The sequence below is a fragment of the Macrosteles quadrilineatus genome, unplaced genomic scaffold (genome assembly GCF_028750875.1).
Source record: "Macrosteles quadrilineatus isolate MER2022 unplaced genomic scaffold, UCM_ALF_1.0 Scaffold_5__1_contigs__length_97177068, whole genome shotgun sequence".
In the NCBI taxonomy this organism is placed as follows: domain Eukaryota; kingdom Metazoa; phylum Arthropoda; class Insecta; order Hemiptera; family Cicadellidae; genus Macrosteles; species Macrosteles quadrilineatus.
In genome coordinates, this window is record NW_026542598.1 from 66,035,731 (window position 1) to 66,107,819 (window position 72,089).

The following is a 72,089-nucleotide window of genomic DNA, read 5'->3' on the forward strand; positions in this document are numbered from 1 at the left end:
AGTAGTCAACGTTATCATAAGCATACCAAGGGTTTCTAATCCCATTGACCTTGCCTCTCCATGCCTCTATGGAATGTCACAGAGTACGTAATCTTTTAAGTGAAAGTATCCGAGTTGAATTATTTAAACACCTTCCGCATCCGACGAGATGGGATTACTTTATACTGTGGTGAAACGTTTAAAGCTGTGGTACAATGTCACCTGTGGTTGAGGTTATTATGGTGGACGAAGGTAAATAAGAGAATGTCGCACAGCGGTTTGTCCTACGGAAGTACTGCTAATGTGTTCATACAGTATTGCTTTCTTGTTTCTTCTGCATAATGATGTAATATTAATAATGAGATGTGGACTTGAACACGACTTTTAGAAATCGCATCACATTATAAAATCGGATGACTGGTCTGATATATATGAAATGCATTTATATCGTTTTAGAGTTAACTTTACAGAATGTTCTTTACTTTTAAGACCAGAATACAAGCAATAAATCAACTAATTTGGTTAAAATAGTTGTTGAATTTGTAGGATTACAATAAATAAATAGTACAAATTCAACTTGAAATCCTACGCCATAACTTAATATACAGGGTGATTCAAAATGAATGACCCAGTTTTAACGCTCTATAACTTTTATACTATTAAACTTACCGCTATAAAATACACATCAAACGAAAAAGCAACTCTAATGCCTTCCAAAGACACATCATTTAACAAAATCGATCCAGCAGAACTGTAGATTTAATTGTACAAAATTAAAAAGTAATCTCCAACTTTTTTTACCACTAGAAATTTGGAGGTTACTTGACGTTTTTGCAAATAAATTTTAAATGGTGAGGAAATCGACCAAAGTGGAAGGTAATATTTCGAAAGATAATACAATTTCCTACAATCTACCATTATGCTTTTTTTGAAAATACTCAAGAAAGGTACCAACGATTGCCTCAAATGAAAAACAAAAATTAAAATCCCCGTCTTTAATGCAGACAATAAACATAGCAAACATTAAATTTCACACTTTTTTATTTTAAGCCAAATTTAGGCTACATTTATTGAGTATTTTCAAGAAATGCAAAATTGTAGATTGTAGGAAATTTTATTCTCTTTCGGAATATTACCGTCAACTTTGGTCGATTTCCTCACCATTTAAAAGTTATTTGCAAAAACGTCAAGTAACCTCTAAATTTCTAGTGGCAAAAAAAGTTGGAGATTACTTGTTAACTTTGTACAATTTATTAAATCTACAGTTCTGCTGGATCGATTTTGTTCAATGATGCGTCTTTGGAAGGCATAAACTCTTTGAGTTGCTTTTTTCGTTTGATGAGTATTTTAGAGCGGTAAGTTTAATAGTATAAAAGTTATAAAGCGTTAAAACTGGGTCATTCATTTTGAATCACCCTGCACTAGACACAGCCTAAAGTAATTTCAATGAATATATACTCCATAAAGAAAAGAAACCCACAAGGCGTTTGTTAAGTTTATGTTAGACGCTATGGTATTCCAGACACTTGGTTTTACCGTGTAACCTACGGCAATTGCTACTTCCTTATAGGGAAATCCGCTAAACATGTATAGAAAGAAATGATTCCTCCTCCTCCAGGAAGTGTAAAACCACGTCAACTCCTCGGGGAATAAAAGCGTGTAATTATCTTATTGTTCCTCAGTTACGTGTCGATGCAGAAGTCATTGTTCTCACTCTTCTCACCAGGATCGCAGTGTAAGTACCGGGGGAGATTGCGTAGTAATCATATCAGCGCGAGTGTGAGTGGTCATTTGAGTAATGAGGGAGACCGATACGTGGTGGCCACGCTGATTATATCATTATAATGGTTATGTCTTGTAATGTTTCAATCCTAGAAACGTGACGAACACTGAAAACTACCAATTACAGAGGTTGATTTTACTTGTATATTACAGTCACTAGTGCCTTCAGTATCCAATAGGCAATGCTAGCGCAATCAGAATTTGGTTGGCATCACTGAAGCTTTAAAGCGGACTCAAGAATTAAATCAAATTCTAGAGGGGTGAAGCTATAAAGCAATCTACCTTTTTCGTTAATATTAGTCCCTCCGCTGGTTCATAAGCTTTAAAATACCCACGGAATTCAATTAAGTAGGATGGCTGAAAAAGGGGTGTTGCAAAGAAGACCCTTACTGTTTATATAGTAATAACTATAGTGAGCAAAGTAACACAACATAAAAAAAACAATAGCAATAATAAAGCAATAGTGACGGTGGAAACATCTTAAAACTAAAATACCGCAATACGTGGAATAACAAGGGGATTTTGTAGGTCAAGGATTACTAGACTGTGGAACTGATCTCGGACAACGAACTATTTAGTGAACGATTGCAATGTTGGATGACCAAGTAAGTAAGTGAAGTACTCCACAATTAATTCAGATGAAGCAGGATTGACTTCGTTTAAAATTTGCCCTTGGTATTTACTTTAATCAAATTGTAATAGATTATGTAACTTTTAGAAACGAAACTATTTACTTTAAAGTTGACCATAAATATTGCTTGTTTATGGTGTATGTGCTAAGAAAACCGGAATCGTTGCGTAATCAGGAAACACACATAATTTAGCTGACAATCCTCGGGGGCCGGGAGCGACGACAGGGGAAAGGCAGAGGCAGGAGAGGTCGAGAGTCGAGAAAGCAGTAACTGATGCACGCTGCACCATCTAACTGCAGAGGTCACACTGTGGAACTGTGGTGCATACTGTGGTATAATGTAGAGGTCACACGGTGGAACTGTGGTGCATACTGTGGTAATTCAGAGGTCACACTGTGGAACTGTGGTGCATACTCTTGTTGTACAGTATAATGCAGAGGTCACACTGTGGAACTGTGGTGCATACTCTTGTTGTACAGTATAATGCAGAGGCCACACTGTGGAACTGTGATGCATACTGTGTTATAATGCAGAGGTCACACTGTGGAACTGTGATGCATACTGTGTTATAATGCAGAGGTCACACTGTGGAACTGTGGTGCATACTCTTGTTGTACAGTATAATGCAGAGGTTACACGGAAGAACTGTGATGCATACTGTGTTATAATGCAGAGGTCACACTGTGGAACTGTGATGCATATTGTGGTATAATGCAGAGGTCACACGGCGGAACTGTGGTGCATACTCTTGTTGTATAATGCAGAGGTCACACTGTGGAACTGTGATGCATACTGTGGTATAATGCAGAGGTCATACTGTGGAACTGTGATGCATATTGTGGTATAATTCAGAGGTCACACTGTGGAACTGTGATGCATACTGTAGTATAATGCAGAGGTCACACGGCGGAACTGTGGTGCATACTCTTGTTGTATAATGCAGAGGTCACACTGTGGAACTGTGATGCATACTGTAGTATAATGCAGAGGTCACACGGCGGAACTGTGGTGCATACTCTTGTTGTATAATGCAGAGATCACACTGTGGAACTGTGATGCATACTGTGGTATAATGCAGAGGTCATACTGTGGAACTGTGGTGCATATTGTGGTATAATTCAGAGGTCACATGATGGAACTGTGATACACCAACATAATCGTAATAGGCGAAATAATTGAATCACTTACTGAACTGCTGCTGTTTGCATTAGCAAAATTGAAAACAAGTTTGAAATCGTTTTGAGAAGTTATTTTTAAGTAATTTTTTTTTAAGAGTCACTTTACGCTTTATTATATTTATATCCATTATAAATGATTTTGTTTTATGATCACGCTTTTCATGAATTTTTCGAAAATCCAAATAAAGTATTTTCTGCCGCGTCTCTCATCATTGCATTTCAATCTTCAAAACACTAAGCGGTTTCGGGGTCGCTTCTTGACTCGACCGGAAACGTCATTCCACGGTGCATCGTTATTTCAATCTTTCCATCTTATATCCTTTCACTTCTTTGTGACCAGTAAGAGTCCTCTCCTTTGTTATTGTAATATTTGTTGAACCACACGGTGGCATTTAGTTTATATTTCACTGATCAAGTGGCAACATTACATACCAGTATGCTTCTCTTGGCTGCAAATACGTGAAAATTGGCCAACTTGACTGCAAGGCTTGTTTAAGTATATGCAGAGCAGACAGCGGATGACGCCTGGAGGGTGACCAGTGAAAGGTTATCTGAGTCTGTCTCCGGATACGGAAACGTCCGTGACTCACGATGTGAACGCAAGATCAGCTGATCGCATTACTTCAACAGCTGATGATTTGCAGCCTTCCTAGTATAATCAGATAGACTGTATGGAAATCACGCAATTTTTACATAACTAATGCTGATTGATAATGATAATCATTTGCCGTTTTTTTCAGAGGGCCATGGGATTGCATCGCAGCTAGAACAGCTCACAGGTCTTCATTTTCCGTAAAATCCCAGGTCCTTAGTGAACCAAGAGATCCTTTTGACTATGGTAACCTGTTCTTCCCTTTGATCTCAGGTCGAAAGGCCAAGGGGTCTCATACGCAGACTTTGTAGGGCTTGATAAATATCAAGTGGAAGGCTGACTCCTCCTCCTCACCACATTTCCTACGTAAGAGACTTTCAACTTGAATTCCCATCTTGTGCAGATGTCCGCGGAATACCCATTGGCCGCTGATGAAGCCAACCACCTTCCGCAGGGCCTTCCTATTCAGCCCAAGGCCAAGGGCATCTGCCGCTATCGCATTGGTAGGTGTCTGCAGCATTCTCTTTAACTGTTTGTTGCCTTCTGTTCTTTCCCAGCTCCTTTGATATTCTGTGCCCATCCACAGGCGAACAGCTCTCCTTGCTGTGTTGTAAGCAATACCACACGTCGCTGGACCCATGAGCGGGCTTTCGGCACCTTTGTTTGCCTACTTGTCAGCTCCCTCATTGTCAGCAATACCTTTGTGTCCTGGAACCCAACTAAGGGTAACCTTGTTGTTATTTCCCAGGGCTATCATTCCCATACTGCCTTAGACATAAATTCAAAACTGTCAAATGTCATTAGCACTGCTTTTCTGTCCGTGTTCATGTATATGGTGTGGCCTGTCAGACCACGCTCCAAACACTCTCTTGCACACTTGGACAGATTTACCGAATTGGTTTCATTTCAACGATTTGGTAAACCATCAATCACTACTCAATCTTTTGCTCGTAGAATACTAGATCTGAAACTACGTTACGGACGTGACACGTGACAATGTGGTTCAATTTAAGATCCAGGTGCGAAATAAGACAATATTCTAGAATTATTTTCTAAAACATTTTTTTCGCCAAAGGAAAGATGTCCTAGGAGCTGACATTACCAATATTATTTTCAACACCACAAACCCATTGTTGAAGCTTATGTTAACTGTGGATGTATGTGGAAGATATCCCTGAAGAAATTTAATTTTCAAACTACTTTGTGATTTTATTTATGACACACTAAAATTTGTTAACAATTTTAACTCCGAACTTGACTCATTACTAATTTAACTTGGAATACACCAAAAGTACCCAAATCCAAATAGTTATTAATAAGTACTTTAGTTACTCAAACCGTTGACTAATGAGCTATCACTCAACGAGTTTGAACCAACACATGAACAAAAGAACCACTCGCTCAGGAACAATAGGTAACAACTGATTAGGTGCTGAGCAGTTAGATAACCATGACCACGTTCACAACCAAATTGCCTCCAACAATGATAGGTTATACAAGAGAGGCAAGAGGCAACCTTTCCCCGGCTTTGTAGCGCGATTTGACTCTCTGCGGCTGACACATGGACTGATTCGCCACAACATTGACCACATTGGCCACTGTCCACCGTCATTACTGCAGCATTTCCGACACCCATTGTTGTTTTTTGCCGTTGAAAGTCCTCGAGATACTCCGGCTTGTCAAGTGTTTGCAGAGTGGAAGAGTTTGATACGCTGATCAACTCTGACAGTGAACTCTGGCAGGATTTGTGACATTGTCCACTCGAAATTTTGCGTTTAGCTTTTAATCGCCAAGTGTGTTAGCATGTCACGTGATTCAAGAATAAAAAGTTATGACCTAGAAGAAGTGTGACAGTGTTGTTTTCTTCAACTTTCTTGTGTTTTATTTTTTATGTTGCCTTGCCATGTAGATAAGTGTTCTAAGCTTTAATATTTCTTCTGGGAACACTGAACTAGGATTTTAATATTAGGTACAGGTTGGTTGGTATATCATAATTAACCAAACATTAAGATAGCCTCTGTATCTTAATTTTAACTTAAATATTGTATTCAAACATACAAAGATAACAGATTCAAATTAACATCAACCTTCTTCTGACTCTTCATATAATTCATATAATGTCTGAGCTTAGTATTTTTATTACTCTCATTTTTAGCTGGCTACAAAAATAATTTACGTTAAAAAACACAATCTTCGAACCTTCGTATGTAAAATGCAAGCCTACTCGTATTAATTTGCCTTGTTTTGATACAAAAAATCTCCTCTTCACAAAGTTAAATTTCCGGCTCTAGGTTCAGCTTTGCTTGTGTAGACGTAGACGTGATTTTGTTCGTACACGATTGGTGAAGACTAGGCAACCTACTAGGAATAGCCTTCAAAGGGCAACCGATGACTAAGTGAATCATATGCTGAGCTTCATAGCTATTTCATTTCATACCTAATTTTATAAGTAACTAGCTGTACCAGCGGGCTTTGCCCCGTTTAACTTCATACGTGAGCTCGTTCGCATGGCTCAATCACGTCCTGGTTGAAGTTCGTTCGCTACGCTCACTCACCTTTAGGTTGGAGCTCGTTCGCTGCGCTCACTTGCTTCAGGTTAGCTCGTTCGCTACACTACCTCGCCTCCGGGTTGAAGTTCGTTCGCTGCGCTCACTTGCCTTCAGGTTAGCTCGTTCGCTACACTACCTCGCCTCCGGGTTGAAGTTCGTTCGCTGCGCTCACTTGCCTTCAGGTTAGCTCGTTCGCTACACTTCCTCGCCTCCGGGTTGAAGTTCGTTCGCTGCGCTCACTTGCCTTCAGGTTAGCTCGTTCGCTACACTACCTCGCCTCCGGGTTGAAGTTCGTTCGCTACGCTCACTCACCTTTTGTTTTCAAATTAGCTGTTGTCAAATATTTAAAAAAATAATAGTGCTGCACTCTGTTGGTAATCCTTGTAACTTTAATGCTATTGAAACATCATAGAACAGAACCAACTTGTTTAATTGAAACAGCTGTTATGATTCATTAATTCCATTTAAATATGAGTACTCATTAGGTTAACATGGGAAACTCCAGAGCCACTGGGGCGGAGCCCGAGAGTCCGATCAGAATAAAAACCACTTAGTTTTCCTATTTAATGCCTAAAGAATCAGTGTACCAAATTTCAGCCTCCTAGGTAAGTGGGCAGTGGGAGAATTAGTGATGAGTGAGTGAGTCAGTCAGTCAGTGAGGGCTTTGCCTTTTTATATAGATTAGGTACAGTGTTATAGGTTGCTTACAACCCTTAAGAATTTTGTTTTCATAGATAAGTTAGAAGATTATTCTTAAAGAACCAAATATTAATCTTCCGCGCCCTCTCCCAATTGCAAAGCACGAATGTAGCGGCTAAATACATCAAATGGTAAAAAATGTTTAGTCAAAACCGAAATATGTAAGTGTTTCTGAATTTTATTCAGAATCGAATGTTTTTATACGATTGATTTGAATCATGGAGATCCATTTTGTCCAATAAGAAAATAATTTTAATTCTGATGGTTTTTGTTGAATCGAGTCGAGCATGCCGATCGTACCTCACTGATTAAATCGTCATAACAAAATCAGAAGATACAATCAAAACGTAGCCTATTTCGTACAGACAACTCATTTTGATTAGCTTTATTTTTCAAATTGACTGTAGATAAAACGTGCAATCATCTTTACATGGATAATTTATTGTATTGGTGTTTCTACATTGGCAAAAGAAAATTCTTCCTTGCATAATACAAAACTTCCAGAATTTATTGATTTCAAGGCGCGATACACCTGCCCTGGGCCAGAGGTCGTGAGGATGGGCGCTAGACACACGGCAGCGACAGCGGGGAAGGTCGAGGTCGAAGAAAGTTGTTGCGCAACTGAGGTGACTTCGGGAAGGCGCAGTGACCCTTCACGAACACGACAAGTTACACCATACCACGAAGAGGTGCTGTACACAAATTAGCTATACCACATAGGCCTATGAGAAGGTGATGTATACCAACTTAATAAGTTACACCATACCATCGTCTCTCAGTAGGTACCATACACGAAACACAAGTTACACCAGACATGCCTGAGGAGGTGTAGGACACAAACCCGACCAGTTTTGTCTTCATTCCTTTACTGGAGTTAACGTAGGTACGACAACTTGGCAAGTTAAACCACCCAGGCTTCTGAGGAGAAGTTGACCTACAAGCCTTAAGGGGGTTATGTTGAATTTAAAGTTATAAACTTTGAGAATACATGTGTGTCCTCCCCTTTTAAGAAGCGTTGACTCCTCTTTGAGTCATGGCTTCTGGACCAACAGTTGCTGTAGGGTTGTAGATAGACAAGCCTCTGGAGGCGTAGTTGTGGGGCAGCTTGACAGAGGAGGTCCCTGATGTCCCTGACTGTGTCGAGATCTGCGCTGCAGCCCTGATGATGACGTTTTTGACGTGCCAAAGAGAGGCAAGTCGGAGACTAACTGTCATAGACTCATAGCATCTTCTTGCAAGCTATCTAGTAGGTGAATTGGTACCAGGCCGGTGAGGCGTAGGTCAGCATCGTCTGGAGGTCTGCAGTGTACAGCCAGCCTAAGGTTCAACGAGACGGCAGCGAGCACAGCAGCCGAGTCGGGTTAACGTCTTCCGTTGATCAGCAGGTGCATACACCCCTTTCCAATGGAGCTCAGCTTGCTGATTCAGCCTACATGCAGCATCAGGGTCAAACTCATGTCTAGTAACCATTGACCCTATTTACTCGCTAGTAACACCCTCAGGTATTTGAATTGTTTCTTTTACGATACTAAGCGGCCTCAATGCTGACGAAATGGCCGACCCGGCCCGTCTTTAATCAGGAGCGTGCGAAGCATATGTCATCGAACTTATTCTACAATTTCTCAGCCAGGGTTGTAGGAGGACCAGCTGCCGTTGGAGGTAAGCAAACGACATCCTCAAGTTGTTGGAAATTGCAGTGAGTATGGCGTCGTTTGCGTAGAGTGACGGCTGGACTTTGGGCGTTACTGGCATGTTACTAGTATACCTACCTCAGGTACAGGTTTGGACCCAGCTCATATCCCTGTGGCAACCAGACGAGATGGTTTGGATCACGGAGAACCTCTGGTCAACACGGGCACTGGAGCCGCGGCTTCTTAGCTTCCTCGGGACGGGATGCCAAGGTGAGGAGATGGCGCCAGTTTGTAGAGCAGCACCTCGTGCCATACTTGTCGAAGACCTTACTTTCTTCAATTAGGTTCTGATCTTCGTGATGTTCCATTCCAGTGAGCTGAAACCCTACTGGACTAAGGCTGTTTTTGGACTTCGTCCTCTTCAGGATGGACGAGGCGTGGTCCTTGTTCTCTAGGACTCTGGAGATGTTTATTACTCAACGAAGCTGAAGAGTGGTTGAGGAGGTTCTTTACGCATATTACTGACAAGGAACAGAAGTATTTTCTGCTGTAGCAATGATGACGAATCAACAAATCACTTATTGATCAACACCAGAGATAGAAAGTTTATTTAAATTATTAACCTGTGGAAGCTTAGCGACTGTATTATTCAGATGAAACATTGGCATTCTGATTTGCAATTTAAATATATTAAAATGACTATGCATTACCTGTAATGGAGATTGACGGTAGAAAGTGTAAACATTAGTCACATTACGTAGGCTGAGGTATCTATCACAGTGTAGTGAGTGAATATAAGCACATAATTTGCATTTTCCTTCCAATCCTTCCTTATCCAGTTTTGGCTAAATATATTGGTATCTATACATTATTAGGCAAGCATGTTGCTTAGAAACCTTTTTATCAGCTCGTGGTGCACCGCGGGGAAAATCTACGCATACAGTTGAAAAGATACTTACAGTTGGAAAGATATCCTGTAGATGTGCAGAATCCCTTTATAAATTAAAATAGGCTCAAAAATAACCACAAAAACGTAATTTATAGTTTTAAAAAATTAACATGGGCCTTACGGGTTGTTATCCTGGTGACGAAATTGCAACGAAATATAAACAGAAAATCAAAACAAATTGAAGAAATTCCAATCACATGTTTTACTTACAGTGTGGGGTGAAAATAGGTGAAGTCTATTTTTGGTAGAGTTTTCGACCACTGGACGACCTCTTGTATTATTAAATTTACTCAACAAGTAGGCTAATTAACAACACCTAACTCGCTAAAACTAACAATCATTCAACGTTTATGTCACCATGTATTACTTTTCAACAACTTTTTAAACTATATTATTTTTTACAGGAGTAAGGTCTGATGGTTATTTCGCATATCCTACCTTGCTCAGAAGCAGAAGAGTGAGTAGTTTGCTCAGAGAGTATCCATAGCTCTATGTTCTGTTGTTGTCTGGACTCTGGTCATAAACCGTGTTGGATGTGGTCGTAGAATTAATGATTCATTACGACCTGCTGAAGAGTCGTTAAACCGTGAACGGTTAAAACAGGAGTTACCTAACTAAGACAAAGCTTACGATACCTAGTTTTCAAAGGTTGACGAGTTTTGAAATAAATCAACTGGCGACATATTTACATTACAGACCAGTTAAAATACGTTCCAGCTGTATGATAGATATGAATGACCAGTCATGACTAAGTTGACAATATTGGATCCAAACTGTTGAGTTTTAGAAGGCTCTAATATAAGTGCTGATGCAATATTCCGAATTCCAAAATGTATGCTTTAACTGTAAAAATGGAGAATTATAAGGCTACGCTGCTTATCGGGTATAAAGGATTAAAGACACATCACTCTCTCATTCTCTGTCTCCTAGACCTAACCTATCTGGTGGATAGTGGTGGAACAAGTTACTTATGTATGTAGAAAGTAGTCAGTGTTTTGGACAATAATTGTGGATCTATTGTGTAGTGAGGTTAGGGACATCTCAACAGTTGTTGTTGCTACCACTCTCAAGGCAAGTACTTGGTCAATTGATAATGCGAATTAGAAAGGTGCGCTGAATTCGGTTGCCAACAAGCTATTTCCAACAAGTGGCATAACAGCAATAAAGTTTAAAGCTAAAAGGCGATAGGCCAACAACTACTGGTAATGAAAATCTTGGTAGCCAATTTGATTGTAACATAGCAACTCAAAGATCCCGATTCGTATTTCAATAACATGTTAACTCCTAATGTCACAGTGGGGAGCGAGCTGGTCTAGTGGTAGAGCGGTGGCTTTTGTCTCCGAGGTACCGAGTTCCAATCCTGCAAATCACCAAATGATTTATACTCAAGTGGATTAAACGTATATTTCCCTCAACACACAACCACGCCCTCAGTAGATTTGCCATCCATGGCTAAGCTGAAGCCAGTGTTATTATTAGTTCTGTCCGGTGCCGCTAGGAGCTTGTTTTTGTTTACAATTTGTTTCTTGTTATTGTTAATGTTAAAACCGAATAAAACTATTTAATCATAAACAACATTTTGTCCCCTAACTATATAACTAAAAAAAAGCACAACTAAAGAAATATACAATAAAATAATAAAAACAAACCTTTGTCGACACTAGCGTCCAGTGTTACAGACGAACTAGACACAAAAACGAGCTTAAAATTGTATAATGGGATGAGAAGTTTACTTGGGATGGTTAGTATATGGTTGTAGCATAGACTAACCAACATGTATTATCAATGGTCGTAGCCAGTTTTTTTAATGAAAATAACTTTAGTTCGAATGAACCAACGACAGAGTGCGATGATGTGAATTACTAATTTCTGTCACTTACGCCAACCTTTCAATCAAGCTAAGCCGAAATAAACACTAACATACTTTAATCATGCTTTAATATAGACTTAAGCATCTTGAACGTCAACAGATAGAAGTCAAAATATAAAAATACGAAAAATAAAACACAACTTCAGCCAGTAGCACACTCTGAGAGGTGAGAGATTCGATTGCATTATTTTAATAAATAACTGTACAGCTGGTTCAAAATGTGTGGTGTCTACTCCAGTATTAGAAGTGGTACGGTACATCACAACATAATTATTGTGATTGTGAAGTAGACCAACGTAAGCTACTTCCTCATATCTAATGCACTCGGAGTGCAACGCAGTACGGTGAGAATGTTTCCGTAGTTTTGTTACAAGAGATCGTTATCATTGAGATGCCAACACTTGGAAACGCAAACATCGCATTAAAATTTCGTTAAATCTTATTATGACATAAATTTTTGCAGAATTTATGTTGATGGTTACTTTTACCTACGGCCGTTTTTTTAAATAGCCGTTTCAGTTCAGTTCTTAGAATTAAAAAGTTTCACATAACAGCATGATAGTAACGTGTTGGGTAACGGATCATCAATGAGGTTCAAGGATTGATAGAGAAGAAGTAAAATTGTAATGCTTCGAACTTCAGCTAAACAGCTGTTTACCAATTCAATTGTTATAACGATTGGTGCAATTAGTGATTGGTACAATGAGTCGTTGCATCAATGTCAGTGGCAGTGAGAGGTTATAAACGAAGACATAATCACTCTGAGAAGTTTTGAGTAGTGATTATTAGTAATTAAATACCAGTTGTAGGTAAATTAGCGCACGCAACTCGCGTAAATAGTACAACACTCGTACCACGATTACTAGAAAAATACCGGTATGGATCATAAACATAAACAAATTACGTTGTTGGCCCGAATCCTATACTAATAGCATTGAACATATGTTTTGGCAGTTCCATTTAAGCAATGTTAAATAATGTTTATTTTCGGGCCAAAAACGTCATTTTGTTTATGTTTATGATCCATACCGGTATTTTTCTAGTAATCGTGACTCGTACCGTAGAAGTTTTTAAGGCAAGGCTCGTACCTTAATTGTTCTACTCGTGTCCACACTATCTTTACGCGATCTTTGCGTAAACTACTATTAACATTTTATTGAATGAATAAGCCCGTGTCTAAGAGCCGTTTTTAATTTTTTAGTACATGGTAATTGTGATTCGTATTTATGAATGTTTCTTACTGTCTTGAGTGAGGTTAGCAGGTGTATCTCACAATTTTACTCACAAGTATACTGTATAAACTTATATGTGCAAGATAAGCTTCCGCCGACCCTCGGGATTACCCCTGTGCATAGTGTTTATTTCTCTTGTTTAAGTTTATCTACAGGTAACACCCGCTGCTCGCACATAGTCCGGCAGTTTAATGCTTATGTTCGTATGTGTACCCTTTCAATATCACATGTCTCAGAAATTTCTAACCAATAAGTTATAATGATATGTGCAAGAAATTACGTATTCTCAACAATAACATTGCAAAGTAGCCAGATTAAGTAGAGTGCTGGATTAAAATAAAACTTTAGGTACAAACATATAAAAACGTCCTTGGTTTATTTTGTTAATTTGATATTAGTCCGTTATTTAATAGAAATAACGGTACCTATTGTTATCTTTTTTTAAGGCTATTAATTACAACAATATGTAACTCAATTCGTTTGTTTATGCCATACCATATACTGTATGTTCTCCTGTGCGAGACTTTTGTTTGAAGATTCGCTAGTTTGTATTTTTTACCGAAATCATTATTCAATGTTTAAACAAAGTGTATTACACGATTTTGTGAACTCCTTTTGTTCCTGAGTCTAAATATCGTTGCCGAACTTATTACAACAATACAGGGGAAAATCGTATAGACTTACGCGTAGGGAGGGCCTCATTTAAAATTTGTAACTAAGACAAATAACCAGAGGAGGCTATGCAAATAATCAAAACAGAAATCAATAATATTTAATAAATAGTAGTGTAGAATAGTTATGCCTATTAAAACCATTGCGTACTATCATTGACTAACCAACAATTAGGGAGTATGTTTAATCTATAACAAGTTACTATCATTGATCATACATCTCCCCAAGAGGAGATCTATAGTCAATAATACTACTCAGAACATGCATTGACCATTGACAGCAGATAATCTTCCTAGCTCGTATGAAACTATGAACATTGTATGCTCAAAAGTAATACCATAGATTAAACATAGGCCTATTCCCTTTGTTTAACCTTAATCATAGACTAACCAATGCCTTAATCTAACAGTTAATTAAAATCAGTGATCTTACTATTTAAGTGATGCTTTTTTGCTGATTGTTTACACGAACAATTTAATTACTTAACATGTGATCAAGCTCGCAGTGAATTGTTTCTACAGTGATGTCCAACTCCAACAATGACTTTTAAATACAAAGTTTGGTTAAGCTATGTAATAATTTTAATAATCTAAATCTTGGAAGTTGGAGGTAAATTAAAATGTTAATTTTAGGAAGCAACCTCATAATGTCAACGACATGTTTATTATTGATTTTTGTTGCTTTAACATCCGCGGGAAAGGACGGTTTAAAATCTGAAAATGATACAGAAGATGTGAGTGCGGTCAATGATAAACAAACGAAGAGAGATACTAAACAGAAACACGCCGAATTACTTCAAGTTCCTCGAGATGCGTCATACTTCTTCGATGATCTTGAACCTTTCAATGATAATACCAATGTAAAAGACAATAAACAGGATGAAGTAAGACCAGTTCGTGCAATCCTTCCACAGGTAGCCTATACTTGATTAACTTATTTTTTTGCCCAATATTTGATGGTTGGGATGAACTGGGTCAATTGTCCTTGAGCATTGGGCTTTTAATAATTGGCCCCGACTAATGAAACAGCTAGGTAGGCATACACTTAAGGAACAAAAAAGCGACATAAAGCATTTAGGCATCCCACTCCGTACTCATCCTTCACTCATAAGTTAATTTAGTTGAGTCTAAGTACATTATGTCTTAAGCTCAAAGTAAAGTAGGGCAGTAATGTTTTATCCTAATTTACCTCTGAATGTACCATAGTAATGTTACCATTATACAATGTTTTGAGGGGGTTTCTGGATATGGTAAAAAACATACTTCTTCTTGGCAGTTTGCAGAGGTTAATGGAAAAGCGAGCTGGTCTGAGCTAGGAGGAACTGGTAGGTCCGGGATTCAAATCCCGCCAATCGCCAATTTTACTTCTAGTTATGTTATAATGACGACTCCCCCATTTAATAAGTTATAAGTTGTGCTTATTATTAAGGCTATTTAGCAGTTGCATTTAGAATTAGGCCTAGATATGCACAATACTCTCCCTGTTATGTTTTGTGCTCAACAGCACATCCAGGCTTAGCATCAGTAACTTCAATACAATCTTGAAAATTATCATCTGCAAGATAGCCTCTACTAAACAATAAAAAAATTATTAAAAAATGCATTTTGTGTCCATGTACCGTAACATATTATCCATTATTTAATTTTAACTGTCTTTTCACTCATATGAAAACAAGGTAAAGAACAGTGGAAAGAAGGAAATGATAGATGCTGAAGAGGAGGAAGAGGATGATAAAGTGGAAGAAGAGGAGAAAAGTGAAGGAGATTATCAAGAGGATGAAGACATAGAGCCTGATTGCCTGCCCACCACAGAATCTTGTACTTCTTCTACTGAGGTATGTTAACTAGTGTAAATTGGGTAGAGAAACCAATTTTGAAATTATTATATTTAGTAGCCTAAAATTGTATTATTCTTATGCCTAATATCATAAATTCGTCAACCTAAGTTAAATGATCACCATAAAACCACATTAAGCATGTAGGCATAATATTTTTTGATTGGTTAACAAGAAGGAAATCTTATAAGTTAAATGTTGGTCCTTAAAAAACAGTATTACCAACTACATGATTTCCCCCCTCAAATTTTACAACTGTGTAAGTAGGTCTACCTTAGCATTTGTTACTTAGGTAAACTAACACTGAACAGTGAAAGTGATATTATAGTCAGTTGGTATTATTGAATACAGTTATACAGTTTCATTCACTGTCAAAGAGTGTCCAGAGAGCATCAAGTGAGATCTATTCACATTGACAATCAGATGAACTTAAAACTGTTGTTATGGGATTTCCATTCTTCAAGTATACAACAATCAGATCCAAGTATATCCAATACCTACCTTATCTCATTCATATCTTGTCATTACAGTGTACAACTCCCAGCACAGAATGTTCCACCACTAAGCATCAGTGCACTACTACATGTAGAACAACAACCCCCTCAAAGTGTACAACTACCCCCTCGTGGAAGTGTATGAAAACTGAAGAGACCCACGTGTGTTCTAAAAGCTGTGCTAAAGGTAAATACTGACATTTCCACTCATGCTAAATACCCAAGTCAAGTTAGGAATTGCACTGGTTTACAACAAGGGTTGTCCTAAAATTTATGTCTCCCATGGCCATTTTCCCATTTAGTTAATGGCACACATTAAAGAGTAACTTGCACCCTTTTTACTCTGTGGTAGTGGTCAATTATGATGAGGAAAAATCTTAAGTTTCAGCTAAGTATGAATCACATTCTGTTGTGGAAGGAGGTAAATCCTTCAATCCCAACAGGAATCCATTGCCAGTTGTGCATTAAGAAAAGTGTTAGAAAACTTGTTCTAAAGTAGCTTGGGGAGTTTATAGAGGCCATATATAAATATATAGACCTCAAAATTAGCAACAGGTGTCCATCAGTTTGCTTGCAGTTTGGCGTAGCTAAAGATTTACCATTGTCCTTTGCAGACAGAGTACTTTGTCAACTATCCAGCCATCTCTTGATCTAGACTCCTCTTGCTCTTTATGCACATTTTCTGATCTGACACATTTAAGTTATATCTTCAATTATTTTTAATTTACAATGGCAAATTACTCATAACAATATCTTGTATACGGTATTTACTACATAAAAAGTGAACATCTGAAAGTTTATTTAAATTATTAATTACTTACCTAGATTGATGTGTTTATTATTTTTGTTTTTATTTGCAATTTATAATAAACCAAATTAAATGTTTAGAAGGGTTATTTGTGGATCATACTTTAAAATGTAATTCTTTTAGGGAATCATAAGCAAGCTCGTTATCCGCTACCTGAGAAAACCAAAAGCTGGGATTCAGAAGGAAAAAGGACAAAGAAAAAATTCCATACAAAAATCAACCATGATAATAATAATTAAATTTTAACCTAATTAATATTGGTTTTTTGTTTTAGTTTGTTGAATGGTACTTTCCTGTTAGAGGGAACATTCATTATTGATGATTTTTTTGATGTATCGATATTTTTGTTTTCCTTTACAATCCACATTCTTTCTGTTTAGATTTTAATCACTTAATATCATCAAATGCATTTAGATTGCAAATTAACAAGCTGCTTGTTTAGACAAAAATAATATATGGATTTGAATTAAGAAATGAAACTGTTTTAACCTATCATAACTAACCAAACTTGCTGTAGGCCAACCATTTCAAAATTCCGTTTGATAACAGAAAAGGCATGGGGGAAATATCAAATGGAATTTTGAAACGTTACAGCAAGTTTGGTTAGTTATGTTAGGTTAGTTTAGAACAGTTTCATTAAAATATTTGTTATTTTAATTGTTTGTTGATATTGAACAATATTTATTTATCGTAGTTGTCATGTCAGCTGATATGTTTCAATTTGTTAATATCGATATATTGGGTCAAAAAATAAAATACTGATATATAAAAAAATCATAGATATAAAACTTATCAGCCAATGAAAATCAAATTTTAGTTTATTGGTTTGTTTCTTTAACACTTAAAAAAATTAAATAATTTGAGTCAAGTACAATCTGAGGTTAAGTTTTTTTTCTGTTTTGATTGTTTAAAAAATCCTTCATAAAATAATGTTACTGTTGAGAATTATATTATAATGAGAAATGTTATTATTTTATAAAGGCTAACATGTAAAATTTTTTTTAACAAAAAACTGAACACTTATTAACACCTATTATTACTTGTGTAATGATTTTTTTGTTAAATGTGGTTGTTTTGCTGGGTTTTTCATAAATTTCACGTCATCTTTATATTTTACTGACAAAGAATCATGGGTTTGGGCCATTGCTATCTAATCGAGCTACAATGCTCATGCTTTAATTGGTTTCTAAGAAATAATGGTATAATTGCTAGTCTCTTAAGGCATGTTAGAATATAAATAAAAAATAAAATAAAATAAATCGTTCACAAAACATAGTTCAAGTACTGTTTAAGTTAAGTTTTTAAAGTTTAAAAGTAAAACTGGATGAAAAATTACCTAAATATTGACTGAATCTGTTCCATCCAAAATGGAAAAGCCTATAAGGGAGTAAGTTAATAAATGATAACCAAGAGTAATTTAATCTTCTGCTGTGAAAATAAATGAAACAAGACAATATGAGTAACTAAAATATATTTATTGTATTTACAAAATTTTAGAACAACAACCATGGGCGTCCATCTAATTTTTCTAAGCCAGGGGTCTCAGGGTACAGAATAACCCCTAATAAAAAGGGTGTCCGGAAGTCCTACCACAGATAAAATGTAGGTAAACATTTTTGTAGATTGTATGTATTTTTGTAGCTTACCTAAATTTCCTTTGTCAATCTATTGTTTTTTCCAATTTTTTTTAAATTTACTAACTACTTACTGCAGTGGCCTATGGTACTCTAAGTGGTACTTGGCCCCCCCCCCCCCCAACACAACACCTCCATTCTTTCTCTATCTCTTGCCTCTTCCTTATTTTTTATTATTTAACTTTTATTGTTGGTGGGGTCTAATAATTGGGAGGGGGCTCCATATTGATGGATGCCCGTGGCAACAACTGTATATAACTACAGATTGAATATGGATATTATTTCAATCAAACATTCAACAAGCAAACACAATTCTTACACATTGATGAAGGACTGGATATACTACTGACTCACCTAGCCCTAGGCCCAGGCAGTTAGTAGCTGACAAAAAGTTTGCAGCACAATGGACTAGATATTCACTCACTCCAAGTGGGCGAATCATGAATCTAATTGTCTTGGAACACTTTTTAAATGCTGTCAACTGTCTGGAACTATTTTCTTATGTGAATTAGATGCGTATCCATTTCTTTTTACTTAATGTAACATGAAGCTTAAATTGAAATCCATGGTGATGGTTTTCGGCATCAACCGCTTCGTCAGTTGTATTTAAAAAAATAAATGCAATTGACGACGCGGTTGACACCGAAAACCATCACCATGGATTTCAATGACACCGGCCGCGAAAGCCTACTCATGAAGATGGAGCTTAAATGTTTTTTTTTTCTTAAACAACACAACAGTTTATATCATTGTTAGTAAGTATACACAACAGTTCAGGATCTGCAAACTAATCACTGTCCTCGGATGAGAAAGTCCCTATAACATGACAAGAAATTTAGTACACAAACCTAGCTAAACCTTGTGTCTTGCTTGAGCTGCCATCTTGTTATGGTTTCATCTCAGGATATTGTATTTCTTGTTTTGCCTTGCTATACAACAATCGCCTCTATGCGGTTTTAAATTTATGATTTTCTAGCTTTGGCTGGGTTTGTCATATTTTAGGTACTCACCAGAGGACAGGATCAGATTCCAGATGCTGAAGCTAAGTGAAAACTTTGTTTTTACTAATTTTGATGGAAAATGACTGCAATGTTCGGTTAAATCACATAATCTCGCCTTGAACAAAAACAAACTAGAGACAAAAATTGGTCTTTTCAAGAGGGCCACTTTTAAAATTTCTCCTATGCAAATGAGGTAGGAATATCGATGAGGATGAATATTGACGGAAACAACAATGTTGAGTGTTATTTTACCCCCTTTTTTCATGTGCAACAGATGGGCTGCCGCTGCATCGTTAAATTTAGTTTTAGCGTCGATGTATTATGTTTGGCAAATACATTGACAATTTATCCTTTATATCACCTTCATTTGCATTGGAAAAATTGTTAGGGCTCTTGATAACTCGCAAATAACTTATATAACAGTGACAATCTTTTTATGCTATGAGCCGAGTAGAGCAGCCGTCACTTGCTCAGGGGTGCGAGACATGAGCTGGGAAGGGTTGGCGTACAGATTGTCAGGATTGTGAACTGCGTTGTACAGCTGAGTGTAGATGGCTGTGATGACTTGGGTTGCTCGACGCTGAACAACCGAGCGATGAGCGTTACTGAGCAAACATTCCATCTGAGGCAAACTGAACATGTCTGGTACATTCAGCAGACTCTCCAGCTTACCCTAAACACACCAACACAATTACTTTCTGTGTTGAGTACGCTAAACACACTTTTTACATGTAACCATCTACAGAAAGTTAGACGAGAGGGTCAATATTTTAGAATACGGGGTAAAACTGATTGTAAAAAAAAAGACTAAGACCACAGAAAACGTACTATTATAACCCAGAATGCCAACCGCATGGTAAAAAGCATTAAGTGTTTTGAGAGAGCTTTGCCTGTCAATCCGTAGGCAGCGCCACCAGCGTTGTTATGCTATTGCATGGCAACGCTGGTGGCGCTGCCTACGGATTGACAGGCAAAGCTCTCTCAAAACGCTTAATGCTTTTTACCATGCGGTTGGCATTCTGGGTTATAGTAGTACGTTTTCTGTGCTAAGACACATATCTCAAAATAAATAAAGCCAATGATAAAAATATTAAGTAATCACAACTACTCTACTTTTTTAAAGTGAATATTCACCTACATCTAACTATTGTACAAAATAATTACAACATTTCAAAAGATTTGTAGAATATACTACTTGCAAAAATATAATCATAAAATTTTGTTTGTTTCAAAACGGCAACCATTTTTACCACTTTTTTAAATTTTACTTAATTACTTTAATCGCTTTAATTACTTTTATTTTCATGACTTTATGAAAAAATCAAGATACATTTTTTTGCTTTGCATTTAAATTTTCTAACAAAACATAACATAGTTTTTTGTTTGAAAAGATTGAACAAAATAAAGCTTTTTATCTCGATTTTTAGTTGCAAAAGCCAGTCTGAGGTGCACTCTGACAGTTTTGCCTTATTTTACATCTTAAATTAACAAAAATTATATAAACAAAAATTAAAACAGCCGCCATTTTGAAACTAAAAAGTAGTTTCAACGGTTATTTTTTTTCAAACAGTAAATTCTATTTCAAATTTTTGTACTTTTGAGACACCTAATATATTTTTACCTTCTTAGTAAAATCCTAATATTCATCAATCATTCAACATGGTTAGTGATGATTCCTCACTGATTTCATGTCAGAGGAAAAACCTCAATTTATGTGAAAATACATGTACCACCTCAAATAAACCTTAAGTCTAAATATGGCTAAAATTAATATCAGTACGGAATTAATTAAAAATGAAGTTTTGACTGTTTCAACTAAATATCAATTAGAAATCTATTAGAGGAGTTTTGGTTTACCAAGAAGTTGTTGAGGTTTGCCGGCTCCATGCCAGGCACCTGTGACAAAGGTCCCTTGCCTTGCTCCTGGAGGATTGTGTAGATGGGTCCCAGGTTGAGGTTGGCCACTAGAGAGGAAGCCTGTTCTGAGGTCAAGGTGTCTAGCTGTGCATCAGACTGCGCCTACATCAAATACCACTTGGCATCATCTACAAGTGACCTGGTTACCTCTAAATATTTAGCACATTTCATTATTAAATTGTTGGCCAGTTCTCTCTAAGTCTCTTACAAGGAGAAGTCTAAGGAGGTACAATACTACTTGATTCGTCTTGAGCTTTGTTACAAATTCATCAATCTACATTGCAAAAACAATTATGAAAGTAACACATGCATTATTGGTAAACAAAACAGCAAAAAAAGTCTAATACATATTAAGTTTTCTAATGATTTCCTACAAATATTATTTCATTTGAAACTTTTACATTGATAGGTTCATTACCAGCCTTCACACTCCTATGTATGTGCAGTATACTGACACTTGGTTATGAATGAGTTAAAGTGCTTCAATTTAGCAGCATTATTAAAATTCCTATTAATATTTATTTTCTTATTGTTTGGGCTTAAGAGTCCTTGGAATCTAGACGTTCTAACTCATAAAACAATTTAAAAAAACTACAAAGAACATTTCTAATCCCACAGTATACTAGATAATCAAATTACAATCACTGGTATTTGAAAAATATTTTGAGATGGTGAATAACTCTTCAGCGGCTGTTTGAAAAAACGAAATTAACATTTCTCTTATGGCGAGGAAATTCAAGTTGGCGGTTGGCTTCCATAGACTCCCTTGGAAATCAATCCGAAACAACAACGAATACTTCTAATCTCATAGTATACTAGATATTAAAATTATAATTACTTTGGTGTTTGAAAAACTATTTTTTGATTATAATTCACTCTTCAGCAGCTTTTTGAAACTGTCCAAGATGGCCGCTAGCCTCCAAGGACTCTTAACAATTACCTTAAGTCGTTCAAGCCTTTCATCCATAAACTCATAAAGTGCCAGAGTAGTAGTCATGAGGTGTAGGCAATTAAGAAGGTAGACAGCCATGTCAGTAGCTGCAAGCCTTGAGGCACTCAGAGTGATGGCTTGGAGCAGTGGGTCCATCACACAAGAAACTACCTGAAAATGAGCAAGGATAAAGTAGACTGTCATGACAGTAGCTGCAAGCCTTGAGGCACTCAGTGTGATGGCTTGGAGCAGTGGGTCCATCACACAAGAAACTACCTGAAAATTAGCAAGGATAAAGTAGACTGTCATGTCAGTAGCTGCAAGCCTTGAGGCACTCAGAGTGATGGCTTGGAGCAGTGGGTCCATCACACAAGAAACTACCTGAAAATTAGCAAAGGATAAAGTAGACTGTCATGATAGTAGCTGCAAGACTTGAGGTACTCAGTGTGATGGCTTGGAGCAGTGGGTCCATCCCACAAGAAACTACCTGAAAATTAGCAAGGATAAAGTAGACTGTCGTTGTCATGACAGTAGCTGCAAGACTTGAGGCACTCAGTGTGATGGCTTGGAGCAGTGGGTCCATCACACAAGAAACTACCTGAAAATTAGCAAGGATAAAGTAGACTGTCATTGTCGTGACAATACCGGCAAGACTTGAGGCACTCAGTGTGATGGCTTGGAGCAGTGGGTCCATCACACAAGAAACTACCTGAAAATTAGCAAGGATAAAGTAAACTGTCATTGTCATGACAATACCTGCAAGACTTGAGGCACTCAGTGTGATGGCTTGGAGCAGTGGGTCCATCACACAAGAAACTACCTGAAAATTAGCAAGGATAAAGTAAACTGTCATTGTCATGACAATACCTGCAAGACTTGAGGCACTCAGTGTGATGGCTTGGAGCAGTGGGTCCATCACACAAGAAACTACCTGAAAATTAGCAAGGATAAAGTAGACTGTCGTTGTCATGATAGTAGCTGCAAGACTTGAGGCACTCAGTGTGATGGCTTGGAGCAGTGGGTCAATCACACAAGAAACTACCTGAAAATTAGCAAAGGATAAAGTAGACTGTCATGATAGTAGCTGCAAGACTTGAGGCACTCAGTGTGATGGCTTGGAGCAGTGGGTCCATCACACAAGAAACTACCTGAAAATTATCAAGGATAAAGAAGACCGTCCCGTAAGTAGCAGCCCTACAATACATCCACATTCCCCTTACTGACAATAGCAGCTCTGTAAACTCCCTACCCCATCCTTCAAGGCATCTAGGTTCCCCATACTGACAACAGCAACACTGTAAACTCTCTACCCCGTCCTATACGACATCTAGGTTCCCCATACTGACAACAGCAACACTGTAAACTATCTACCCCATCCTACACGACATCTAGGTTCCCCATACTGACAACAGCAAGACTGTAAACTCTCAACCCCATCCTACAAGACATCTAGGTTCCCCTTACCGACAACAGCAGCGCTGTAAACATACTACCTTGACATGATGGTTGGAAACCATTAGAGATATTTGAAATTGTAAGTAATAAACATAACGTTGTTGGAGAAGACTGACCCTCTTACCTTGTTTATATCATCTTGTCTTCCTTCTGCTACACTAGCGATGGAGATGATCTCCTTGAGGAGTGTGAGCAGTGGTGGAATACCAGGAGAAGGTGACAAGTCAGGGGGAGGAGCGTCCACCTTCTCAAGGAGTTGCTGCTTAACCTGCAATGATGAGGTTTATTATTTTACTTATTTAAAGTATTATCACACTCATCAACTACACATTTAAATAATTTTACATAATGACAAAATATGAAGTGGTTTAAGTTGCAATAGTTCATTCTAAACCTTTTACTTTGTAAGTTTCCAAGAAAATTTCACTACTCGAGCAATCATAAATTCAGACTACTTTCAAAATACCGTGACTGAGATAGCAGCTGGATAACATTTTGGCTGGTTAAGCCAATGTAATAATCCTTACATTAATCCTTACTTAAATAAACTATTGTTTTTATTTCCTAAACATTGTTAACTAACGTGGTCTATGTTATGACTTTGACTTCAAAGCATCGATCAAAAGTGTTTGTTGTCACTCCATTTGGCAAAACAGACCTGTTAATGCATTCATAAGTAGTCAGTGAGAAGTTATTCCCATTTCTAACAAGATAAACCAGTTAAAGCAGCGCTCAGTTGAAACTTAGTAAGTGGGATTACAAAATTATACATGTGAATGAAAAATGTTTTGGTTACATAAATTAGAAGACATCCTCATCTTTTAGGCTTGCCAACTTTTCATAATTATTACTGTCTTGTTATATTATTTGAGTTTGACTAGTATTTATTCACTACCTGAGATTGAAGTGTGGACAAGAAAGCCTTCTCACTGTTTGAGTGGAGCTCGGAGAGTGTTGCCTCCAGGCTGCTCCCAGGTACCACCTTGAAAATTAAATAATGGCATTTGCATATAATGGCTCCAACACTTTATATAGGGCTCAACATCAAAACTGAGTCATAAATTCTTAGTGATGGACGGCACGGCATTGTACTTATAGTTTAGAACAGGAAAGGACAATATTTTTATTTCCTTTCTGATCACAAGTTTTCCTTCTGCACATTATGGGAAACATTAGTTTTTTGTTAACCCCATTTTTACCCCATTAAACCACTGTTCCCATAGTCCAATTATGCTGGTTCGCGAACTCGTTCGAATAAATGTAGGTTTACACGTTTATACCAAATTTCATCAAAATCGGATCATTTTTGCTCGAGTTATCTTGCTAAGAGAGACATATATAGATATATATTATTTATGCATTTGAATGGATGGTGATTTTAGCCTCCGGGGACCTCAAAACAAAAATGTAAATTGGTCCTGGGTCCAGGTCTTACCATAAAACCTACAGTAATAGCTTGTTCCCTATATGGAAAATTTGCTAAAAAGCTGTTTTCATAATACATGGGCCATGGGGGTATGTATCTAGTTCATCGTCCTAAAACCCCTTGATTAGAGGTAAAAAATTCAATTCAATTCATATTGAAAATATATCTTACAATTCATGTCTAATGTATTTACCTGGTTGAACGTCTGCAAATAAAACCGCAGCAAATTGGATACATGATATAAGGATACAACAGATGTATCTGTAGCAAGGATCTGATCTACTCTTACTTGCAGAGGATGACAGACACCCTCAGATATGTTAGACAAAGCTTGCTGTACTTCCTCACTGACATCTGCAAAAATGATACATTATACTCTGTTATACATTATACATTGTTATACTTGGAGAAATGGGGAACCTTTTATTGTCATTTGTAGAAGAAAAGGTATTGTAATGGCACACACTCTGGGATATGAAATTGCTGCCCATAAATTCCATGAACTAGGCTTTCAACATTCATGTTTTTGTAAAAGTTTTGAGGTGAAACTGATAGGTAGTAATTAAATAACTTACGTCATCAATCCATAAATGATTATGGATTGATGACGTAAGTTATTTAATTATTTGATAACTCAATCCGTTGTGCTACAATCTCAACATTATGATAGGTAGTAATACAAAGTCATAGAGGTCTGCTGATTTCTGAGCTGAGCCAAGCCTAGCCTAAAATGTGGAATATTGAGCTGAGCCAATTCTACTAATATATTTTTGGAATCACTGAAATCGACTTCTAAGATTGCACAACCGCCTTTGAACATTCGCAACTTTGCCTTGATTGTGACGGACGATAATAGTGTATTTGCAATGGCCAGACACTTTATTGATGGTCCGTGATTGTGAAAATTAATCATCTTTGTTAAGGTGTGATGTAATTATTGTGATGTATACATTGAGATAGATGCACATTACACCAAATTTATGATTGCTAAGGATAATAATGCTTTATTATTGGTCATAATATAAAACATGCTTTAATCCCTATTAGTCAAATAGCAAGTTATTAGTTGGATAAGAAACTAACCTGATTTCTAAGAAGGATATGAGAGTAACTAACTCACTAACCAGTCTTGGTGTCACAGTTTTTCAGCAGAGTCAGTAAGTTGTCTCTCTCGCCTGGTATAGCCTGATGTAGCCAGGCCAGCATGTCGCCCACGTAGCGCTTGGCGTCATGAGCGTGTGCCTCGATGGGCTTGGGCGTTCCACCGGGTCCTCCCTTGGTCAGGGCATCAATGAACAAATGTACGAGGACAGCTCTTCTACATGTGCAGTACTCTGTCAGCACATACCTAACACATCACATTAAGTATCAGCTGATTAATGTACAAGGACCGGATATTTTTCCACTTCCAACACATCATGCAGGCTGATTAACGTGGGACGAAATCACAATTGTTTGTCTTTTGATAACTCAAAATACAGTACACTCAGATAATCAATAATTTAAATTAGTAATGTTTACATTATTATTTCGTTAGCTATCGTTTATAGCTCGGTAGCTGAGTGGATACAGTGCTCACCTAGAAATCAGTAAGTTCCCAGTTCGATGCCGAGATTAGTCAAGATCTGGACCCAGCTGTCCTTGAGCTGGTTTTTTATAAACGATTCTAGCTGCAGAACCAGCCAGTAGCAATGCTGACCTATCCATCCATTCAACACTCATTGTTGATTATTCTTCACCTTAAAATACAAACCATGATATGTCGCTGGCATTGTTAAAATATCTCTAGGCCTATCTCCATCTCTCAGTTAGACATACCTAATGGAATTCACTCTCCTAGTAGGTGGACTAGGTATAGGTAGACTAACCAAGATAAAATATAGAACTCACTTGAATAGCACAGGTCGGTCCTGGAGTTTGGCCATGGCCTGGTTCAGCAGTTGGTTGATTCCTGGAGCCTCGATGTTACGACAATGTGTCTGGGCCCAGCGGTACAGTCTTTCCAAAGCCGTCTCCTAGATAAACCGACAGAGTGAGACAAATGACAATTTGAGAAAGGCCACTGAAAATCAATTAGATTTTCTAAGAACACAATTACACAATTTTATTGGTGTCAAAATCTGACATTATCATATATTGGTTATCACATCACACAGCTGGTTGGCAACAGTCAATCATTTAGGCCCGGTTTCCCCAAAATGGTGTAAACTACGTTTATAATAAACTAGTTTATTTTTAAACTCCGTTTAAAATGTGTTTTCGGTTTCTCCAACATTTTACTGGCTTCGTTTAAGATAAACGGCAATTCGAGCGGTTGGCAATCCTGAATGTGTATTTGTAAGGAATTTTCGGTGGGCTTTGGGCTAGTGTTTCCTACAACCACCACAGCGCTACGCTACAACTCAGTAGAGCAGACAGCAAAGTGCGAATGCAGCTAGAATAACATAACTGTTTAAGGTTATGTTATCAAGTTATTATAAGTTGTTGTCAAATTCAGATTCATTCCATTTATTGAAATGGTCAATTCTGTCCCTTATTTTAGTAGGCCCTCTTGTTCTAGGTACTAACGTGTCATAATCTTCATCTTCTACTTCTTCGGAAATGTCTATTAACTCTTCCGTTTGAGGGGGTAAATAAGTTACCTGCAATTAATTAGTAGTAGCCTAACTTGAAATAAAATCTAATTTACTAAAAAAAGAACTTAATAAACAATCAATCAAAATATAAATAAAACTTAACTTAAAGCTAAGTTAAAGATAACTTAACCTAAACCAAGCCTAATTTCGTCCAAATGAATTCGTAGTTGCTTAAATTATTATTGTTTTAACACCTACTATTTGTTTTGATTTGAGGTTATGTTACTGTTGTAATTTACTAATTTGAACTCAGTTTATTTTATCCCCAGTAGTTAAACCAAGTCAAGAGGTGGTTTAGTTTGAACTTAGATTAATAACTAGTTTAAATTTGGGGAAACACAAATCAAAGTTAAACTAAGTTTAAATCGCCGTTTAACTTAAAACTAAGTTTAAATGAGTTGGGGAAACCGGGCCTTAACTTGTGGTGTTAGAACAGTTTCATGCCTGTTTGTTATTGTCTTTCTACTTTTTTATTGTAAACCAGACTATAGTAGAAATGAAATTACGAAAGATATTCAGAAAGTAAGGCATGTTTCTGTCTGACGCCAAAGGGGTGCATGCTGATCTTGCAACAGTCGTATTCCCCTCTTCAAAGACTATGCAGCCATCACAGCTGAAGTCCTGTTGTGCTGCCTGTTGTGGCAATACAAGTTTTATAAGTGTACTAGGAATTCGAGCAAGTTTTTTTTAACGAATAACAGTCACAATTTCCGTTAACTTAAAAGAGTCACCTCAAAGATAATTTAATGAACCACTCTACTCCTGTTATCGAAACTGGAAACGAACTCACTCTGAAAACGAACTAACTTTGAAAACGAACGCTCTTGTGTGTATCATGTGTTTACTATGAACAGATGTAATTAATACAAATTATTCGTCTGTTTAAGCAAACAAAATCTTTTCTTCATAAGAAATACATTGGGATTTTGATGGCCTGTGGGACAAAGCCCGAGAACTTTTATTACAGGAATTGGGGAAAGGGGGTGTCTACATAAAAAATACTATATTTTGACACATCGTTTGTAAAAATCCGTCCATTATTAACGGAAGAGTAGTGTTTCGTAGAAATCGCCTTCACGTATTATATATAAGGATTCCAATGGAAAATCACACTAGTTGTGAGGTGTGGTCTGTTATACATTTTTTGTTGGCCATAAGCTTATAGAAATTTGTTGTCAAGGAAGAGTGTACTGAACAACGTAATAACAACATAGTACAACTTAATAAATTACAGTTCTGTCCTAAAATTGTGCAGTCGGTTTGAAAATGGCCAAAATAAGGTTGAAGTACCAAATTTTGTGTTTTCATTACAATAACCATAATCAACCGGCAAATCACACACAAGATCTCCTTCATTTATTGAAATAGATTTTCCCTCAACCAGTCTAGTGACCTTGCTTTTAGTGACTTTCACTTGTTTAAAAAATTAATAAGTTACTTGGTTATAAGCCCAGCGCTATGATTACAGCAAGGAACTCCCATTACTTGCCACTGGGTGAAGGAGCTCACAGACGACAAAATTCTACAACAAGGTAATTTCAATGCTCGTCCACCTTTGTGACTATGTAGAAAAGTGGTATTTTAGTTGTTCTTTCATATGTATACACAATTTGTTTTTTTCTTATAGAAACTTTATTGCAAAACTTTCCTTACATTCTGAATAGCCCTTGTATTTATCAGAGCATAATTGTGTTGTGAGAGGAGAACATTCCTCAAGCACCCAAATTAAAACTCTTACAGATAATGTCTCTGCACAGTGACACAAGAATCTTCACTTTTGAAAAATGCATCAAGCTTCACCTACCACTCCTTCATGTTTATTGCTATTAATAAACATCTAAGATTTCCATCACACCTTTGAAACACACCTGGCATATCCTCGCCACCTACACAAATATTACCAGGTTTTGCCACACACTACTTTTAAATACTGCTTGTCCACTAGTATTATAACAAAATAATTGAGAATTATATACACTGAACCATTTAGCCTACTCTAAAAAAATAAGAAAAAACATTATTATTAAGTCTCTGATGTTACAATACATGAAGCACGCATCAAAACAAGCTTAAGATTTCAAATACAAGACGATGAGAAGTCTACGAATACCGTATACCACAGAGAAGTAATATATCTAGAGGAAACATTCAATGGTACACACAAGTGGAAGTGGTACCTAGCGCATGTGCTGGTGCCTAGGGCAATGAGAATGACCCCCTCTCTGCTCCCTCGCACTCATGTACTAAAACACTCATGGTGGAGGAAGACTGTGCCCTGTTCGATCGGAATTTCCGCAAAGTGCTTGCTATTCAGGCTCTCTCTCTGCAAGTATATTTTCCACCCTAACATACCAGAGCTGAAAGCACACAGTGGTCCCATAAGCATGTATCCTCTATAACTTACTTCTCTGTGCGTATCCAAAGTAAAAAGTGATATTTTTTATCCAACCTGATACATAGCCATTTGATCCATGATGTCCAAAGCTGATGTTTGATGTCCTGACTGCATTAGTGTGCGACAATTGGCATGGATTGTTTGAACTCTGTCCAATGCGGCAAAAAACTCTTCAGTAATGTTGGCCTCTCGCAGGGCTGACAACTCGGCAGGTGTCAGTTGGAAACTCTTCAAAAATGATTGAGCCACCTCTTGCTGCATTGTCAGTTTTTGGCTAGGATAAATCATAAATCATTATTATATTTCTACAGTTGGTTAACTTCTCTTTTATATCACCATTTAACCCTCCCAGTGTTACTTGACGAAAATTCGGCAAGCACCACACTTTGTATAGTGTTACTTGCCGATTTTTCGACAAGCAGACATCGTTTACGGCGAAGGCTCTATAACTGACTGAATCGGATTGAACTGGATCGAGTTAGGTATCGTTCTTTCCGTAATATTCTAAGCTTTCTGCAGAGGTCTGTCTCTAAGCGCTATTCATTTTAGTTCCGAAAATATTGTAGCAGACAGCTGACGTGCGTGTATTTGTAAACAGCTAGGTTCCCCCGGACCGATGACTGATGTGTTTTATTACGTTTATCATTGTTTTAGTGTTAAAAATCAAAAGTAGTGATATACGTGGTGCATTATAAGAAGATTTAAGTGGTTTTGAAGTGCTGGTTGATGATCCTGAAGAAGTAGGTAGTGATATTGATGTAAATTATCAGCCAGATTCCTAGCTATGGTTAGGCTATGCATTCTTAGCTAAACGCTATGTACTGAAATCAGTTTTTTGCCCATAACTTATTTATTTGCAAATATACTTCCTTATATTATTATATATTTGTAATCCTCATAAAATTTAGAACAAAGTGGCTATTTTCAAATATTTATAGGCCTATAATTTATACAATTTCATTGAGCGCGAACTTATTTTTTTTTTGAAAATTTTCGAAATTATATTTTTTTTACCTAAAAATTTTTTTTTTTTTTTTTTAAATGTTCCTTATGTTTTATATATAATATTGAAGCCCATGATTTTCCAAACAAAATGGTATATAGAACATTAGAATTAACATCGTTTTAAGCTTCTCAGATCCGTTTTAATAAAACCTTGCAAATGCGCCAAAAATAGGTGGACATTAAGGCCTAAACTATGGACACTTGGAGGGTTAATGTGATGAAGATTGTGAGTCCTTGTTGCAAGTACATTTCAATGAAATGTTTAAATCGTCCTGTACTGTCAAGTGATCCAGTTTTTGTCAGGTAACGACACCTGTTGGCAACACCACAAGCAGGCAGCACTTTTTATTTTCAGGTCGCTATGATTTTGTTTTTGTTTAAGTAATCAGGTTTATATTAATTATGTTTTTGTCAAATATGTTACAGCTCTTCACATTACAAACGATGAAGAGGAATTATTCTTGGTAACTTTGAGAAAACAGGATCATTCAACAATACAACAGGTGTTTTTAACCATCACATGGGTATAAACAAGAGCCAAAAGAAATTTGTCCTTTTCATTGAAGCAGCATAGTTAAAAATAAGTGAATAACTGCTCACACATGAGACTAACATATTCAACAGACTACTACTATCTGCATATTCTTGTGATTTTTAACTAATAAATAACATAAAAGCCTAGCTCTATTAGTTAACTTACACATGATTTTGTGGCCATGGATTTATGACAATACATATTGCCTAGCTGCCATGTTGAAGCCACTATAGCTATATAGTTAAGCTAGTTATGTAGCTAGCTTGACGTTATTGTCAATGAGAAACTTTATGAATGAGCAATTTTCTTACGTGAAGAAATAATACACACACAAGTGCTTTCTTTAAAGAAAAACTTTACACAAAAAACACAAAGCCCAAATAGCTGATGGACTATAGTTTTATAAGAAAAGTAATACAGTATTGTTACCCCTCAGCCTGAAGTTTAGTGGTGTGCTCTATGAGCTGGTGTGTCTGAGCTTTGGTGGCCTGAAGCTGGGCCGTCATAGTTTCTACCGCTTTATTCATATCAGTGACATCAAGATAGATATTGTCAAGAGCCTCTTTGACTTTTCTAAATGCTGATAAAAAGTCCTGAACAGATACAAATCAGTAAGCATGTCATTTTAATGAACTTACAACTGTTTTCAACTTATGTTTGGCCATATTTAGATAAATAATAAACAATTTTAACTGTGCAGCTATCAGGGTTCATGTTGTTCATTCTTAGTGATATTGAACTCTTTTGATAAGAGAGGTACTTTGTTGTGAGTGTAAGGCTGGCACTGAGTCCATCCTGGCCCCCCACACAATATGTGAGCTGTATGTCATGGCAGGCCTTACCACAGAGACAAACAGCCAGTGAGACATGAGTCCTGGCTTCAGCCCCCATGTACCTCCCACCATTCACCTGCATGCCATGAGCGACCCTCTGCTTCTTCTATTATGACTTATGCATTATTTTAAACATGAGAGCATCCCCATAACTCAAAGTATAGGCCTACACAAATAAAAGCGGAAATGGGCAACGTAGTAGCTGCTGTGCTGCTGAAAGATGAACCAAGGGGAAAATAAGCCATGGAAAATGGTTGTTACAAAAGAACAAATTTTGTAAGCAGCCACTATTTTGTCTTTTTGACAGTTCAATGGTAATGGAAAACAAATGCCTAACAATTCCAGGAGAATAAGAATAAGAATAAGAATAAGAATATTTTATTTCCATTGATCTGTTTGTACAGAAATAGGACAAGTCAATTTGTTATACAATGTTATACAAATGAGATTTATATTTCATCAAACAAAGACCAAAAAGGTATGTGTTTTTCTTTGCCAGTGTCATTTTACCTGAAAGAAATTCGAACACTTTTAAGAGAGCGGTCCAACTCCTGAAATATAAGTGGTAAAGGTGAGAATTTAATATCTATTGGTAGTAGAAAAAGATGGAAAATGCACATATAATGGTATTTTTCGAGCTTACAGATGGTGAGTGGAAATAATGGACAACAAAAACCTATCTTGATCTGTCCCTTGGCATACAAAATTACCTGAAGAAAGTAAAATGATGGAACAGTTAATGTTTTTAATTTTGTGATCCTCTGACAAACAAGACTATGAAATTGAGGGCCTAGAGGCCAATTGTAAGACCACTAGTACTTTCAGTTCATTGGGTTACCAGTGGCAGACAAATTTATTTGCTAATGTTCTCCTTAATATATTTTGAATGAATAATGATGTTGCTCAAGGTAAGCAACATAAGCTTTCCATAGCAAAATTATTCAACTGTAACAGATTATCAGATAATAAATTATGTTTACCTCATTGATACTTAGACTTCTTTTCTCTATTTTACTCCTTAGGCTTCTTCGAGTTTGCATAGTATTTTCAGTAAAAAACACAGAGAGTTCTTTTAATGCATCCAAAGTTTCCTGAAAATTTTCAAAGTTAGTGAAGTATAGGTTTGAACACGAGGAGTTTCGTGCACAAATTGCACATTTTAATAGGATTCAGCACTTATTTCCAAGGCAAAACAATGTGATACCCTTATTTTGTTTTAGCGAATTTCCCATATACGGTAGGGAATTTAAGCTATTACTGTAGGTCTCGTGGTAAGACCTGGACCCGGGACCAGTTAATAGTTCTAGTTAATAGTAAACTAGAGGACGTATAAGATAAATATAATATCCAAGGAATAATCAAATTTATGATTTTTTATTGAGTAATACAGTATCTTGAGCTAACTGATTCAAACAAAAGATAATTTTTATTATGGTTGTTCACCTTGCGTTTTTAGACTAAACATATAGGATTATATAATTATAACTGGTGAAGGTACATCATAAATTGAAATTTCGTTAACGGAGACACCGAGTCTGTGCGTGCATGCCTTCAATTTGAGACCTCAATCATGAAAATCGGTCGGGTAGAAGAGCCAAACAAACTCGGAAAGGAATAAACCAAATTGTTTAACACATTCGATGGTCCACCGGTGGACCCCGCGCGTCTCAGCTGAGGAGCGGGGGGTCCACGGGTGGGGGAGCGCGCCATGTCATGTTTATTGTTTCAATGTGAGCTCAGCCATTGTCGGGGAACGTTGTAATCTTTACCAGCCTGTAGCTTATAATGCGAGCTTTATTCTGGTGTAGGTTGGTACAAAAATTGCCCGTAAAATCCCGTCTGGCAATGCTTTTGTCCCGTTTTCGGGGATTTTCTCAGTTCGAGCCGTATTACAAAGACTCTGGTTATTGATCCAGGCAGTGCTGCGACCTTTGGGTGTTTCAGTGAACTACGTCCACTTTCGGAGTAACGCAGAACAATCACCACTGCTCTTTTGTGATTCGTCTTACTGAGATATTTCAATACCAATAGCGATCGCTGATTCAGTTAGCGCGTCGGGGCTCCGCCCGGGCCTCGCCGGCTTAAAGGTTTAAAGGTTTCAGCAGCGAATGTGTTAAATGTATATATATAAGACTAGCAGAGTACCCGTCCTTCGTACGGGGTTGGCATATAAGTTTAAATTGCTTATTGCAGTTATACTCAAGCTTTGCGTTTGCAATGGGGGAGGACAAAGTTTGATAAAATTTGCTTCTTTAAATTGACGGTATACTATGGTATTACACATCTACCATAGCCATAATGTCCTACCTCTTCACCTACACAATAAAGAAAAATAAAGTATTACAAATTTAAAAAATCACAAATTATTCATGACATTAAAAACATAAACATAACTGTAAACAATCCTACTTTGACAGTTCTCATTGCGTATCACAGTTGTTTGTTGTTGCTTAGTTCAAACTAGCTGTTTACATAAATGCAAAAAAAAATATAGTGCTGCTGCACAATTTAATATAGTGCTGCACCCTGTTGGTAAATCTTATAACTTTTTAATGCTTTTGTATATCATAGAACCAACTTTTTTAGTTGAAACAGCTGACTAAATTCTTAAATTCCCTTTAAATATGAATACTCATAAGGTTAACATGGGGAACTACAGAGCCACTGGGGCGGAGCCCGAAGGGATTTTAGAGATAAGAATATGCCTATATGTTAATCGGGAATGTGAGCTATCATCATGCCAAATTTCAGCCCAATCCATCCAGTGGTTTATGCGTGATTGACCTTCAAACACACAAACAAACAAACAAACAAACAAACACACAAACTTTCACATTTATAATATTAGTAAGATTGTGATGGTGATGGTGTGAAATTATGGTGCAATGCCCCTCCCCGTCACTATCACAAAGAGGCAATTAGTCGTAATGACTTGTCTATGAGGCATAGCATAGCTAAACCTAAACATAAAAGAACTACAACTTGGGCAGAATATTCGGCCGCAGAATATTGTAAAATATATATTATCTAATTTTAATGTGACTAGCCGTCACATATGTGCGTCGCTGGTCCATATGAATGAAAGCTTACATGTTAAGTAGGTCACTAGCACTATACCTATTACAACTTTTCAAACTGGGGCGAATCCAAAACCTCCGGGATAACTTCGGCCGTTCTACTGCACTATCAACAACAGACGACACATCATCAGACAACATATCTGCACTAGGCCCTAAGTACCACAGCCTTCGTTTAGTTTTTTTACCCTCGTTAATATTTTTTAAGCCCCATTGGAAGTCTGTGCAAACGGCACCGTGGGAATGTGGCTTATGAATCATTCTATAGGGCCTGGAAATTAAGCGCTACACTACTAGTGAGATGTGGTAGGGTGTAGGGTCCTCTGTTGATGTGAGTGCTAAGTTAGACTTTTTACCTACCAAAATGGCTTAACTTAGTCATTCTAATAAAGTGTCGATTCAAACCCCCATTGGGTATTTGACTACCTAATACAAGTGCCTCCATATGAAATTTCAACCTAAATTCAATCTAACTTCAGAGTTTTAGCCTTCTGAATCTAAATGTAGAGGCTAAGTTACCACTATCTTTTTAAGGAAATTAATACCACTAGAAAAAGGTCACTTTTGATGTACCGGTACCGTATTGTTGTAAATAATCAACATTAGGCCTACTCTTCCATATTTCATCTCACTTGTCATCCTCCTTACATTGCTTAACAAACTTGGTTAACTTAGCTTAATTTCATTTTGGCAATATCACCTGACTAACTAATAGATTTTATTACAAGATCCTATTCAAAAGGCGGATGATGTCTTTGCAACATGAGGGGATGTCAATATATTGCCGTGAACTTAAGAGGCGATAGTGATGTCTTTGTCACCAGAATGTCGAAATATTGATGCCACCTTGAGAGACAACGGTGATGTTATCACAACTGCAGGGATGTAGCTGATTTTACCGCTATCACAAGAGGTAATGTTGATGTCTTTGCAATCGTGGGAGTAGAAGATGCTCCTGGATTGCAGCGGAAGATGTTAACCTTTATCCCCAATAGCGGGAGATAACTAGCTAGAGCCGCGATCACGGATTAATTGTCATGACAACATTAAGACACGAGCATAGGTATTGAGATGTCCAAGAGAAGAGATTTTGAGAAATATTTTTTTTTTTTTTTGTCCCTTCAAATAATAGTCGTCGCTGAGAATTAATTGTGTGCGTAAGTGCGATGTGGCCACTGTCACGAGGATAGGCTACCAGACGTGTGTTAGGCTACATGCATTTTTGTAAATTAAGTTAGGCCTATTGTGTGTAGGCCTAATGGCTGTTTTATTTCAATTTTCATGAAGAAGCTTTAGCAGATGCCTGAGTATGTTTACTTACTGTGTTGACAAAACGTGTCGCAAAAATCAGAATGCCAGAAGGTGAAAACATTGAAATGTATTTACCATTACCGGTAGGTACAAATATTAATGTTCCAGTAGTAAGTTAGGCCCAACATAGGAAATTAATTCTGATTAGAAACTAGGCCTATGCTTAGACCTAAATTATAGTCTCAAGCAAATAGGAGGTATAAGTCCATATCTGTTGTCAAAAACAACTGAACGAAGCATTATTTGATATAGGCTATCGTTAAATCTTGAGGAGATTTTTTGTCGCTGTACTTTCAAAATCTAACCTAGGTACATGCATTTTCTGAAATCTAAATTAATATTAAATATATTTTTTTTTTTATCTGTACAATACTCTGTTAATGTTATTATCTGTTATCGTTGTTTCGTTGCTGTCTTGTTGTATTATTTTTTGTTGCAATGCTAATTTGTTCGGCTGCACTTTACTTGACGTCCTACACTCATTCGATTATTTTTTTCGATTCGATATTTTCATTCAATATATCGTTTGGTTAGTTAGGTTAGGTTAACCTTACCTAACTAACCAAACGATATATCGAATGAAGCAATCGATTAATCGATATATCGATCGATATTTTCATTCAAATGAGTGTAGGACGTCAAGTAAAGTGCAGCCATTTGTTCAATGTTTGTTATGTAACTTCTCTTGTTATTTCCAATGCAATTGTTATTTTTTCATTCTGCTCATGTGCTTAAAAAACACATATTATTTTGTAAATGGTGTATCCGTTGAAATGAATAAATAAATAAACATCGTTCATTGGTTAGGTTAAGTTAGGTTAACCTGACTAACCAAACGATGTATCGAATGAAATAATCGATATATCGATCGATATTTTCATTCAGTTGTTTTTGACAACAGATACGGAAGTGCACCCCAAATAAGTTAGCATTTGATAAGCTAACTCTAGAGTTAAGAAAATAAAATGTTCACACTGACCTTATCATTTTCAAAACGAGAATCAAACAGCTTATTTAGTCTTGAGTTGATAACATTGGCTTTTGGTACTTTTTCATCACCATCCACACTTTCAGAGTTAACTGACATTTTCAAGGATATAAGTAGACTATTTAGGCTTAATATAGGTAGAAAAATATATATCAGTCCTTTATCCAATTAAATTTACCAAACAAAACTAATCAAATCTTCGGAAGTTAAGTAAAGTTCCTATTGATAAATAAAAAGGTTCAGTTTCTTAACTGGGCTCATCATCAAATCGTAGGCCTGTACCAATGTAATTATTAAAGGATAAAATAATTCGAATAGGTAACTTAAATAACTTAAACGTAAACTAAACTAACTAACAATAACAACAACAACCACTGAACTGAGCAACTCAGACTGACTGAACTGAATAGTGAATGACTACCAAACCAACAACAACAACATGACAAGACAAGACCAAGACAGAAGACAATATTCAAGACAGTGTTCCCAGATTGGCCGTAGTCAAATATCGTACACGCGGTCCTAAATTATCGTATTTCACGAAAAATTATCGTACAATTTTAAATAACAATCGTAACTGGCTTGAGTATTGAAATACCTAATAGACTTATATATTTTTTTATTATAAATCTCAAAATCGCCATAAAACCATATTATTTTTAGTTTTGCACGTTGTAATCATAGTAGGTAACTGATATTATGTGAATATTTCTCAACCTCAACACAAACACTACACCAGTATTTTCCTTCCACCATGCACTCATGGCCACCTTTAACTACAGGCCGCGGCCTGGTAGAATTGGCATCTCCACAAGTGGTATGTTGTTCAGTGACAGACGTCTCATAAGATAACATGGCAGACAGGTGATATCAGCTCATTAATTCACACTTTATTGATTTCAATTTAAATTTATACACATAAATTTATTAAAATATTGAAAAAAAGACATACAGAATTGAAAACCGAAACAATATGAATTAAAAATCTATTATGTACATTTTAAGCGGAGTCAATATTGTCATAGTCCAGTAACCAATATTTCGTTAATACACAAATACCATTAGCTGCTTCACTTCCAAACAAAACAGCTGTTACAACACCTCTTGTGATGTTGCCACTTTGAAGGCCGAGGCCTGGAGTTAAAGGCGGCCGTGCGTGCACCCGTGCACCTGCACCATCGATCTCTAAAATAGAGATCGATGGCGTGCACTACTACACCAATAATTCGCCAAATGGGCGAGATTATGTACGGAAGGTCTGTTCTTATGGTAACAGACTTTCTCGTGGTGTAGGAGAAGCAGAAGAAGCGAAGCAGAAGCATTCAAGCAGTTTAGAAGCACATTTCATGGAAATGGTTTCGTTTTAATTTTATTCATACTAACAGTTAACTTATAGTTTTCATAAGATTGATTTTTTATTTATTGATTTTTATATCCCATCTCTAATAAATACTGAGTTTTGATTTAAAACAGCAAAAATGTTTCCAAATTTTTGGGTATAACCTCCCAAACCAATTTTGTAAAAGAGTACTATTCAATTGCCCAAATTATCGTACAAATAGCATTATCGTACGGTGACGTATCGTTCATCGTACGGGAGGCTAAATTATCGTACAAAACGATAATTATCGTACGTCTGAGAACACTGATTCAAGACAACAGACAACTCAAACAGCAACAGCTGATATAACTGACAAGGACGAGACAACACAACCAACATTTCAATTTTCTGATTCAAGCGGAAAGTAGGGGACAGCTCACTTACTCTACAGATCATAGACTATACGAGCTTTGTAAATAATATTGAAGGTTCACTTGCACTACAGGCTCGTATACTATACGAGCCTATCGAAAATAAAAAATAAATGAAGAGGGTTCACTTACTCTACAAATCATTGTGCCTATGAGCCTCGTGTATTATATTTAAAAATACAGTAGGAAGGTTCACTTACTCTACAGATCATAGTGACAATGAGCCAAGCTTACGAATTATTTGATAATTCAGGAATCGGCTCGTATAGTATACGAGCCAAAATAATGAATAATATAAATTATAGGAATAGGCTCGTATACTATACGAGCCTGCAGAAAAATATTAGATGGCTCACTTACTCTACAGTTCATTGGCACTATGATCCGTAGAGTAAGTGAACCCTCTTCAAAATATTAGATGGCTCACTTACTCTACGGCTCATTTAGCTACTCGTTGCGCGGTTTGCGTTCGTGAAACTCTAGGCGCTATGCCCGGCTTCGACTGCTGCGACTGCCTACATAAGTGTATTGCATCACCTCAATTATTTATTAAAACGAAATAAATATGTATGCACAAGTAAATTTATTACATTTTTGGACTGAATACTTTAAAAATGGAGGGAGCATGACTTTTATGTTTAATTAAATTAAACGTTATAGAATAAAAAATATTTTGACTAATATCAGGTTATATAATACACACTTGTATGATCCAGATACAGAGCTACAGACAAAACCTGTGGTCCGATTTAGATTAAATTTTGTATCTGGATTTATCCACGAGTCATCAATTTTTTAAGCACGGGTTGAGAAATAATGGCAAAAATTTATAAAAACAGTTCACCAGTTTAGAATATTTCTCAGTTACTGTGAGTTGCAAAAAAAGTGTATACAGAAGCATTTGTGTACACAGAAAATATAGAGGACTATATGTATACAGAAAATATATTAAAATACAATACGCACACAACTATCAACGTTTACATCTATCTATATAAATAAAATTAGAGTTTTGTCTGTACATTGCTCAGAATTATATATTTTTAGGTTATTTTTACGTCTTATACATTAAATAAGCAGAAACGAGTCTTATCTCAATTTCTGTCTGTCTGTCTGTCTGTCTGTCTGTCTGTCCCTTTGTCTGTAACACTCAAGATGGCATTTTACGCTATCTTCTCCTGGAAAACGAGAGTACCTAACAAGATCCAAGTCATTTTAATGTATTCACTGGATTGGCGAGATTGTCTTAAGCCATTAAAATATGGCCTCACTACTTTGTAAATAATATTACGAACGTTCAAAAATGTACTTTTGTGCGATTTATGTCAAGTTTTCGTCCAATTTTTATTGCATAATCATCTATGAAATAACGAACAGCTGTTCGGATCAAGATTATTTTTCCTAGCTGTCACTGATATGTTTACAAATGTTGTTTACAAATACCGCAACCTTTTTCAATCACGTTTTGAATGTAAATCCCAAGTGATTAAAAACGTTTTTCTTACATAACCGATTTAATTAATCGAAAGTGCAATAATATAGTGTAATAGTGTAACCGTGTAAATGAAATTAAATAACTAGGCATCATCCAGTTCAGGAACCAGAGATTCTTTGTGTATAAATTGTTCTTGAGTTTTGATAACCAGAAAGAAGACCTTGAATCAGTGTTGTATACGGCTGGGAAACTTTAAATTTAATAATGATCGTCGCCAAATGGCTTAGAAATATGGTTTCCACTCATTGACACGGCGCTTCAATGGCGGTTGTGTAAAGTGTAAAGTAAAAAATCACAACTGCAGGGGGTGATTGTAACAGAGGTTTACGGATGATGCTAAACTCGCTTTTCTAATGTGTTATTTTCTGTTCCTACCATTGACTACAGGGTGTTTTTTTAAAAACTTGCATCTTTATTTATGTAAAAACCGCAATAGATAGAAATATGCAGTTTGCGGGAATCATCTATTGATGTAGGGGGACCAATTGTTTTGAATTCAACGTTACATTCACATTCCCCCCCTTTCCCCCCCTGCCCCCAACTTAATTTTTTTAAATAGCAAGGTACCCCTTGTGACATATCAAATAAAAGAGCATGAAAAAAGAAAATGTTTGATGAAAAAAAATTGAAAATCGGTTCATAAATTTGTGAGATATTCCCCCCTCACCCCCCCCGGAACTTAATTTTTTTTAATAGCAAAGTACCCCTTGTGACATATCAAATGAAAGAGCATGAAAAAAGAAACATTTTGGCGAAATTTATTTTTCATTTCATATGTTACAAGGGCGGGTACCTTGCTATTAAAAAACAAGTTATGGGTAGGGGAAAAGGGGGGTGATTATCTCACAAATTCATGAGCCGATTTTAAATTTTTTTCACCAAAAATTTTCTTTTTTCATGCTCTTTCATTTTGATATGTCACAAGGGGTACTTTGCTGTTAAAAAAAATTAAGTTCCGGGGGGGTGAGGGGGGGAATATCTCACAAATTTATGAACCGATTTTCAATTTTTTTTCATCAAACATTTTCTTTTTTTATGCTCTTTTATTTGATATGTCACAAGGGGTACCTTGCTATTTAAAAAAAATAAGTTGGGGGCCGGGGGTGGAAAGGGGGGGGAATGTGAATGTAACGTTGAATTCAAAACAATTGGTCCCTGTTTGAGCATTCTCAAATTAGGTCTAAACTTAAATTTATTTTAAATAAAATAATACTTGTTTTGTCATTTAAATAATAGATATTTAAATGTTTTGTGTGTAAATAAATCACTGCACTTTTTGGTTCAATTCAGAATAATATTTTAAGTGAGTTCATAAAATAAAATTGTATTAAGTTAAGCCAGACAGAGAGAGAGAGAGAGAGATAGACAGACAATGCAGAGGAATGTGCTGCGTATCCTGCTTATCAGTTCCAGCCGACATGATATAGACTGACCAGTGGCTTTTCCTGTACACTGCTCCAATTCACTCAGTTACTATGCAGTCTTCATGTGAAAAACATTATGAGGGTCTCTGAATCCCTCTAAATATTTTACCATGGGTCTCAGTATCCCATACTAAATCATCAATTATTGACTCTATTGTTTCTACAGAAGTTTTATTTAACCGTGAGGAACATTCACCAGAAGTTTGTGTGCACACAGTGTTATATTTTATTTTCTCAAGAAGTGTTAATCTCCATTACTTGGTATTAACGAACATTCGATAATTTCTTCTCTTCAAGGTCGTGAGTACATCTCTACACATCATTCCTCTCTGTCTATTTCAATTTGGACTTAAATATCTCATCAAGAGAATAGTTTTGATTTTAATATTTTTATTGTAAAGGGTTAATTTAATTTTGTATTATTATAATATTTTCTTAACTCAAATGGATTTATTATTTTTCCAGTAGTAACTCACTGTTTAAACAGATCAATAAACTTGCTTTCTACTATATTAACAAATATCTATTGAACCAGCAATTATTCAGTTTGGTAGCAAAGTCAGGAATTTAATTTTTAATTCCCCTTTGTTCAAACATATTGGTCCTTCGAGCCGGATTAACTTAGTCATTTGTTAATAAATAAAAAAATGTAAATTAAAATATCCTTTTAAAGAAACATTGAAGGTCATTTTTTAAATTGTCAAAGTAAGGTTAATTGTATTTGAAGGTTATTGTAGATTACAGTTGAGAATTTGTTTGTTTAAAGGTAGTTATCATATAAAATATTTGGTATTCATTTTGTCTTAGTTTAAATTAGATATTTAATCGTAAAACGCTCATACATTTCTCCAGAATTGGATTTGTGATTTATTAATATTTTTAAGAGTTATTAGGGTTGTTTAGAGAATTTAATCTGAAAATATTTTCTTCTGCCGAATAGTTTCTTAACACAAATACATATTGCTGATTTATATTCTACAATCTTGTTCTATGTGCTACTGTAATATTATATACAATTTTGCAAATCATGATGTGAACTTTTGATCTATTTTCATTATGAATTAATGGTATTCTTTATTCTTTGTTGATTTTTTACTATCTTGAAGTATATAGTACTTGTCATGTTCATACTTGTGTAAAGATTGCTCAAACATTCTCGTGCCTTTGATTATTTAAATTTTGTCTTGGTCTTCAATTTCTGAGGGGTAAAATGGATGCAGAAGATTTTAAGCGTAAGGTTTCTGCCTTGAAGAGAAAATTATCAGATAGTGCTAAGGAAGTCCAAACTATTAATGAGAAGGGTAGGGCAGCTCTCAAAGATCCTGCTCAAGTGAACTTATTCAAGGGTATGTTTAAGGTGTTAGAGAAATATTTTTCCAAATTTGAAACTCTTTGGGATGAACTTATTGACCTACATGAAGATGAAGGAAAAGTCTCAGAATTTCCTGTCGAAGCAGATCTGACTATGCAAACTAAGGCCAAACGTTATTACTACGAGGCACACACAAGCTATGAGGCACTTATGGCTCTTGTTCAGACAACATCAACTCCCTCACGCCAAAGCATTAATCCTAATGAATCAGTTATATCATCTGAAAACAGATCAAATAAAATTTTACCTCGGATCAATCTGCCCCACTTCAATGGACAAATTACAAACTGGCCTAAATTCCGTGATGCATTCTTATCAATTATTCATAATGATGCTTTGTTGACTAAAATGGAGAAATTCCATTACCTGGTTTCCTCACTTGTAGGCACAGCTTCTGCAGTTATAAGTAACTTGCCATTAATAGAAGACAATTATGACTTGGCATGGAAGGCATTGAATGACACGTTTAATAATAAACGTATGCTAGCCTCTAACTATTTAAATCAGCTCATCCAGTTTAAGCCACAGCAAGGCAAACCTACCATTGATTCTCTACAGAACTTTGTATCACAAGTTTCAGACAATATTGCAGCATTTAAAATGCTAAAAATTCCAAATGAAGCAGATTTTGTATTGTTTCATATTGCTGTTCGATTATTAGATTCTGCGACCAGAGAACAATTTGAACTTCAACACAAAGATAAAGATTTTCCTGTCTTTGATGATCTTACGAAGTTTCTACGGGAACGATGCCTAGCATTACAGCTCGCCCTTGGAAATTCTCATCAATCCTCACATGACAATAATTCTGCGAAGCCTAGTGGCGCTATTAAAGGATATAATACTAGATCTTCTAGCCGTGGTATGCGAGCTACACTCTTGGCTAACTCACCAGGAAATAACATGCAATCGAAAGATAACAATAAAGGTTTCACATGCTTTCTATGCAACAGTGGTAGTCATACACTCTGGAGATGTAAAGATTTTATGAATGCAACAGTTGATGAGCGACACAAGATGTTAAGAAATTGGCATGGATGTAAAAATTGCTTGTATGCCAACCACACTATAGGAAAGTGTAACTCAAAGTGGACTTGTAAATTTTGCAAGAAGAGACACCACTCGTTACTACATATTCCAACCTCAGCTGATGAAGAACCGAAAGATAATGCTACTAGTGCACCAACTTCGTCTTTGACTGCAACTCTTCCTCAACATAGCAACATATTGCTGGGTACTGTTGTTGCTGAGATAAAAGATGCTTCAGGAAGATTTCAACCCATACGTCTAGTGATAGACTCAGGAAGTCAACATTCCTTCATCACTCACAAATGCCTCACCAAACTTGGTTTATCGACAACTCCATATCCAAAGAAGATATCGGCTATTGGCCAGACCATATTTGATGGTGCAAAAGGCAAGGCACTTTGTCATCTGAAGCCAAAAAATCAGGAAACCCCTATCCTCAAAACAGAAGCTGTTGTGATCAACAATATTACTTCATACCTACCCAACTTCACTATGCCTTCTAACTTATGGTCGGAATATACCAAATTTGAACTAGCAGACCCTAAGTTTTGGGAACCTGGACCTATTGAGTTTTTATTGGGCTCTGACTTGTTTCCAGATGTTTGGCTTGGATCTTCGATTACTCTTCATGAAAACCAACCCAAGCTGTTTGCATCAGTCTTTGGCTACATTGCTATTGGGAGAGTTCTAGACTGTCAATCATCCGCTAGTATGAATGCTTCTTTCTTCACCCTTGCTTATGATAAAGATGACATTCATAATCAGCTGCAAAGATTTTGGGAACTCGAGGAACCTGCTTCTATCCCAGTCCAAGAAAACCCAGAAGATTTAGCTTGCGAAAAGCATTTCACTGAGACTCACTACAGACTTGAGAGCGGCCAGTACGTTGTTTGCCTACCGTTTAAAAGTGAGCCAAAGCATCTTGGTGACTCTGAAAGAAATTCTCTGAAAAGATTATACAGCTTAGAAACAAAACTGACAAAGAATCCTCTACTAAGGTCTGAATACTGCAATTTCATGAAAGAATACCTTGAACTGGAACACATGAGCCCCACATCATCTACTTCAAAATATGTGATCCCGCACCATTCTGTTACTAAAGAAGATCGCTCACAGATTAAGCTCAGAGTAGTATTTGATGCTTCTTCCCCTACTGACTCTAACACGTCTCTAAACAACCATCTTATGATAGGCCCAAAATTACAGCAAGACATCAAAAGTATCTTGACAAGATTTAGGATGTATCCAGTAGTTTTTGTGGCTGATATAATAAAAATGTACAGGCAGATTTTAGTTCATCCCTCTGATAGGGTATATCAACACATTTTCTGGAGATTTGATCCTTCTGAAGCTATTCAGAAATATGAACTGAATACAGTAACGTATGGTACTACCTCTGCACCTTTTTTAGCCTTGAGAGTCATGAAACAGCTAGCAACCGATGAAGGGACTGACTATCCACATGCAGCAAAGGCTATTCTTCAAGACATGTATGTCGACGATCTTGTCACTGGTGCTTCTACTGTTGATGAAGCCTTGAAACTCAAGGATGAAGTAATCAATCTTTTACACAAAGGTCATTTTGGTCTAAGTAAATGGGCCAGTAACTCTCAGGAAATTTTAAATGCAATCAATCCTTCAAAACATATCAAACAGATCAACCTCTCATCTAGTGAAGATTCAAATGTCAAGATCCTAGGACTTCAATGGAACCCTTCAAGCGACACGTTTGCATACCAGATTGAACAATTTACCCCTGTGTTTACTAAAAGGGCTATCCTATCAGCTGTGGCAAAGATTTTTGATCCTCTAGGATTCGTTTCTCCTGTGATAATGATTGCAAAGTGCATAATACAAAGCCTATGGAAATTGAAGCTGGACTGGGATTCTGAAATCCCAACTAACTTGAAGACTCTATGGAATGACTTGACTACTCAGCTAGAGAAACTGCAACATCTTAGTATTCCAAGATTTGTAACATCTGACAAACCATACAAATTGCAAATAGTAGGATTTGCTGATGCTTCCGAAAAAGGATATTGTGCTGCACTGTATCTGAGAGTTATTAGTGACAAAACAACTACAAACCTTCTAACAGCCAAAACTAAGTTAGCACCAATCAAGACACTGTCTATCCCACGCTTAGAGTTGTGTGGAGCCTACCTGCTTGCAACAATGTTCCACTCTGTTATGGAAACCCTCAGCCAATTTGCCAGTAATCAGTTTCAGAAGCCTATTTTCTTCACTGATTCTTCAATTGTCTTAGGATGGCTGAATACACCGACTTACAAACTTAAAGTTTTTGTAGCAAACAGGGTTGCACATATCTCAGAACATACTCCTGTTTCATCGTGGAGACATATTAAATCAGAGGAAAATCCAAGTGACCATGGTTCTAGAGGACTTTTACCAGATAAACTAACTAACTGTGATCTATGGTGGCATGGCCCTAAGTGGATGAATATGCCTGAAGATAAATGGCCAGAGTCTACAGTACAGTTCCAGCAGCAGCCCCTACCTGAAGTGAAAGCTGAACCACAAGTGCTTGTCTCAAATAGTACTGAGCCAGAGCTTATCAAGATGATGGAAAACTATTCTTCATACTACAAACTTCTACGTGTAATATCTTGGATCAGAAGATTTATCTACAATTGTCAAGCTAAACTACACAGTACTAGTCGTCTTAAAGGACCCCTTCAGCCTATGGAAATTCAAGAGTCCTTACTATCCTGCATCAAGAAAATTCAATCACACTTTTTCTCTATTGATGGCGACAGAAGATGTGCAACTGCTGTCCTCAATAAGTTTCATAAACTTACCCCTTTCTTTGACAAACTGGGGATACTCAGGGTGGGCGGCAGGCTAAATAATGCAGCTATCCCAGAAGATCAAAGACACCCAATCCTTCTGCCAAAGTGTCATTTCACCTTATTGTTGGTAGATTATTACCATAAAATCTACCTACACCCAGGACCCAACTTGCTTCAAGCTCTGATTCAATTACGATTTTGGATACCATCACTGAGAAATATTGTCCGTCAGCGAACCTTCAAATGTCTAAGGTGCTTCAAGCTAAAGGCTGAAACCTTTTCCCCGATGATGGCTGATCTTCCTTCGCAACGAGTGAATGTAAGCCGAGCATTTTTACATGTTGGTGTTGACTTTGCTGGACCTTTGACTATGAGAGAGTCGTTAAGAAGAAAAGCAACCACTGCCAAGACTTACATCTGTGTTTTTGTCTGCATGGCTACTAAAGCTTTACATTTAGAGCTGGTAACCGCACTCTCAACAGATGCCTTTATGGCTGCTTTCAGACGTTTTATTTCTAGAAGAGGTCTTCCTGAACAAGTGTATTCCGACTGTGGAACCAACTTCAGAGGAGCAGCTAATCGTCTTCGAGAGTTAGGATTATGGTACTCCAATCAGACTACACAAGAAGAAATTCTACAGCAAACTACTAAACTGGAAGTAAAATGGAATTTCAATCCTCCCTACTCCCCACACTTTGGTGGACTGTGGGAGTCCGCAGTGAAATCAGCCAAGACGCATTTGAGGAAGATAGCTGGAGAAACTGCTTTGACTTATGAAGAGTGGTCAACCTTGCTCACCCAAGTAGAAGCAGTTCTGAATTCAAGACCACTTTGTCCTTTGTCAGCTAGTCCAGAAGAAACTAATTTTCTTTCTCCAGGACACTTTCTTGTTGGATGTCCTCTTGTTGCTCCTCCCGAACCTTCTCTTCTTGATCTTCGAGAAAACGTCCTTACAAGATGGCAACTAGTCCACAAGATGGTTCAACATTTTTGGAAGAGGTGGCGAGTGGAATACTTGAACATCCTGCAAGCGAGAGGAAAATGGACAAGAACTTCTACAAACCCTAAAATCGGAGACTTGGTTCTTCTTAAGGATCAAAATGTACCTATCTTGCAGTGGCCTCTTGGAAGAATCATCAAGACTCACCCAGGCAGTGATGGAATTGTTCGAGTGATGACTGTCAAGACCAGTGACTCTGAATTCCAACGTCCAGCTGTGAAATTGGTACCTCTTCTTTCAATCAATTCTGACCCTTTTAAGTAAGATGCTAGAAATTTCCTTTGAAATTTCGGTGGGCGGTATGTTTGAGCATTCTCAAATTAGGTCTAAACTTAAATTTATTTTAAATAAAATAATACTTGTTTTGTCATTTAAATAATAGATATTTAAATGTTTTGTGTGTAAATAAATCACTGCACTTTTTGGTTCAATTCAGAATAATATTTTAAGTGAGTTCATAAAATAAAATTGTATTAAGTTAAGCCAGACAGAGAGAGAGAGAGAGAGATAGACAGACAATGCAGAGGAATGTGCTGCGTATCCTGCTTATCAGTTCCAGCCGACATGATATAGACTGACCAGTGGCTTTTCCTGTACACTGCTCCAATTCACTCAGTTACTATGCAGTCTTCATGTGAAAAACATTATGAGGGTCTCTGAATCCCTCTAAATATTTTACCATGGGTCTCAGTATCCCATACTAAATCATCAATTATTGACTCTATTGTTTCTACAGAAGTTTTATTTAACCGTGAGGAACATTCACCAGAAGTTTGTGTGCACACAGTGTTATATTTTATTTTCTCAAGAAGTGTTAATCTCCATTACTTGGTATTAACGAACATTCGATAATTTCTTCTCTTCAAGGTCGTGAGTACATCTCTACACATCATTCCTCTCTGTCTATTTCAATTTGGACTTAAATATCTCATCAAGAGAATAGTTTTGATTTTAATATTTTTATTGTAAAGGGTTAATTTAATTTTGTATTATTATAATATTTTCTTAACTCAAATGGATTTATTATTTTTCCAGTAGTAACTCACTGTTTAAACAGATCAATAAACTTGCTTTCTACTATATTAACAAATATCTATTGAACCAGCAATTATTCAGTTTGGTAGCAAAGTCAGGAATTTAATTTTTAATTCCCCTTTGTTCAAACATATTGGTCCTTCGAGCCGGATTAACTTAGTCATTTGTTAATAAATAAAAAAATGTAAATTAAAATATCCTTTTAAAGAAACATTGAAGGTCATTTTTTAAATTGTCAAAGTAAGGTTAATTGTATTTGAAGGTTATTGTAGATTACAGTTGAGAATTTGTTTGTTTAAAGGTAGTTATCATATAAAATATTTGGTATTCATTTTGTCTTAGTTTAAATTAGATATTTAATCGTAAAACGCTCATACATTTCTCCAGAATTGGATTTGTGATTTATTAATATTTTTAAGAGTTATTAGGGTTGTTTAGAGAATTTAATCTGAAAATATTTTCTTCTGCCGAATAGTTTCTTAACACAAATACATATTGCTGATTTATATTCTACAATCTTGTTCTATGTGCTACTGTAATATTATATACAATTTTGCAAATCATGATGTGAACTTTTGATCTATTTTCATTATGAATTAATGGTATTCTTTATTCTTTGTTGATTTTTTACTATCTTGAAGTATATAGTACTTGTCATGTTCATACTTGTGTAAAGATTGCTCAAACATTCTCGTGCCTTTGATTATTTAAATTTTGTCTTGGTCTTCAATTTCTGAGGGGTAAAATGGATGCAGAAGATTTTAAGCGTAAGGTTTCTGCCTTGAAGAGAAAATTATCAGATAGTGCTAAGGAAGTCCAAACTATTAATGAGAAGGGTAGGGCAGCTCTCAAAGATCCTGCTCAAGTGAACTTATTCAAGGGTATGTTTAAGGTGTTAGAGAAATATTTTTCCAAATTTGAAACTCTTTGGGATGAACTTATTGACCTACATGAAGATGAAGGAAAAGTCTCAGAATTTCCTGTCGAAGCAGATCTGACTATGCAAACTAAGGCCAAACGTTATTACTACGAGGCACACACAAGCTATGAGGCACTTATGGCTCTTGTTCAGACAACATCAACTCCCTCACGCCAAAGCATTAATCCTAATGAATCAGTTATATCATCTGAAAACAGATCAAATAAAATTTTACCTCGGATCAATCTGCCCCACTTCAATGGACAAATTACAAACTGGCCTAAATTCCGTGATGCATTCTTATCAATTATTCATAATGATGCTTTGTTGACTAAAATGGAGAAATTCCATTACCTGGTTTCCTCACTTGTAGGCACAGCTTCTGCAGTTATAAGTAACTTGCCATTAATAGAAGACAATTATGACTTGGCATGGAAGGCATTGAATGACACGTTTAATAATAAACGTATGCTAGCCTCTAACTATTTAAATCAGCTCATCCAGTTTAAGCCACAGCAAGGCAAACCTACCATTGATTCTCTACAGAACTTTGTATCACAAGTTTCAGACAATATTGCAGCATTTAAAATGCTAAAAATTCCAAATGAAGCAGATTTTGTATTGTTTCATATTGCTGTTCGATTATTAGATTCTGCGACCAGAGAACAATTTGAACTTCAACACAAAGATAAAGATTTTCCTGTCTTTGATGATCTTACGAAGTTTCTACGGGAACGATGCCTAGCATTACAGCTCGCCCTTGGAAATTCTCATCAATCCTCACATGACAATAATTCTGCGAAGCCTAGTGGCGCTATTAAAGGATATAATACTAGATCTTCTAGCCGTGGTATGCGAGCTACACTCTTGGCTAACTCACCAGGAAATAACATGCAATCGAAAGATAACAATAAAGGTTTCACATGCTTTCTATGCAACAGTGGTAGTCATACACTCTGGAGATGTAAAGATTTTATGAATGCAACAGTTGATGAGCGACACAAGATGTTAAGAAATTGGCATGGATGTAAAAATTGCTTGTATGCCAACCACACTATAGGAAAGTGTAACTCAAAGTGGACTTGTAAATTTTGCAAGAAGAGACACCACTCGTTACTACATATTCCAACCTCAGCTGATGAAGAACCGAAAGATAATGCTACTAGTGCACCAACTTCGTCTTTGACTGCAACTCTTCCTCAACATAGCAACATATTGCTGGGTACTGTTGTTGCTGAGATAAAAGATGCTTCAGGAAGATTTCAACCCATACGTCTAGTGATAGACTCAGGAAGTCAACATTCCTTCATCACTCACAAATGCCTCACCAAACTTGGTTTATCGACAACTCCATATCCAAAGAAGATATCGGCTATTGGCCAGACCATATTTGATGGTGCAAAAGGCAAGGCACTTTGTCATCTGAAGCCAAAAAATCAGGAAACCCCTATCCTCAAAACAGAAGCTGTTGTGATCAACAATATTACTTCATACCTACCCAACTTCACTATGCCTTCTAACTTATGGTCGGAATATACCAAATTTGAACTAGCAGACCCTAAGTTTTGGGAACCTGGACCTATTGAGTTTTTATTGGGCTCTGACTTGTTTCCAGATGTTTGGCTTGGATCTTCGATTACTCTTCATGAAAACCAACCCAAGCTGTTTGCATCAGTCTTTGGCTACATTGCTATTGGGAGAGTTCTAGACTGTCAATCATCCGCTAGTATGAATGCTTCTTTCTTCACCCTTGCTTATGATAAAGATGACATTCATAATCAGCTGCAAAGATTTTGGGAACTCGAGGAACCTGCTTCTATCCCAGTCCAAGAAAACCCAGAAGATTTAGCTTGCGAAAAGCATTTCACTGAGACTCACTACAGACTTGAGAGCGGCCAGTACGTTGTTTGCCTACCGTTTAAAAGTGAGCCAAAGCATCTTGGTGACTCTGAAAGAAATTCTCTGAAAAGATTATACAGCTTAGAAACAAAACTGACAAAGAATCCTCTACTAAGGTCTGAATACTGCAATTTCATGAAAGAATACCTTGAACTGGAACACATGAGCCCCACATCATCTACTTCAAAATATGTGATCCCGCACCATTCTGTTACTAAAGAAGATCGCTCACAGATTAAGCTCAGAGTAGTATTTGATGCTTCTTCCCCTACTGACTCTAACACGTCTCTAAACAACCATCTTATGATAGGCCCAAAATTACAGCAAGACATCAAAAGTATCTTGACAAGATTTAGGATGTATCCAGTAGTTTTTGTGGCTGATATAATAAAAATGTACAGGCAGATTTTAGTTCATCCCTCTGATAGGGTATATCAACACATTTTCTGGAGATTTGATCCTTCTGAAGCTATTCAGAAATATGAACTGAATACAGTAACGTATGGTACTACCTCTGCACCTTTTTTAGCCTTGAGAGTCATGAAACAGCTAGCAACCGATGAAGGGACTGACTATCCACATGCAGCAAAGGCTATTCTTCAAGACATGTATGTCGACGATCTTGTCACTGGTGCTTCTACTGTTGATGAAGCCTTGAAACTCAAGGATGAAGTAATCAATCTTTTACACAAAGGTCATTTTGGTCTAAGTAAATGGGCCAGTAACTCTCAGGAAATTTTAAATGCAATCAATCCTTCAAAACATATCAAACAGATCAACCTCTCATCTAGTGAAGATTCAAATGTCAAGATCCTAGGACTTCAATGGAACCCTTCAAGCGACACGTTTGCATACCAGATTGAACAATTTACCCCTGTGTTTACTAAAAGGGCTATCCTATCAGCTGTGGCAAAGATTTTTGATCCTCTAGGATTCGTTTCTCCTGTGATAATGATTGCAAAGTGCATAATACAAAGCCTATGGAAATTGAAGCTGGACTGGGATTCTGAAATCCCAACTAACTTGAAGACTCTATGGAATGACTTGACTACTCAGCTAGAGAAACTGCAACATCTTAGTATTCCAAGATTTGTAACATCTGACAAACCATACAAATTGCAAATAGTAGGATTTGCTGATGCTTCCGAAAAAGGATATTGTGCTGCACTGTATCTGAGAGTTATTAGTGACAAAACAACTACAAACCTTCTAACAGCCAAAACTAAGTTAGCACCAATCAAGACACTGTCTATCCCACGCTTAGAGTTGTGTGGAGCCTACCTGCTTGCAACAATGTTCCACTCTGTTATGGAAACCCTCAGCCAATTTGCCAGTAATCAGTTTCAGAAGCCTATTTTCTTCACTGATTCTTCAATTGTCTTAGGATGGCTGAATACACCGACTTACAAACTTAAAGTTTTTGTAGCAAACAGGGTTGCACATATCTCAGAACATACTCCTGTTTCATCGTGGAGACATATTAAATCAGAGGAAAATCCAAGTGACCATGGTTCTAGAGGACTTTTACCAGATAAACTAACTAACTGTGATCTATGGTGGCATGGCCCTAAGTGGATGAATATGCCTGAAGATAAATGGCCAGAGTCTACAGTACAGTTCCAGCAGCAGCCCCTACCTGAAGTGAAAGCTGAACCACAAGTGCTTGTCTCAAATAGTACTGAGCCAGAGCTTATCAAGATGATGGAAAACTATTCTTCATACTACAAACTTCTACGTGTAATATCTTGGATCAGAAGATTTATCTACAATTGTCAAGCTAAACTACACAGTACTAGTCGTCTTAAAGGACCCCTTCAGCCTATGGAAATTCAAGAGTCCTTACTATCCTGCATCAAGAAAATTCAATCACACTTTTTCTCTATTGATGGCGACAGAAGATGTGCAACTGCTGTCCTCAATAAGTTTCATAAACTTACCCCTTTCTTTGACAAACTGGGGATACTCAGGGTGGGCGGCAGGCTAAATAATGCAGCTATCCCAGAAGATCAAAGACACCCAATCCTTCTGCCAAAGTGTCATTTCACCTTATTGTTGGTAGATTATTACCATAAAATCTACCTACACCCAGGACCCAACTTGCTTCAAGCTCTGATTCAATTACGATTTTGGATACCATCACTGAGAAATATTGTCCGTCAGCGAACCTTCAAATGTCTAAGGTGCTTCAAGCTAAAGGCTGAAACCTTTTCCCCGATGATGGCTGATCTTCCTTCGCAACGAGTGAATGTAAGCCGAGCATTTTTACATGTTGGTGTTGACTTTGCTGGACCTTTGACTATGAGAGAGTCGTTAAGAAGAAAAGCAACCACTGCCAAGACTTACATCTGTGTTTTTGTCTGCATGGCTACTAAAGCTTTACATTTAGAGCTGGTAACCGCACTCTCAACAGATGCCTTTATGGCTGCTTTCAGACGTTTTATTTCTAGAAGAGGTCTTCCTGAACAAGTGTATTCCGACTGTGGAACCAACTTCAGAGGAGCAGCTAATCGTCTTCGAGAGTTAGGATTATGGTACTCCAATCAGACTACACAAGAAGAAATTCTACAGCAAACTACTAAACTGGAAGTAAAATGGAATTTCAATCCTCCCTACTCCCCACACTTTGGTGGACTGTGGGAGTCCGCAGTGAAATCAGCCAAGACGCATTTGAGGAAGATAGCTGGAGAAACTGCTTTGACTTATGAAGAGTGGTCAACCTTGCTCACCCAAGTAGAAGCAGTTCTGAATTCAAGACCACTTTGTCCTTTGTCAGCTAGTCCAGAAGAAACTAATTTTCTTTCTCCAGGACACTTTCTTGTTGGATGTCCTCTTGTTGCTCCTCCCGAACCTTCTCTTCTTGATCTTCGAGAAAACGTCCTTACAAGATGGCAACTAGTCCACAAGATGGTTCAACATTTTTGGAAGAGGTGGCGAGTGGAATACTTGAACATCCTGCAAGCGAGAGGAAAATGGACAAGAACTTCTACAAACCCTAAAATCGGAGACTTGGTTCTTCTTAAGGATCAAAATGTACCTATCTTGCAGTGGCCTCTTGGAAGAATCATCAAGACTCACCCAGGCAGTGATGGAATTGTTCGAGTGATGACTGTCAAGACCAGTGACTCTGAATTCCAACGTCCAGCTGTGAAATTGGTACCTCTTCTTTCAATCAATTCTGACCCTTTTAAGTAAGATGCTAGAAATTTCCTTTGAAATTTCGGTGGGCGGTATGTTTAAGCATTCTCAAATTAGGTCTAAACTTAAATTTATTTTAAATAAAATAATACTTGTTTTGTCATTTAAATAATAGATATTTAAATGTTTTGTGTGTAAATAAATCACTGCACTTTTTGGTTCAATTCAGAATAATATTTTAAGTGAGTTCATAAAATAAAATTGTATTAAGTTAAGCCAGACAGAGAGAGAGAGAGAGAGATAGACAGACAATGCAGAGGAATGTGCTGCGTATCCTGCTTATCAGTTCCAGCCGACATGATATAGACTGACCAGTGGCTTTTCCTGTACACTGCTCCAATTCACTCAGTTACTATGCAGTCTTCATGTGAAAAACATTATGAGGGTCTCTGAATCCCTCTAAATATTTTACCATGGGTCTCAGTATCCCATACTAAATCATCAATTATTGACTCTATTGTTTCTACAGAAGTTTTATTTAACCGTGAGGAACATTCACCAGAAGTTTGTGTGCACACAGTGTTATATTTTATTTTCTCAAGAAGTGTTAATCTCCATTACTTGGTATTAACGAACATTCGATAATTTCTTCTCTTCAAGGTCGTGAGTACATCTCTACACATCATTCCTCTCTGTCTATTTCAATTTGGACTTAAATATCTCATCAAGAGAATAGTTTTGATTTTAATATTTTTATTGTAAAGGGTTAATTTAATTTTGTATTATTATAATATTTTCTTAACTCAAATGGATTTATTATTTTTCCAGTAGTAACTCACTGTTTAAACAGATCAATAAACTTGCTTTCTACTATATTAACAAATATCTATTGAACCAGCAATTATTCAGTTTGGTAGCAAAGTCAGGAATTTAATTTTTAATTCCCCTTTGTTCAAACAGTCCCCCTACGTCAATAGATGATTCCCGCAAACTGCATATTTCTATCTATTGCGGTTTTTACATAAATAAAGATGCAAGTTTTTAAAAAAACACCCTGTATAGTCAATAGTACCTACTCACCGTGTGATGTAATCGCTGGACCATACAGCCAATAGGCCCATAGCCCATCTCTTGGGTACGTACGCCTACCCAATTATTCATAACAAACTGTTCGACGGCGATCCTTGATACCGGTACTTTTCCCTAGAATACACGGCCTACCTACTTAAGAAATAAAATTACAAACGTCCAAAAACCCAACGTTGTGTGATATTTGTCACATTTCCTTCTAATGTTATTAGATAGCCTTTACCAATCATTGTTTAGAGAATAGGTACGTAATCTATTAAATAACAAAAAGTTGTTTGTATGAGGTTGTTTTTTTTTCAAACTGACACCGATAAGTTTACATTAAAAGTTGTTTACAAATAAAGCAATTAATGGGAAATAACTTTGATTGTCGTTTTAAAACGTTTTACGAGAAAATCCAAAACCAAGAGATCAATAACCTCGGGACTTGATTAACTCATATAATTGGTCGGCTGTACTATAGTTACTGTATCAACTGTGAACGTTGGTTTTTGCTTCCGGTTCTATTCCTTAGAACCGTTGGTACTGTTGGTAGTAGTAAGAATAATTTTTAAGTACCAAAAACACATCACTGTACTTTAAAAATTAGTTATCGTTGGTGTTGCACCTTATTTATTATTACAGGCGTATTCAATTTGATTGATGTCTTAACTGTACAATTTTGGCTTTTTCTTTCTTGATTCCAAAATGTTAGTTTATGCTAAGAAAACGATAACGCATTTTAGTAAAACATTTATTCAGCAAACCATAATGAATTGTTTAAACGCTTTACGTTGTTTATGGCCATCAATAGTTCGTGGCCTATTTTGGTAATATTTATTATAAATTACCAATCGTCTATAGTACTTCATTTCATATAGTAAGCCGTCATTTCGGGTCATCATCGGTCCAAGCAAATATACATTGTTATGATGAAATTTGATGACATAATATTTCAGATACTAATTTTACAAGTACTTTGTTATGCTTAAACCGTAGCAAATCCCCTAATTAAGTTCTGTATTTTTGTGTGTATGTCTGTAAGTAAAGCATTAATGTCCTTATTTCTCAGTGTTTCACGGAAAGGACAAAAGTACCTTTATAATGAAAATGTCAACACGAATAAAGTGTTAAATTGGGAGGTTGAGGTACCTTAAATACTTTAACCATTGTGGAATGTAACTTTCAATTATATGCCTACATTAGGGCTATGCCTCATAGATCTATAAAGCATTTTTTAGTTTAATCATTGGATTTAACATATGGACCAACACGACCCAGGTTACATTTAATTTCGAAGCATTTGTTTTGGCTTGAAACTGTCAGATACTGTATTTGCGAAGGTTTATATATAATAGTTTTGCCAGCATATCTGAAAATATGGAAACCAAATTCTGTTCTTAATAAAAATGTTTCAATAATAACTGACTACAATAAGATCCCCGTGCGTAGAACGGGCACACAGCTAGTATGTAAAATTAATGAATTTGTTGTATTGAGTATTTTTAACATTATGACGAAGCCTTAACAAAACATATTTTTTTTAAGGAGTTCTAGGGTGTTAAACTATATTGTATTTATCTTTTGTGGAAGATTCTGTCCACGATTTATGATTGCTAACAATTTAATACAAAGATTTAAGTCTCTGTACGTGAAGACTAAAAACACGAAACAAACTTTAAAAAAGTGATAGAAAAGATTTGATCAGTAGCTGGCGTTTGATACCTTTTGGGAATAAATATAGCCTCTACTTCAAAGGTATACATGGTGAGGTAGCCTCTGGAAGTCCATCTTCATGTTAACAAAAACGTCAATAGGTCATCTAACCAATTTGGTTAGATGACCTATGGACGTTTTCTGAAGATGGACTTATTTTCAAGTCCGAAACTATAGTAGTGTAATACTGAAGAAGGATCACTTGACGAAGCCAGGTAACTTAAACCATTTAGCTTAAAGTTATACAAGTTGGTTTCACACCAACATTTCATGCACATATGAAATCTATATAATTAATACGCGAACACGAAGTTTGTCGGTTGAATCCTCCACCATTTCTTAACCGATTTTATCCACTGACGTCTCATTGGAAAGAGCGTGTTGCGTAGATTTGCAAACTGGCCTAAAATTTTTGAAAAAGTCCCTTGGCCTCTGCCACAGTGGCTTTTTAAGTTCCCATGTTATCCTTGCGAAGAACATAATATTGTTTACATCAGCTGTTTAATTTAATTGTGTTCTTTGTTTTTCAATTCAACGAAACGCATTGGTTACATTAACTGATTTTGTGGAAATTAAATAATATCTATCTATATTTTAATTACGAAAGCCGATTCTTTGCGTCAAAATTGTGGGCGACTGGGTAGTCGTAGAACGACGGGAGAGGGTTCAAATTAAAGGTCTCGATCCCGGAAAAATAGTGAAATTCCCCAAATTTTAACACAAAATCTATATATTAATACGCAAGCAGTTTTCTTTTCACAGTCATAACTCGATAACGGCTTGACGGATTTTAACGTTTGAGGTGTCAAATTTAAGGTATTTCCACGTATATGTGCAAATACGTCTCAGAATATTAAGAAAGGGCACCACTGAAGTACACAAAAGGGCTAAAGTTTGGAAGGCGGCGCTATCTGTTGACATTTGATCAAACTCATTTCCTTTTGTTTACAAATAACATATGGACGTAGTTTGAAATAGTTTTTAAGGTTAACCACAGACTGCAGGACTTAAAACTTCCAGAGCAAAGCTGGAATTTATATTTTGTTTCAATCTGTAACTAAGTCTGGTTCTGGTTCGTAATGAAGAGTTTAAGAATAAAAATTTAAAATAAATATTTTATTCTTTTTGAGTAGGCTATAGTTAAATTGATTTACCTTACATCGTATTTTACTGATTATCATGTTACAGTTCGATGTGATGAAGTGAATGTTTAAAAGTGATTATTTGCAGGGCAGTTATCCGTTACATTACCATATTGTCATGTAATTAATGTGTATCAAAATTCCAATTCCTTTAAAGTATTTTCTGTTGTTTGGTTAACTTCCTTATTTCATTTCCATTTAAAATCAAATGCCGCCAGTACGACGAAGAACTGTGAGTGGCTGGAGGGAACCGCGAACATGACCGCTTGCATCAACCTCTCAATTGAACATTTGATAGGTACATAGTGGTACCACCGTCGTGATAATCCAATCTCGGACAGATGAACGTTAAATGTTTACATTGTAGTAGCTTACACATTTTTAAGCGAGAAAAGACTGGCCGATACGGTTAAGTTTTTACTCTTTGTTGTCATAAATGAAAGGTTCGTTTACCTCATTTGTGCAATTCACAATACCTTCAGGTTCTTATTGGAAACTCCCAATCTGAAAATAGGACTGTGAGACTTATATCCAGAAATTATACAGATATATAAGGAAGTACAACAATGAACTAGAACCCAAAAGAGAATTAAGCACAATTCAAACAACAAATGCAATGAAAAAATATGCGGGAAATAGGGTCACAATGCCAACCAATTTTCAAATCTTTGAAGACTGTGGCAGACATTATGTAGGGACGAGAGCTCCGAGGAGTCAAGTAAAGTTCTTATGTACATAATAAGAGAAAGAAGAAGTGTCTTCCCTCGCTACAATTTGTAAAGCTGAAAACAAAGCAATTGTATAGTTTTTTTCCAACACTAATAATGTTAAACGCGTATCCGTTCTAGATCTGTCGTTAGATCCACATATGCTTACCCTCTTATGTTCCCAACTGGAGACTTGGGTTGGGGACCCTAATTTAAACACGCCTAAAACAGAACACATCAAAGAAATAATTTAACAATGCTAGAATAAATAGTGATGGTTGGCGTCAAGAGAGGAATTGAGCTACATTAGGTCAAAAGCTCATTTTACAGTGTGGTTGACATCTACATATTCATAGAGTGCACCCGCTTACTATATAAGAGATAACCAAAGCAGTATGAGAGTGAATGTAAATTTAAATATTGTAGATTACTTTTATATTTTTTTCATCATAATATATTTTTTTTATAATCAGTCATATAAATTATTTTAGAGCGACTCTTTAATTAAGGTTTTGCTGTTTATGTTTTTTGTTTATTTTGTCATACAAGGTTCAGCAAAACGGCTCACGGAAGATTTCTCAGGTGCCGTTTGACGTCATTAACTGCTGACGTCACTTTGAGGGAACACCGTTACCGCATCGATACGGAATTGAACCATCGGCCTCGGTGGTGTTGAGGATAGCGTGTCGGGCTGATAATCCGAACGTACCGGGTTCGAATCCCGCTGGTATCCTTAACTTTTTGTCAACATTTTTTTTTTCATATCAGCAAGTTTGGTTGGTTTGATTAGGTTATGACAGTTTAATTTTATAATTAAAAAATTAAAAAATTTAATTTTAGGCATTTATAATTTTATTTTATGAACAAAACTATTTTTTAGATTAGTAAACCTTCATTCGATTTTTTCATTATCAGCACGTTTGGTTAGTTTGGTTAGGCTATGACAGTTTAATTTATATAAAATTGTCTGTTTCTTCAGACGCAGCAGTTAGTGATGTCAGCAGTTAGTTACGTCAAACGGCACCTGAGAAATCTTCCGTGTGCCCCGCCGCAAGTTTCAGTTTTGCTCGATTTCGAGCAACGTGTTATCTAGTTAGATATAACCTTTGACTTAGTCAATAATATAACGTAAAATGTTCTCCATAAGAACAGCATTAGAAGCCATTTGTCTGTTCGGTGGGGCACACGGGAGGGACTAAGGCTAACATATCTTGTAGTGTCAGCGTTCGCCGCTAGAACCGCTAAGTTGATTTTTTTACTTTTAGTTATAAAATTAACTTTTTGATTATAAAATATTGTTTTAAAATTATAAAATAAATTTTTAATTTTTAAAATAAAACTGTCATAACATAACCTAACCAACCAGACTTGCTGATAATATAAAAACTGTATAAGATAAAAATCTAATTAATGATTACTTCTAATTTTTAATTAATTATAAAATTAATTTTAAAATTTAGTATTATAAAATTAAACTGTCATAACCTAACCTAACCAACCAAACTTGCTGATATGAAAAATTTGTTGACAAAAAGTTAGTGCTGCCAGCGGGATTCGAACCCGGGACCTCCTGAACATCAATCCGTAACGCTACCAACTATGCCACGAACGCCGCTGAAATCACATCGTTTCGTTACGGTAATCGTGTTGCCTCAAGAGAAGATATTAGCCACTAGAGATATGACGTCACTACACCTTTAGCCTTAGTCCCTTCCGTGTGCCCATTCCTTTGTCGGTTGATTTTTGTTTACCTCAATACAGCTGATCGTGATTTATCATTAAGCCAGTAAGCAATATTACATTTGGATTTAACTCATTTGCCAGTAAATTCTGCAATGTACTGTATACTATATAAAACCAGGGATGACGTTACCTACAATTGATACTTTTGTCGTTATGTCTTAGAATGTTGAAATTAATTTTACTGTGCAATTTGCAAATTTGTATGTAAATTAGCCAAGCGCATGAAATTTAGTAGAATCGTGGGAGATGGTTAAAATCAAAGTAAATGGAAGTAGAATGGCTGAAACATTTAAGATTTGGTTTCTTTAAACATATGTTCACGAAGTTTACAAAATTATTTTACTTTGATTACATTTCTTCACATTAGTAGGTTATTGTTGTGCTGAAGGAATGTTTAACATGAAAGCCCCATTGACTAATAATCAACGATGCAAGATTAGTTAGAAAACTTCTGTTTTGTTTTTATTTCAAAACATATGTTGAAAATTTATTCAAAACTTTTGTTTTAAATTTCATAACATTTAATTTGACACGTAATTGTAGTGTTTAATCTATACTTTGTATCGAGTGGAATAACCTTAACAGTTACTCTAGAGAATAACCTGGGAATAAAATTTGAAATAGGTTTGTACAGGCAATACATATATTCCTTTCATTAATTACTATAACAAATTCCAATGGGCGGAAAAATAAAATTGTTTGAGTAGATTTTAACCAGGTATCTACTGTCTGTTGCTCCAAGGAAAAAAAGGTTAAAATAATATAGCCCAACATGCATTGTATCTATATAAGGTAAACGCACCAGTAGCTGACAGTAGAAGAAACTATACGCACTTAATAATCCGTGGTTTTGAATAAATAGGAACTAAAGAGATATTACGGATTTTATGTGATTCTAAATTTAGTGTAGTTTTCAAATTTGTCATTTAAAAAGGGTTTTGTAAATATATTTTATAACGTTTTTAAACTTAATTTAACCTTTGTACGTGTTCCAGTGGCTGACAGTGAAAAAAGTGCTTGTACCAGTAGCTGACTGTCAGTTGTCCCAGTAGCTGACACTGGAACTATAAATGTACTAGCTGCTAAACCTAAGGGTTTTATAATTTATAAGACGAATAAAATCTAACTTAATAATTTAATTATAAAATTATGTAAAACGTTGTTAAGAAGATTTATTTTACATATTTTAAAATAAAAAATATTTACATTAAAATATATATATATATACAGGGTGACAAAAAAGTCTGGAAACGGTTTAATATCTTTTTTAACTAAATCCGTTAGAAAATTCAAACCTTTAACATCAACTTACATGTATGAAAACTACATTTTCCAAGCATTGTAATTTGTTTACCTCTACCAGGGGACGACCCATGAGGAGTAGGTACATAATCTTTAATCTAAGCATAGGTTGATATGCACACTATTTTAAAGGGTTAGTCAAGTGGAGTTCATTGCCGGAAACCGCGTCCAAAAAGGTTCATCCGTTACAAAATGGCAGCTGTCCAAAGTTCTTGTGAAATATACCTGCACAGGCCTTAGTATGGGCAAATACTCGTATTAAACATTAGCTTGAGAGCTTAGACTGTATTTTAAAGTCAACTAGCTCATAGACTAATAGTATTCAATCATCAAAACAAATTTAACCGGGTTTCAGATTTCCCTGCTAATGTTGACTATGAATATTTACCAATACTAAGGCCTCTGCAAATATATTCCGCAAGAACTTTGAACTGCCGCCATTTTGTAACGGATGAACCTTTTTTGACGCGGTTTTCGGTTATGAACTACACTTAACCAGACCGTTAAAATGATGTGCATATCAACCTATGCTTACATTAAAGATTATGTATCTACTCCTCGTGGGCCGTCCCCTGGTGAAGGTCAAATAATGGCAATGATTGCAAAAAGTAGTTTTCATACATATAAGTTGATGTGAAAGGTTTGAATTTTCTAACGAATTTAGTTAAAAAGATATTAAACCGTTTCCAGACTTTTTTGTCACCCTGTATATATATTTTATATATATTTAAAAAAATGTACATTTTTGAAGATAATTTGTCTTATAAATTAAAAAATTAAAATCATTTTATAAAAATGTGAGATCACATAAATTATAAATAGCATGCAAATTTCGATGGGTAAAACCAATTTAATATTGTGCAAGTAGCAAATATCCCCTGTCAGCTAGTGGAACTTGTATGGCTTTTGTGTACCAAAGCCTGACATTGATATAATTTTAAATCCAAAACCCCTAACACCCCAATTTTATCATGAAATTGTCAACAAAGGTATAATTGATAAAAATAATGAGCCTAATCATTAATACTATTTAAGATATTTAGCGAAATGACAAAAACCCAAACTTACTTTCTTAACAATTTCATTAAGGGAATCGAGTAAAAGTGATGTGTACAGACAGGGTCGCTTTCAAACCACCACCATTCCGCGAGTATGGGCTAAATTTCGCTGATTTGTTTGTAAACAAATCAAGAATAAACATATGTTCTTCTAACAATGCAATCATGTGTAAATATTTTTAAGAGACCACATTATAATGTTAAGAAACTCAAACTGTCAGCTTCTGGAGCACTGTCAGCTACTGGTGCATTTACCTTAAATAAAATTAGAGTTTTGTCTGTACATTACTTAGAATCATAAACTTTTAGGTTATTTTTACGTTTTATACATTAAAGAAACCGAAACAAGTCTCATCTAAATTTCTGTCTGTCTTCCTGTCTGTCACGGCCCAAGAGCCAATTTACGCGGCCTTCTCCTGAAAAACGAGAGTACCTATCAAGTTCAAATTCATTTTAATGTATTCACTGGATTGGCGAGATTGTCTTTAGCCATTAAAATATGGCGTCACTACTTTTTTAAATAAAATGACGGACGTTTAAAAACGCAATTTTGTGCGATTTTTTGTAAAGTTTTCTCCCAACGTTTATCACATATTCATCTATGAAATAACGAACAGATGTTCGAATCAAGATTATTTTTTCTAGCTGTCACTGATATGTTTACATTGAATGTTGTTTACAAATACCGCAACCATTTCCGATCACGTTTTGAAAGTAAATCCAAACCAAGTAAGATTAAAAACGTGTTTCCTTACATAACGGATTTAATTAATCGCAAGTGCAATACTGTAATTTGTAGGGTAACCGTAAATGAAAATGGAGATTCTTTGTGTATAAAATTGTTCTTGAGTTTTGATAACCGGGAAAAAGACCTTGAATCAGTGTTGTATATGGCTGGGAAACTTACATTTTTTAAATGAGCGTTTTCAGTCGAGACTCGGCACACGACCGACGCGCGTCTACATGTCCATGGTAAAAATAAAAGTAGGCCTACCCATGGGCCTACCTTGTATTTATGTTTTATTCGTCATGTGTATAAGTGGTTCGTGTATGTGTTTCAAAAACTCCAAGACGCACCTAATGGGAAGCTCAAGACCTTATATTAGGACTGATGATGGCGATTTAATTTCACCGAAATGCATCTCCTGTAATAGGATACATTAGGATCGACCGGCGGACACAGGTAATTTAACCAACTTTTATTGATTGTCATACCGATCCGGAACAACAACAAACAACATAAAATGAAGTTATGTATAATAGTTTGGCCAGCATATCTGAAAATATGCAAACCAACTGCTGTTCTTTATATAAGAAGGTTTCAACCGAATACTATAAGATCCCCGTTCGTAGAACGGGTACACAGCTAGTATATATATACAATCTATATAGATAGTAAAGAGAGAATCTATAACAGTAAACCCTGGAGGTAGTTTCCGATTCTTTATGTTTCACTAACCAAAAATATGTACCTATATCAATGCTGATGAATTTGTTTTCTTGATTGGTTTCATTAACATGATAATGGAACCCTAACCAATGGCAAAAGAGTTAGTAATCAGTCAATGATTAGCTTTTTTAACTGTAGGCTAAATAAATAATATAAACGGTAAAATGTTTTCAAACAAAATTTACATCCATTGAATGAAAAATAATATACTATTAACATGACTATAGCTGATATGGCTTAGCTGTCGGCTATCAGTACATTGCGTCATAACATCAGACAGCGCTGTGTTATTAACTTAAAAATTATAACGGATTAGCAAATAAATACTTTACTATGGTCTTAACAAACTATGAACCCATTGAACGTTTAAATTGGCCTATTTTAAAGAGTGTATTAAATCAACCACAGCTTTAGGAGGAATACCTCCACATAAGCTGACACAGAGAGTAGTTTATATTTTATGTTGATCAGAAACGAAACTAGGGCAGCCTTTACACTAATTCAGTTGTGCCTTTACAAAAGGAGTAGAGCTATAATATTAGAAATAATAACTGGGCCAGGGTACTAATATGAGTACATGTAGTATTGTAGCACTGTATCGATTCTGACACATAGATAATTTTATTCTGAGTTTGTTTAAATATTACAATAGTTTGTTTTACATTTGAGCTTTTTAGGGACTTATGTCCCTACAAGCCACTAGTTGATCAATATAAAGCCCAAAGTACACATGAACTTTTGTGAAAACTACAAGTCATACCCACATAAACCATATACTTAAAATGTTCGTCATGACGAGAAAACTAGCGCAAAACTATCCATTATTTCATAAACTGCCCTTAAAGGTCGTAATTGCTTTCCAAGGAAACATAGGAAAGTCATAGAACGCCACCAAGTAGCAGAAATCGAGATTTTTTAAAAATATTATCGTTATCATCCTATATAAAAGAAGAACACCTACAATATGAAGATTCCCACAAACAATGAACAAGGATGTTATCGGAAGTGCTACTATTTTGTAGGAAACACGGACTTAACTTTATGATGATTTGCAAAGGAAACCCCTCTAAGGCCGAATTAAACCGGTACGGCAAGGATATTATATATGTTTTCATAAAAGTCAAGTGATATTAAAATAACATGACTACATCCAAGAAACCTTAACAAAACTTGCATTGAAGGATTCGCATTATTCACATTCAAGGGAAACAAAAACCCATCTGAACAACATTAGGGCCTTACAATTATGCATATTTTCAGGTAAATATAACTTGCGTTATAACAGTAACTAGCCAAATTAATGCTAATCTATCTATCAAATATGACAATATGTATAATTTTACACTATTTTTTAATGAAACGGTATGTATTTCAAAGTTTGACAAAGTTTGACATTAAACATTTCGAATCCTCCATGTTAAACTTGGTGTGTAATAATATCAAATGCCAATAAAAATATCTTATGGTACTCCTTATATAATACGTGAAGGTGATTTCTACGAAACACTACTCCTCCGTTAATAATGGATGGATTTTTAAAAACGATGTGTCAAAATGAATCGACATCATTCAGTTAGTCTATATAATTTTAAGTACTCGGACTCCTTTTACCATCGGCACAGAAAACATACTACTATCTGATTGGACCGTTAATACCCTCTAACATTGAACCAAAGTATGCCCAACTTTATGTATACGACGTAAACACAGCTGTTACAGAATGGGCCACAATCCGTGAAATGCGAACAACTGCATATGCTTGATCTAAGTGAATATATATTAATAGGCAAGCAGAAATCTATGTATAAAGCCAAAAGTGCCCATGAACTTTTGAGAAAACTACAAGTCACACCCCCATAAACCATTTAAGGTCGTAATTGCTTTCCAAAGGGAACTTTCCTTATACATAATGTTAAAAAAACCTCAGCTGTCCTTATTTGTATGTTATTCTTTCAATGTATTTCCTTATTAAAATCAGGTGTAATTATTTGTTTGTATTTCTGTATTCTGTTTTGTTTATTCAAGTTTAACTTAACCAATCAATAATTTTATTAATTCTTATGAATTAAAACGGGGTGAAGCCCGTGGGTAACAGCTAGTATGCTTTAAAACCTTTTTTCTCAGCTTATGTGCATCGCAGGGAAAATCTACGCATACTGTTAGAAAGATAGTTTCCTGTGGATGTGCAGAATGCCTTTATAAATTAAAATACAAAAATAAGCACAAAATTATAAGTGCTTCGCTCAATAATATAAATGGGGTATTCGCATTTTTGTGACGCTTAACATCACGCACACTGCGCCTCTGCGATGAAATCAAGCAGTAGTGAGTTAGTGAGTAGACACAGCAAAAAACCGCCAACCGGGCGCTCGAAGGCTTGTACAATAGGAAACAAAGCCATTGTTTTCGCTTCCGTTGGTAACGCAAATATTTAGAGCTCGATATACTAGGAGCAGCACACTACTATAGCAGGGTTTATTGAAATCGTATTGGTGGATCTTTTGCAGTTAAACACTTTACCTGCTCTGGTTTTAAAAAAATGCTAAATTTTTATAATTTTTTAGTAGTGATTTCTATATGTCCGCTATTTTAGCAGTGTAAAGCAGATTAATCTATGATTTTATATAAGAAAAAATATCTTTTTGTTGAGAAGGCACGTTCTAACTTCAAAGGGATGTATATCCGTTTTTGATTTTTCCTTCGTCTTGTCGCGTCAGTTCATATCTTACATATGTACTTCTGTGCCAATGAATAACCCTCTATCATAGTTTTGAGAAATTGGTTGTGGGGTTACTGTTAAAGCTAAAATTCATTGACATGGGGGATGTCAGTTAGTTGTCTCAGCCTTATACATAGGCTACATAAAGTTGTCAATTAATCTCTCTACGTAATGTTAGGGGCTTACTCGTTTATATGGTCATGTGGCTTCTTTTGCAACAAATGATGCAAATAAAATAGCAATGTGGCATTTCCAAAAAGCAAAATAAATACTGTAAATTGTTTGTTACGTAAATATTAATTTGTCTGTATACGTAACTAGCCAAATTAATGCCAATCTATCTATCAAATATGACAATATGTATAATTTTACACTACTTTTTAATGAAACAGTATGTATTTCTTGTAATTTCAAGAAATACATAATGGTAATTTGTAGGAAATTTTATTCTCATTCAGAATATCACGCTCCGCTTTGGTCGATTTCCTCGCCATTTCAAAGTTATTTGCAAAAACGTTAAGCAACCTCCAAATGTATAGTAGTGAGAAAATACTGAATTAAAGATGTTGTTCTTAAGCTTTGTACAATGAAATCTACAGTTCTACTGAACCGATTTTATTAATTAATAGGTCATTGGATAGCCTAATTTGTGAATACACTGTATTTGCAAATAATTATGAAAGTACTGCTGAGGTTGCAAGCAAGATCGTTTGGATATAAATCGATGATAAAGAACTCAATTTTTTGAACAATTTGTGTTGGTCGTGATTTAGCTGTGTGCTTTAATGAAATGGGAGTGGTATTTCAATGAAGGTTCTTAGGGCAAAACAAATAGAAAAACGTAGTTAGAATAAATTAAATATATTTAAAACTTAATTCCATATCCAAGATATAATACAATTTATACTTTATGATTGAGCGATACAGTATCTTGAACTTAATTGATTAAAACTACCAATATCTCAAGTGAAAGCTTTTGAAGTATTTTAAGACCAAGACATATAAAATAACTTAAATAAAAATAGAGTTTTACGTATCATTGATTGCAGATAGGTAATTATCGTTGATTCGTGATTCAGCAGTGTGTTTTAGGTAGTCCGATCTCAATAAACAATAGCTCAAATAAATCTGCGGTACGTCCTTAGTTGGCCAAAATTATGAAAATCGGTCGGGTAGAAGAGCTAACCCGACTCGGAAAAGAAAAACCAATTATTTTTATAGGTGGTAATAATTGGTTTACCAGTATGTATAATCTAATCATACGAAACATGTGTTAATAATTCAACAGCTTATTGTTATCTAATTAATTTTTCTTTGATTAAATGTTGTTGTTAACAATTTGCATTTGTAATTAAAGTGTGTTCATTATGTTTAGTATGTGATTCTAATGTTATTTGCTTAAACTGTACCATTAATATTAGTGAGTAAAGTGGTGTATGGATTTCATAACCATTATTTTACTAGAGACCGTTGTGTTTAACCATAACACTGTTGCTAGTAGATCTATAAAGCAGTTCCTTTGCTTCCTTCATTAGATATAAAATATGGACTAACAAGATTGGGTAACATTTAATTGCGAAGCATTCGTTTTGGCTTGAAACGGTCAGATATTGTATTTGCGAAGGTTTATATGTATTCCTATACAGTAATAGTTTTTCCAGCATATCTGGAAAAGTGCACACTAAATATGGAAACCAACTCCTGTTCTGAATTTTCTACTTACTTTCTACTTTTTTTTAAATTTTTACTTACTCACAAGATTCCCGTACGTAGAATGGGCACCAGCTAGTAGTTAAATATACTTACTTTAATAAAACCACTCGGTCATTATAGAATATCTACTGTGAAATAGGGATGTGATTCCTAATTCCAAATCAACTAATTATTATTTATTATTATTATACGTCTTCAAATTAAGTGATGGTTGCTTTTAAAATAATAAATTTAACATAAGCAAATCCATATATCTATCTATACTTATTTAATACGCAAACATGTTTCTTTGTGACAATTACTCCTCCGAAACTACTGAACCGATTTACATGTTTTTGGTGTCATTGGAAAGAGCGTAACGTGAAGTTGTGCAGGAAACTTTCTTTTTAGGGAAATAATCAGAGAGTGAGGCCCTAGGACCCTTTAAAGTTTCGTATTTCTCCATAAGATTAACATGGGAAACAAAAATTATCATGCAACTCCAGCTGTTGTCAGAAATTAAAAGTGAGAAGAATAACATATGTTAATTTTAAACAGTCAATAAGTTTGCTAATTTTACAGTTTGCTACAAACATTTACTGACTTGGTTGAAATGAAATATTTACTATTTGAATTCGGGTTGGCGTAAATATTACAATGGAAAAAAGCGAGAGAGCCTGGATAAATTTATATATTCTGTTATATGTACATCTGGAATATTTCCATAATCTTTGGGTCGAATCTTTTAAAGTCATCAGAAATTATCAACGTTATTCCTTTTAAAATAACACCTCTAATACTTAGAAATTGCTCGAATTCGAGCAACAGGGACACTAGTCTATATCTATATCTATATACTTATTTAATACGCAAGCAGGATTTTTGTGACAATTACTCCTCCAAAACTACTGAACCGATTGACATGTTTTTGGTGTCATTGGAAAGAGCGTAACGTGAAGTTGTGCAGGAAACTATCTTTTTAGGTAAATAATTAGAGAGTGAGGCCCTGGGGCCCTTTAAAGTTTTGTATTTCTCCATAAGATAAACATGGGAAACAAACATTGTTATGAAACTCCAGCTGTTGTCAGAAATGCTGTTCTGCTATTTAATTTAATTTGTTTACAAGGAGAAGTTTCTTGGTGCCATGTGGTCAATGAGTTATACTTTTGCATATATTTTAAATTATATACACTATATAAAATGATGGTTCTGTAATACATTAAGAGATATTCATTTAAATAATCAATAGGTACGATTGAGCCTTTGCCTATATGTTTCCTGGTAAGTGTGTTGTAACTGTACCTTATAGTAGGATTAAAGTAAAACCAAATGATTCTTTTCTGCATTCTCACCCCGTAGCGAAGCACGGGCAGAGCAACTAGTACTTATTTAATACGCAAGCAGGATTTTTGTGACAATTACTCCTCCGAAACTACTGAACCGATTGACATGTTTTTTGGTCTCATTGGAAAGAGCGTAACGTGAAGTTGTGCAGGAGACTTTCATTTTAGGGGAATAACTAGAGAGTGAGGCCCTGGGGTCCTTTAAAGTTTCGTATTTCTCCATAGATTAACATG

At 36.0% G+C, this 72,089-nt stretch overlaps 4 protein-coding genes across 4 annotated transcripts; 3 read left to right on the forward strand and 1 right to left on the reverse strand.

Moving 5' to 3' along the window:
- Window positions 1–14,299: 14,299 nt before the first annotated feature.
- Window positions 14,300–17,148, forward strand: LOC128995998 (uncharacterized). Its single transcript, XM_054421101.1, has 4 exons — window positions 14,300–14,678; window positions 15,441–15,599; window positions 16,130–16,280; window positions 17,025–17,148. Exons 1-4 carry the CDS (start codon window positions 14,385–14,387, stop codon window positions 17,138–17,140), a joined length of 720 nt encoding a protein of 239 aa, XP_054277076.1. The 5' UTR covers window positions 14,300–14,384; the 3' UTR covers window positions 17,141–17,148.
- A 1,517-nt stretch (window positions 17,149–18,665) lies between these two features.
- Window positions 18,666–38,438, reverse strand: LOC128995409 (conserved oligomeric Golgi complex subunit 6-like). Its single transcript, XM_054420418.1, has 12 exons — window positions 38,037–38,438; window positions 33,650–33,760; window positions 32,266–32,429; window positions 30,351–30,570; window positions 27,156–27,280; window positions 26,390–26,613; window positions 25,459–25,619; window positions 24,735–24,821; window positions 23,964–24,107; window positions 22,394–22,660; window positions 21,394–21,555; window positions 18,666–20,209 (listed from the first exon to the last, which is right to left on the reverse strand). Exons 1-12 carry the CDS (start codon window positions 38,142–38,144, stop codon window positions 19,976–19,978), a joined length of 2,007 nt encoding a protein of 668 aa, XP_054276393.1. The 5' UTR covers window positions 38,145–38,438; the 3' UTR covers window positions 18,666–19,975.
- A 5,488-nt stretch (window positions 38,439–43,926) lies between these two features.
- LOC128995660 (uncharacterized) lies at window positions 43,927–49,191 on the forward strand. The gene is made up of 2 exons (XM_054420676.1): window positions 43,927–44,062; window positions 44,750–49,191. The coding sequence occupies exons 1-2, from the start codon at window positions 43,927–43,929 to the stop codon at window positions 49,189–49,191; spliced, it is 4,578 nt and encodes a 1,525-aa protein (XP_054276651.1).
- A 1,516-nt stretch (window positions 49,192–50,707) lies between these two features.
- LOC128995661 (uncharacterized) lies at window positions 50,708–55,972 on the forward strand. The gene is made up of 2 exons (XM_054420677.1): window positions 50,708–50,843; window positions 51,531–55,972. The coding sequence occupies exons 1-2, from the start codon at window positions 50,708–50,710 to the stop codon at window positions 55,970–55,972; spliced, it is 4,578 nt and encodes a 1,525-aa protein (XP_054276652.1).
- The last annotated feature ends 16,117 nt before the right edge of the window (window positions 55,973–72,089 follow it).

What these genes read in the sequence shown, in the direction of transcription:
- LOC128995661 (XM_054420677.1), top strand. Translation starts at nt 50,708, where the DNA reads ATGGATGCAGAAGATTTTAAGCGTAAGGTTTCTGCCTTGAAGAGAAAA. An exon ending in TCAAGTGAACTTATTCAAGG is followed by an intron (nt 50,844 to 51,530) that starts GTATGTTTAAGG and finishes TTCGATTATTAG; the next exon opens with ATTCTGCGACCAGAGAACAA.
- LOC128995409 (XM_054420418.1), bottom strand. Translation starts at nt 38,144, where the DNA reads ATGTCAGTTAACTCTGAAAGTGTGGATGGTGATGAAAAAGTACCAAAA. An exon ending in GAAGTCTAAGTATCAATGAG is followed by an intron (nt 32,430 to 33,649) that starts GTAAACATAATT and finishes GTATCTGTTCAG; the next exon opens with GACTTTTTATCAGCATTTAG. An exon ending in ACTAAACTTCAGGCTGAGGG is followed by an intron (nt 30,571 to 32,265) that starts GTAACAATACTG and finishes GATTTATCCTAG; the next exon opens with CCAAAAACTGACAATGCAGC.
- LOC128995998 (XM_054421101.1), top strand. Translation starts at nt 14,385, where the DNA reads ATGTTAATTTTAGGAAGCAACCTCATAATGTCAACGACATGTTTATTA. An exon ending in CTTGTACTTCTTCTACTGAG is followed by an intron (nt 15,600 to 16,129) that starts GTATGTTAACTA and finishes TTGTCATTACAG; the next exon opens with TGTACAACTCCCAGCACAGA. An exon ending in TTCTAAAAGCTGTGCTAAAG is followed by an intron (nt 16,281 to 17,024) that starts GTAAATACTGAC and finishes TAATTCTTTTAG; the next exon opens with GGAATCATAAGCAAGCTCGT.
- LOC128995660 (XM_054420676.1), top strand. Translation starts at nt 43,927, where the DNA reads ATGGATGCAGAAGATTTTAAGCGTAAGGTTTCTGCCTTGAAGAGAAAA. An exon ending in TCAAGTGAACTTATTCAAGG is followed by an intron (nt 44,063 to 44,749) that starts GTATGTTTAAGG and finishes TTCGATTATTAG; the next exon opens with ATTCTGCGACCAGAGAACAA.